Source organism: Neomonachus schauinslandi, chromosome 1 (assembly GCF_002201575.2).
Source record: "Neomonachus schauinslandi chromosome 1, ASM220157v2, whole genome shotgun sequence".
Taxonomy (NCBI): domain Eukaryota; kingdom Metazoa; phylum Chordata; class Mammalia; order Carnivora; family Phocidae; genus Neomonachus; species Neomonachus schauinslandi.
In genome coordinates this window covers 23,742,404-23,814,492 of record NC_058403.1, presented here as the reverse complement: position 1 = coordinate 23,814,492, position 72,089 = coordinate 23,742,404, and the positions used below count along the sequence as shown (strand labels likewise).

Here is a 72,089-nt window from a genome sequence, read left to right as displayed (position 1 = left end):
CCTACTTCTCAGAGCATTAGGTCCCTGATATTCAGAACAGTAATTGTAGTTTCTACTTCAGCACCTGCTACTCCAAAATTTGTGATAAACATTTCATTAACTAATAAATGTATCTCTTCTATATTTTATTGAGTTTAATAAATATTGAATGCATTAATAAAAAAACTCAGTTTTGCTTTTGTCACCTTCTTTAGTAATGACTTTATTTTAATCTGAAAATAATTAAAAATTTTGATAAATTATACCAGGTTTTATCAAAGAGATTGTTTATCACAAAGGATGGGTAAATTGTGGTTAGGTCTCCATCATCTGTGACTGTAAAATTTAAATTTTTTCTCTAGTTTTAAAATAAAAGTATCTTTCTTGAGCAAATTTTTGTTGGAAAAAGACTTTAACTTCTATTCAACATACAGCCCATATTTCAACAAACCCCAAGCTATAGTGTTTGTAAAATGAATACGTAAGGAAGTATATATAAATATATATGTATACAGAATAGGTATGTTTCTGCCTTTGCCTGACATTATTGTGTAATTTCTCATATGCAAACAAGTCACTTGCCCTATGTGACATTAAAAGGCACCTGCAGGAAATATAGCCATATTTGTTTTGGTCTTATAATAATCTATTTCTTTCAATGCTATTCCTATTTATCCAATTACAATGTATAACCTTAATTTTAAGGTAAAATATGTTTTTATTTCAAATTAATATTAGTATCAGAAAGGTACAACCATGTTTACTACAAAATGTATACTCTAAAGCTGCTAACTTGCAGATTAGAAGTGACATGACAGCTACCTATCACTCATTTCATCTCTGTCTGCCCCTCCCAGTTTCATGTTACCCTGTGGATTGAGAAAGCTGACACCATGCTGATCTTACTTATTTCTTCTACACAACAAATCATATTGATAATAAAAATCTCTAACCACAAATCATTTTGGCAATAAAAATAGAATTAGGCATGTAATTGTTTTGATAAATAGCCATAAAAACACAAGATGGCAGTACTAATCTTTATTAGTTCTGGAAATATGACAATACATTTGAAATTTTAATACATTTCTCTTGTTTTTCTTCTCAGTATTTGTAAAGAAACTTTCATCTCCATGCATAAACTCTCATCAGTTTTGTGGAATTAAAAAAAAAATCTAACTGGAGTGTATTGTCTATACTTTGTATATCCACTGACAGATACTCATTTAGTAAAATTACTTTGTCTTTAAAATTTTCAGTTTCCTCATCCATATAATGAACATGTTTGGTCTAGATAAACTTTAAGTTTCTTCCACTTCTGTGTATCTATAACATTTATTACATCAGGAACTGTACATTTCAAATGAATTTTCTGTGCCTAATGATTAAATGTTTTCCAAAATTAGAGATAAGAATATCAGTGGACTTTCTGCTTGTTCAGTGGATGAAGAAAGATCAATGGCGACTGACTACTCATTCTTCAATAGAATTGAAATAGAGTTCCCCTAACTTTTATGTAAAAAGCAAATATACTTATTATTTAACATTTAATGACCATTGTTAGGCAGTTTGTATCAAGGAATACATGATATACCTTTCCATTTCATTAAAAAGTGTCAGGCATGGGATCCGCCAACTTCCCATTTTCCCATCTCCAAATAACTCTTTCTCTCTAATTCTGCAGATTTTAAAGAATTTGAGAACTATTTTCTTTCCCAAAGGTAGTATGATAGCATCTTACCCATTTCTGTTTTGGTTTTTTGTTGTTGTTGTTTTTTGTTTTGTTATTTGGCTTTTGTTTGTTTGTTTTCCTTTTTCTTCTTACTCTCTTCAGGAAATGTAGGCTTGAGGATTCTGTTTGGGCTTCTGTAACAAAATACCTTAGACTGAGGCAGTTTATAAAGAACAGAAATTTATTTCTTATAGTTCTGGAGATTGGTAGTCTAAGATCAAGGTGCTGGCAGATTTTGTGTCTGGTGGGAAATCATTACTTGGTTCATAGACAGCTGTCTTTTTACTGTATTCTCAAAGTGAAGAGGCAAAGGATTATCTTAGGGTCTCTTTTATTAGGACTCAAATCTCATTCATGAGGGCTCCACTCTTACCGTATCTCTTCCCATAGTTCCCACCCCCAAATACCATTTTATTGGGGATTAGGATTTAATATACGAATTTTGAAGGGACGTTAACATTCAGTCTCTAACATTTTCCATTCCTACAATTTTAATCCCAATTTGATCGACCCTCCTATTCTGTAACTCAGCAAATCATTACAGGAAAATTCCCTCATGGTACCAGGGCTACAATGCATGTATCCACGTAGGCCAAGCAGATTAGGCTGAGGTGCAGTCTGACCCAAGTCTTTATGTAACGCCTGTGATCCTCCCAGGAATATGGCAAAATAGGTACCCTTGGGAAGAGTTGTCGCAAGGCTGTTTCCTATTCACTTCGTTTTGTGGGAAGCTGCTACAAAGTGGTTTCTCATTAATCTGATTCCTGTGAGCCATAAACTTTTTACCTCATCCTTCTTAGGGTAGAGCTGATGGCTATAAAGCTGCTAATTTACAGATTGGAAGTGGCAGGACAGCTACCTACCACTCATTCCGGCTATATCTGCCCCTCCCAGTTTGGTGTTGTGGATTCGGAAAGCTGACACCATGCTGATCTTACTTATTTCCTCTCAATCCATTTGGGCTCATTTTATTCTTACTGGACAAATCTATGGAAATATGATGAGACAGTTTGGAAGCTGCAGTATTTTCTGCTTTTTAGGGGCAACTCAACTACTTCTAAATATCATATTAAGGAATCCAACCACTTTAAGGACTTCATAAGATTTTATATAATAGAAAAAGCAAAAATTTAGTAACATATACTTTTATTTTCTCTTTAAATCATTCATGATAATAATTCTGTGCTATTTTCCTCTTTGGGGAAGACACAGTTCTGAACCACACTAAAACCTTTATTTGATCTTCCTGTACTGCTAGATGACATTCTATTTTCTGTCTTTATTTTACTAGAATGCTTTTGTAACTATAGTAGCCACTGTTTTCATGATCTCCTTACCTACTCCTACCCTTAGACCCTTAAATATAAGTTCTGTACCTACATTTTGATGAAAACAGACTTTTTATAACTTCAGGAGTTCTATCACAAATGAGTTATTCTCAGTATTCATCCTATATAAACTGCAGCATATTTTACTTGGCCCAGATTTTTAAAATCTTCTTATATATATTTAATGATACTCTAATTGCCATAAAGTCCTCCCTTACTTTCCACTAGTTTCTTTTTCTTTTTAAATTTCCTCAGTGTTTTCTAAGATTTAGTTCTTAACCCTTCACTTTCCTTTTCATGCAGTACACTTCAAAGATGTTTAACATACATGCCTATCTTCCAAAATCACTTGCAGAGGAGTATAATATATGTCTTGCTGACACACAGTACATCAAGTATATATAATTATTGTGCAAGGTGGTCTTCATACTTGCCAATAAAAAAGGGGGTTTTTGTTTCTGACTAAGATGGAGAAACAGGAACAAAATTTACCCATTTGCCTGAAATAACAACAAAGACAAAATATATAAAACAGATGTCTTCACAATTCCAGATATCAAGCAACTAGACAGTGATATTTGAGAGATGGAAAAAAAGCAAGCAGATAAACTGCCTGACTGTCCCAGATTACAGTCTTGAGAGAGTTTCCAGGCTATAGCATGAGGAGGGTGACTGCAAGTGGAACTCCATAGATTCTGGGAATTGAGAAGATGGAGATCACATTTTGAGGAGAACAGGAAAGTAGACATCAGAAGACAGAGAAATGCAGAGAATTCTACAGAAGGAGCTCTATAGCTATGCAGAGGCTGATCCTCAAGAGTTCACAAGAATACTCACTGATCAGTAAATATCTGTAAAGGAACTACCGGAGGGTAAAAAAGCAACAATCAGAAAGGAGGAAAGAAAATAGTGCCTGAGACTCAGCACTGGGAACAATGTCTGTTCCCAACAGAGTGGAAAAATCCTCTCAATTTATGGGTATTTGGTAGAGTAGTGTGACATGTCTTGCCTTAGGAATAGGGGAAAAAATAGTCCTAGACTAACAAATTTTAAATGTAACACCTAAGCATACAAAACTATCTATAGAAACATCAACTGTAGCCAAAGCTCAAGTAGGAATACAAAAATATCTGGCATTCAACAGGCAAAATTCACAATATCTAGCATTGGTAGAAAATCAGCAGGCATGAAAAGAAGCAGAAAAATACAACTCATAATTAAGAGGAATTAAACAAGTCTAACTGAGAACTAACAAAGAGGTTAAAATTAGTAGAAAAATCATTAAGATACTTATTATAAACATATCCTGTATGTTCAAAACTTAGGAAGAGACATGAGGAATACCAAAAAAAAAAAAAAAAAGGAAAAGAAATTGGATCTATAGAGATGAAAACTACAATGTCTGAGATGAAACATGCACAGGATGGGGAAAATGGCATATCCTACACTGAAGAAATAAAGATTTGTGAACTTGAAATCATAGCAATAAATACTATTCAAAATGAAATATATAAGATAAATAAATATTAAAAATGAAAATCATTAATAAGCTTGTGTGAAAATTTCAAGGATCTATATATACATATAATTGGAGTCAGTGAAGGAAAGAGGGCCAAAATAATATTTGATGGAATTGTGACTGAAAACTTTTCATAATTACCTATATTACTATCCATAATAAACTCATAAATCTAAGAAATTGAATGAAAACCATTTAATATCAAAAAAGGGCAAAATATTTGAACAGAAACTTCATCAAAGGCAATATATGGAATGTAAATAGACATATGAAAAAATGCTAAGTATCATTAGTCTTTAAGAAAATGCAAATCAAAATCACAATGAGATAACATCTCAATAGACATCTATTCAATTGGTTAAAATGAAAAGATCTGACCATACCAAGGAGAGATTGTGGAGCAACTAGAATTCTTTCATGCTCCTGGTGAACAAGTAAAATGATATATCCATTTTGGAAAACAGTGTGGTAATTTCTTTAAAAAGTCAAATATGCATGTACTACATGATCCTGGCATTCCACTGCTACATATTTATCCAAGAGAAATGAAAGCATATGTCCATCCATATAAGATTTGTTCATAAACGTTCATGCTCATAGCAGCTTTATTTCTAATGGCCTAAAGCAAAAATAACCCAAATGTACATTATTGCGTGAATGGATAAACACCTTTTGGGTGCATTGGTTCAATATGATACCACGTAGTAATAATAAGAAATAAACTTGATTTAAGCACAAATATGGACGAATCTTAAAATAATTATGTTGAGTGAAAAAAGATTAAAAAAGTACAGCTCATATGATTACATTTGTATAACTTCTGGATAATTTTATTTAATGATTCCTGCAGAAATACATCAGTGGTTGCTTGAGGAAGGCATGGGATGGGAATAGGAACAGGAGAGAGAAAATGCAAGGGGCATGAAAAAGCTTATGTGGTTGATGGATATGTTTACTATCTTGAACTGTACTGGTTTGAAATGTCAAAATTTACAAATGATATATTTTATTTTATTTTTTACTTTTTTTAAAGATTTTATTTATTCATATATTTTAAAGATGAGAGGTTTTATGTTAATTATACCTCAGCACAGCTACAAAAAAAAGGGTGGAAAGATCTCCTTTTTGTCCTATGACTGAAGAATTACTTTTAAAATTTCTGGAGGGAAATAGATAAAAATCATAGCACAAAAACTCATTGCCAGTTTTCTTTCAATTGACAATTACAGACATTGACTTCACATAACCCAAAATATTCGCATCAGTTACTGAGCATGTTTTTATTCAACCAAAAGAAGAGGGAGGCAAACTAAGAAACAGACTCTTAACTATAGAGACCAAACTTAATAATTAGGTTACTGGAAGATGTCATATTCTTTACATCATAATAAGAAAGCATTATAGTTAAAATTGTGAAATAATGTAAATATTTCAAAAGTACAGTTTCATTTTCTGAGTCAGTCAGAGAAAGACAAATACCATATGATTTCACTCATATGTGGAATTTAAGAAACAAAACTAAACAAGCAAAGGGAAAGAAAAGAGAGAAAGAGGGAGGCAAACCAAGAAACATCTCTTAATAGAGAACAAACTGATGGTTACCAGAGGGGAGGTGGGTGGGGGATGGGTGAAATAGGTGATGGGGATTAAGGAGTGCACTTGTGATGAGACCGGGTGTTGTATGGAAGTGTTGAATCACTATATTATACACCTGAAACTAATATTATGCTGTATGTTAACTAACTGGAATTTAAATAAAAACTTAAAAAAAAAACCAAAATGTATTACAAATGTACCATGTGCCATATCGGAACAGCAAGAAAAAAAAAAGAAGACACAGTGCAGTAGTCATCCCTTATCCGCCATTTCACTTCCCACCGTCTGTTATCCAAGGTCAATCACAGTCCAGGAGCAGATGATCCTCCTGATGTATCCTCAGAAGTCAGCTGTAGCCCAACACTATGACATAGTACCTACATGATTCGCCTCACTTCATCTCATCCCATAGATATTTTATCTCATCACAAGAAGGGTGAGAACAGTACAATAAGGTATCTTGAGAGAAAGAGAGAGACCATTTGTATAACTATTATTACAGTATATTGTTATAATTGTTATTTTTATAATTAGTTACTGTTATTAATCTCTACTGTGCTTAGTTTATAAAGTAAACTTTATCATAGGTAGGTATACATAGGAAAAAATCATAGTATATCCAGGATTAAGTACTATCTGTGGTTTCAGACATCTACTGGGGGTCTTGAAACATATCCCCCAGGACAAGGAGGGACTGCTGTAACAATTATTCTACGACAGCTCATCACCTCATTGTTTTGCTCACCTCTGGTGAGCCAGGTCTGATTTGCTATTCAAAGTTCGCCCTCCTCCTTCTTCCTTTCTGTTACATACCTACTAATACTCTTCCTTTTCCTGCATCTAGCCATGCCATTTTTACCTTTTATTTTATTCTTTTCCTTGTGATTTACACTTGTGAGTCCAGCTAATTTATTCTTACTATTACTCTGCTTCTCAGAGTCTAAATTCAGGACCCCCCTAGGAAGGACAGGGTTAGTTGGTGATGATTTGTGATTTTCCAAATTCCAGGTTGGGCAAGTCAAATTCAAGTTAGGAAAATAAAGAAATCATAAGCTATATTTCACTCTCCTTTCCTTTACCCAAAACTTCATTCCTAACAATTTGAGTCATTTTAATTTACACTAACTTGTACTTTTAGGGGGCATGTAATAATAGAAAAGAGTTTACACCTATACTCTGTGTGTGTGTGTGTGTGTGTGTGTGTGTGTGTGTGTGATATACTGTCTTAAACCATCCTCAAAAACTTTGTAAGAACTATTGTTTTTCTCATTTTACATAGAAAGAAACTGAGGCATGGGGAGATTAAGTAAATTACCCAGCATAAAGAGATCCAGGCAGTCTGGCTTCACAGTGTGTACACATGTGGAAAGTACCAAGAGGAAAAGACCTGATGTTTAATATTCCAGGAATTCAGAAACATGGGAACAGATCTATAGGACAGCCCTTATTTTCTTATGTCCTATACCTAAGGATTCCACTTAAACAATTATTTTCCAGATCGGCTTGGCATTTCCACTTCCACCATCTAGGAGAAAGAAGAGTGAAAAATAACTGAGTAACTGAGAGGAAAACAAGCCAATGTTAATTTTTGAAATCATTATTTAATTCCATATGTTAATTCTAAAGACAATTAAATATAACAGGATGAAAAATGTGTGTTTGTGTGCGAACGGCTGGTGATGTATTCTTCAAACACAAAAGCAAAAGAACAGTGATTTTCAGAAAGCCAACATATAAATTTGGTTCCTAGCCAATTTAGGAATAAACAAAAAACACTAATTTGAAAAATCCTTGCCCCTTTCAGAACTGCCCCTTCGCTTTAGGGAGTATTATTATTGAGCAAAATAAGGCAATAAACATCCCTGCCCAGAACCTGGGAGAAATAATTAAAACTCCTGGTTACTGTGAGGTTTTTGGATTCAAGGTTCATAAAGGAAGGTTAAAGTCAATTAAGTGGAGAGTGGAGCTAAATGGCCCTGATTCAGTGGAAACCTTGAAAAAGTATGAAAGTTTTTAAAAAAGTCATCATAATTCTCTGACTTGCAGGTATTTTCTCTTTAAGCAGCATGCCAAAGCCCTCTCCTGCCAATGAAAGTAAGCTGTGTGTGCTACTTTTTGATGGTATTGCCCATGATAAACCTGAAATGGTATAGGAGTTCATTTCAGATAGAGATCTGGAGCTAACCTATCCAATTTATCTGCTCAGAAAATCTTGTTGTAAATCTTTCAAAAACAAGATGGCTTGTGAGATTTTTAGTAATCCTGGATTGTGTCTGGGGAGAAAATGTGACAGGAGTAGTTGTCTCTACGGCTTCAGTGAAGACCAGGAAATATATGATCCAGGCAAATATAAATCCACATGTGAGTAAGAATTCCATGTCTTCCCGGAGTCCATAGTGGAAGAAGCATTAAAATGTGTATGCTTGGGCGCCTGGGTGGCTCAGTTGGTTAAGCGACTGCCTTCGGCTCAGGTCATGATCCTGGAGTCCCTGGATCGAGTCCCGCATCAGGCTCCTTGCTAAGCAGGGAGCCTGCTTCTCCCTCTGACCCTCCCCCCTCTCATGTACTCTCTCTCTCTCATTCTGTCTCAAATAAATAAATAAAATCTTTAAAAAAAAATGTGTATGCTTAGTGAAGGTTAATTTTATTTACCCCAAGGAGTTTCCAATTTTATCAAATTCACTGTGCCCAGTATTAGAATTTAAAGATGACAACAGAAATAATTATCCATTATGACTTTTTCTTCACAATCAAAATCTGATCACCAGTCTTATTTTCTGGAGGAGATAAATAAAATGGTAGTGTATATCTTAAAAGTGTCATCTGACCCTTCTAGTTTTCTAGATGAGCTAAACTGATTTAAAAAAGAAAAAGGGTGAGGGGTGGTCTCAGAAACTAATGCTGAAGCAAGAAATTTTCAATAAATTGGACTTTAAATTTGCACTATTTTTTTTTTCTTTTGCGTAACAGTCACTGGGCATAACAGACTTTTAAAGGAGATTTAAGGGACATTTAAAAAAATGGGTGTTTGAGAAATACTGAATAATGTAATAGTGGCTATAAAATGTTTAAATTCCTTGGAGATAATATTAAATGATACAAAGACATAGCCTTGCTAACGTAGATGGGCCTCCCGTACCAGAGAAAAGCAAAAACTTCAAAGTGCCATTTTCAGCCCTTAGATTTATCATATAATTATGAAGAAGTAATCCTCCTCCTGCCACTCTCTTCTTGAGAGATTTCAGGCAAAACACTAAATCTCTCTTGACCTCAATTTAGCCATCTATAAAATGAGTGGGTTGGAGCAGATTATCTCTGTGTCTTGTAACTATAAAATTTTACGTTCTATATTATTTCTCCATTTTTTTCTTTCAGTTCCCCCTACTGACATGAGACCTTAAAAAAATGAATAGTACTTACTATATACCAGGCCACTTAAAATCTTCGTGAAAGTAGACACAATAAAGCTCTGAGCTATTTTAAAACTCAATTTTATAGATAAGGATGCTGAAGTCCAGTAAGTTTAATATCTTGCCCAGCCTTATGCAGATCATTAAGGATATAACAGCAATTTCGTTACAGGCTGCCTTGAATACAAATCTCATATACTTCCACTGACTATACCATATCCAACTAAGTACACAATGTTCAATATATTTGGTATTTTAAATGTGCTTTTCAACTATTGGTCTTGTGCTTTGTAATTGTGTCCTTTGAGTCAAATATACTTGAGAATTTAAAAAGATTTTGTGTATGTCTATTAAAGAACATGAGGTCGGTTTCAAGAAAAAAAAAATAGAAGACAAAGGAGACTGTGACTCCAATAAATCAAGAAGAAATAACCGAAAATAGCAAGTTAATGATGACTTAACAGCCCAATCCAATCATTCCCTCCAAAGCACAGAGGTTTACTTTTGAAAAACGCTAAGTGTCAAGTTCCAAGAAAAATGATGGGGTAAGGGCTACAGTGATACAGATTACCTAAGAGCATAAACTTATTAAAGGTTTTGAAGAAAAAGTTCAAAAATTTTGAAATTAGGGATGCCTGTCTGGCTCAGTCCGTAGAGCATGCAACTCTTGATCTCAGGGGTGGTGAGTTCAAGTCCTATGTTGGGTGTAGAGATTACTTAAAAATTTTTTTTAAAAATATTGAAATTAAAAAAATAATTGTACAATAATAATAGTATCTTATTGAAGCATAAGAAAATGGAGCTTTTTGTGCCATTTGACAATACGAGATCAGGTGATGGATTAAATAAATTAAATTGTCACTATCCAATATCATTGGCATCCATGGAGGAAATTTTTTTGGTGAGATAAGAAGAGATAGATACCAATGTCATTTTTTTTTTAAGGAAAGAGGGATTAATTCTAGGGAGTATAAACATTTAGCATTAAATAAGATTTCTTAGAGAATATAAACTATCTCTTGCCTTCCTATACATTTATTTGTCTGTGTGGCATACTTTAAACTCACACATACTTTATTTTGTATATACAAATTTTAATAATCATTATTAGATACTTTTAGAGAATGAGTTTTTGTCCTAAAACTTTTATTTGCATCTAATTTCTATATATTCAATTATTGATTTAATTTAACAATTATTTCCTTGATTAAAAATTACATATGCTCACTGTAGAAGATGTACAATATAAAATAGACTGCAGAGAAGAAGTCCCCACTGTTAATATTTTCTTTCCTTCCACGTGTATCAATTACCTCCTGAAATAATGGTGTTATGTAGGAAACCGCCCTGAATCCCAGTGGTTTAAGACAAACAAACAAAAAACTAATTTGGTAATTTTTGTTGAGGTCAGCTGAATGTAGCTGCTATAGACTGAACAGAGACAGACTCGATTATAATAAGCTATAGGTTGGTCTACGTTAGCTGACATGTCTCTCATCCACCTTGGTCTATCAGATTACGCAATGCATGTCGTTTTCATCATTGTGGCAGAAGCATAAGATGAGTCAAGGGGAAACACAGGGTTCCTTTAAGGAAATTACACACTATCATTTCCATCCATAATCTTACTTTTAAGGCTAAGCCCTACATCTATTTTTTTCCCACTATAAATCTTAGGAAGTTAGTTTAGCAAGAACTTTATTTAATCAAGATTAATGTAGCTAGAATTTCTAAGCAAATAATTTTTTTATTGAATTCAAGGAAAATGTTTTATAGTTCCCATTTATAAATCCTTTGATTGTAAGGTAAACTACTTTAGTTTGCATTTATTTTTTGTTCCTCAGTAGACAAAGCTTAATAAATTATTTCAATAGTCTGCCCTTTCATTGAAAAGAGACTGTCATACACATAGTTAAATATGAGAATGAGATATCACCATCTTATAAAATTTAATAATTAAACCATCCTTCTATGGAAGCAAGTATCATAAATGGTTTGGTTTTATTAATAGTGATGTTAACTTTAAATATGTGAAGTCATTTGTGCTTTTCTTCCATGATGCAAGCTATAGCTCTTGAGGGTCTTCAAAATTTATTTATTTATCTCTTAGCTCATATATATCCATCCCCCAGGTTATATAGACTTTGATTGAAATTAATAACTTTGATATGACCAGAAATTCATTTCTGCATATAATTATCAACTAACTTTTTTAAGACAGTAGTTTATATTGTAGGACAAATGAAAATTTGTCTAGATGGAAATCTCTATACACTGAAAATGTGTGTGTGTGTGATTACTCCTTCATTTTCAAATAACTTGGACTCTATATACTATGATCAAATATTTTACTATTTGCTTTACTAATTTTTACCAGTGTTCATCAAATGTTCCCTCCCTTATTCAATTTATTTATTATCCAATTTACAGATATATTATAATTTACTGAAAAATTGTCAACTCCCTGAGTCTGGGAATGAAAATATTAAAATGAAGACACATGTTTACTCAAATGTCTTAGTCCACAGAGGCTACTGTAACAAAATATCATAGACTGGCATATAAGCAACATAAATTTATTTTTCACAGGTCTGGAGGTTGGAAGTCCAAGATCAGAATGCCAGCATGGTCAGGTGAGGGCCTTCTTCTGAATCTTAGACTTTTCGGTTATATCCTCACATGGCAAAAGGGGGCTAGGGAGTAGTCTGTGGGGTCTTTTTCCAGGAGCATTAATCTCATTCATGAGGGCTTCACCCTCACGACTTACTTTTTTTAAAAATAATTTATTTATTTACTTGATAGAGAGAGTGAAAGAGTGGGGGGAGGGGAGGGAGAGGGAGAGAATCTCAAGCAGACTCCCTGCTGAGTGCAGAGCCGAAAGAGGTGCTGAATCTCATGACCCTGAGATTATGACCCGGACCTAAACCAAAAATCTGATGCTCAAACAGCTGAGCCACCCAGGCGCCCCCCAGAAGCCCTTTCTGATACCATTACATTGGCATTAGGATTTCAACATATGAATCTGGGAGACACAAACTTCCAGACCATAGCAAAAGTGTACTTAAAGTCTATCTTACTGGTGACACTTCACTGAAGGCTTCCACTCGAGGGCAGAAAGCTTGCTCAGATTTATCTCTTGATCCTTTGCTGAGCAACTCACAGAAAAATCATTGTTTAGTGGGAGGGAAAAAAATGACCTCTGAGTTATAAGAGAAAAAGTAAAGTAGATCAGGAAAATCTTATGAATTGTGTGTAATCAATAGAAGTAACAGCTTATATCAATCCATTCTTCAGTTAGACAATCTATGTGACTACTGGTGGTTTTGCCTGTGGAAAGCCATATGTATATTAAACCCTGAAGCTTTATCACACTAATGTCATAGATTCCATAATTGCTTTGGTGTAAATTTAGCCTTAATGATGTCTAAGTTTACATTGAAACAACTATCTGAAATTTAATGTCAGCTCATGATCTATGTGCTTTCTTGTGGTGCATGAGAGTTTCTGCAATATGTTTTTTATTTTATTATTTTATTATTTTTTAATTTTATTTTTTAATTTAAAATTTGTTAGTTAACATATAGTGCAATATTGGTTTCTGGAGTAGAATTCAGTGATTCATCATTTACATACAAGACCCAGTACACATCATAACAAGTGCCCTCCTTAATATGCATCACCCATCTAGCCCATCCCCTACTTTCCTCCCTCCGTCAACCCTCAATTTATTCTCTATCATTAAGAGTCACTTATGGTTTGTTTCCCTCCTTTTTTCCTTTTCCCCTTTTCTATATGTTCATCTGTTTTCTTTCTTACATTCCACATATGAGTGAGATCATATGGTATTTGTCTTTCTCTGACTGACTTATTTCATTCAGCATAATACATTTTAGCTCCATCCATGTCATTATAAATGTCAATTTAATTCTTTTTGATGGTTGGATAATATTCCATTATATACACATATATGTATATATACACACCACCCCTTCTTTATCCATTCATCAGTTGATGGACATTTAGGCTCTCTCCATAGTTTGGTTATTGATGATAATGCTGCTATAATTACACTTGTGTACATTTCCATATAAGGACCTTACATCACCTTTATCTTCATCACTTAATTTTTTTTAGTTAATGTTCATATTACATGGAATTACATTAGATATTATTCAAACTTAATTCAGTAGTGCATGTGGATCTTTGTTCAAACTAGATCATATGCATATGAGCATAAATGGGTGTATATATACAAGGAGCAAGTTGCAAAAAATGGCAAGAATAAAGGAATTGCAAAGATATATGTGTGAAGTTACACTGATTATAAATTTTTACCCTATTCAAATAAATATTTTTTATAATTATAAATTAAATTTCTAATATATGATATAATGTTATAGATCCTTTCTTATTTTTTTAAAGATTTTTTATTTATTTGAGAGAGAGAGAGAATGAGCAGGGGGAGGGGCAAAGGGACAGGGAGAAACAGGCTCCCCACTGAGCAGGGAGCAGGACCTGGGCCTCTACACTCAATCGACTGAGCCACATAGGCACCCCATCCTTTCTTATTTTAAAAGATTGTTATAATTGAGGTCAAGAGACCCTTGAAAATTTGGGTTATAATTAAATTAAAGATAAACTTAAAGACATAACTTTATTTTCCTTGAAGGTAAAATTAAAAGCACTATTTATCCTCTCTGTGGAAAACAAATTTTAGTAACACTACCCCAGTTTTCTTCTCTTAAGTATTCTACTGGACTCCTACATAATTTATTAATTTAACAAATAATTTTATTGAAAGCTTGGTATATGCAAGGAACTGTGTTAGGTTTTGAGTATAGAATCATGAGGACACAAAACATTTCTGCTTTCACAATTGTGATTAATGAAGGAAAGGGTGCTTATAAAAGCTTCAGTTTTTCATAATTTTCCCAGGGATTCCTTCCTGGACATTTGGTATTGTTACAGAATTTTTTTAGTTCCAAGGACACTTTTGGAAGGTAAATTATTTTGCTTCCTATTTTGTATTTGTACATAGCCAGGTTTTAATTTAATCAAAGGTTTTAATTTTTTATCCCTTTTTCATGTATTTCTACTCTTATTTGTATTATTTATTTTTTCTACTTCACCTGTCTTTATCCTGTCATTTTTTTCTAAATTAGCACATTAATTTTCAAATAGTCTTATTTTAATGTAATGTAAAATATCTGATTTTCAAATAGTCTTATATTTAATGTATTCATTTAAATTATAATTCTCTGGCTGCCTGGGGAGTAGTTAAGCATTGGACTCTTGATTTCAGCTCAGGTCATGGGTTGAGAGATTGAGCCGCGCATAGGGCTCCATGCTCAGGGCAGAGTCTGTTTGGGATTATCTCACTTCCTCCCCCTTTGCCCCTCCTCTGGCTCGTGTGTGCACACATACACTCTCTAAGATAAATATAAATAAATAATAATTCTCTTTCATTATAACTCTCATATAATTGCTGAACTTATAAGTATTGATATGTTTTATTTTTGTGTTTTCAATTGTGTTTCATATTTTCATATATATATCTTTCCTTTGATTCATGAATACCTTCTAAAACTATTTCTTTTCAATTTTAATTTCCAGTGAATGGAAAATTTTGATTCACAGTTATGTTCTGTTTTATAATTTTATTGCTTTGTGGTAAGGGATGTGGTGTGTGTTATATCAATTTATTGGTATTTGGAGAGTCCTTTTATTGCTCTGGTATATAGTCAGTTTTTATACTTTTTTCAATGTGTGCTTAAAAACCAATGAATTTTCAAGAACAAAATTTTGGAGAACAGGATTTTACACACATGAGAACACAAACACATACATGTGAGCAATTTGTTAATTGCATTGTCAAATCTTCTATATCTTTTTTAATGAAATTCTAGTCGTATATGTCAAAACCCTCACTATGACTTTGCTATGACCTTGCACACTGTGCCCTGTTAAACAGAATTTATGACTGCAAATATAATATTTGAAATTTAGTTTGCTCAATAGTCCTATTGTTTCTCTTTGTAACCTTGATCTTTGCCCAAATAACTGTTTTGGTAATTTACTCTCACATAGATTATATCACTAAATCATTACCTGTTCCACAATTCTACCTTTCAAGATTTATAACCCTCCCCCCAGCTATAATTTCACCTATCCATTTTACCTTCATCTTATTAGGGATGTCCCATTGTAAAACAAAGCTACTCTCTCTTTAACCCTGCTATTCCTGAGCCACCTCTGCTTCTAGAAGTATTTTAGAAGGCAGCCTCAAATACTTTCTACTTTTGCCTGGGTTTTAGGCTATTGATAATGTAGAGAAAAGGCAAACAACCATTAAAAAGTTATTTCATCTTAATCTCTTACTAAGCAATATACATCAATCTCTAAAAAATGATACAATCTAACATTTGATTGGATTTTGAATGCTATTATGATTACCTAATATTCCAAATTATTGATCACAGAAAAGTGGGCCAAACAGGACATTTCTGTTCCAGTTTTTTGCCCATTCCTGAGTTTTAAAATTTTCTATTTATTTATTTATTCATTCATTCATTCATTTATTATTTTTAATTTAAATTTTAGGTAGTTAACATACAGTGCAATATTGGTTTCTGGAGTAGAATTCAGTGATTCATCACTTACATACAATACCCAGTACTTGTAACAAGTGCCCTGTTTAATATCCATCATCCATCTAGTCCATCCCCCACCCATATCCCTCCATCAACCCTCAGTTTGTTCTCTATCATTAAGAATCATTTATGGCTGTTTCCCTCCCTTCTTTTTTTTTTTCTTTTCCCCCTTCCCATATGTTCATCTGTTCTTTCATACATTCCACATATGAGTGAGATCATATGGTATTTGTCTTTCTTTGACTTATTTCACTTAGCATATTACACTTTAGCTTCATCCATGTGGTTGCAAATGGCAAGATTTAATTATTTTTGATGGCTAAATAATATTCCATGGTGTGTGTGTGTGTGTGTATCACATCTTCTTTATCCACTCATCAGGCAATGGACATTTGGGCTCTCTCCATAGTTTGGCTACATTGATAGTGCTGCTATAAACATTGGGATGCATGTATTCCTTCCAATCTGTATTTTTGTAGTCTTTGAGTAAATACCTAGTCGTGCAAATGCTGGATCATAGGGTAGTTCTATTTTTAACTTTTTGAGGAATCTCCATACTGTTCTCCAGTTCTCCAGAGTGGCTGCACCAGTTTGCATTTCTGCTAACATTGCAAGAGGGTTCCTCTTTCTCTGAATCCTCTCCAACACCTTTTGTTTCTGTCTTAATATTAGCCATTCTGACAGATGTGAGGTGGTATCTCATTGTGGTTTTGATTTGGATTTCCCTGATGATGAGTGATGTTGAGCGTCTTTTCATGTGTCTGTTAGCCATATGGATGTCTTCTTTGGAAAAGTGTCTATTCATGTCTTCTGCCCATTTCTTAACTGGGTTATTTGTTTTTTGGGTGTTGAGTTTTATAAGTTCTTTGTAGATTTGGGGTACTAACCCTTTATCAGATATGCCACTTGCAAATTTCCTTTAAGATTCTCTTGTCGGAGGAACAAAATAAGGTTATTGTCATTTTTACTCTAGTTGAATTGGTTCTTTAGCTATATTATATATTTAAATAGGTGTTATAAAAAGTTTTATTTCAACTGAAATATTCAGTGCCAAGATGTGCTTTTACTTTCAATTAAGGAGACAACCTAGTATGTTTCCAATTTTTATTTCATATGTTCTGAATGATGGATGTCTTTTTCTGCTTAATTTAATGTCTTTTAGACAGTGCTTTGCAAAATTTCTTTAAAGAAATCAAAACAATTATCCAAATCTATATGAATAGTTCCTGAGGCTTTTATTTTGTCAGTCTGATATTCTCATTTTCACTAATAATTTTGCTTCAAACCACTAAATATTTTCCCCAAAGATACCTTTCATTTTAATATCCTTTTATATGAAAAATTCGTATCCATGTTAGTATTGTCATATAAAAAAAATTGGCAGGAAAGTAAAATGCTCTAAAATTACCTCATTATTCTTTCAAATCTTCTGTTTACTGTGCCAAAATGGTAAGAGAACTCTTTTCTTAGGTGGTCTCGGAATCAATCACAAATAAATTATTTAATCTCTCCTATTTTCTTCCTTTCTTCTTCCTTATTTACCTTTTCCTTTCTTCTCCCTAAATCAAAACTTTATCAGTGCTCTGCATTGAGGGTCACTTAAAATGGATTCAAAATATATAATGAGATTCTTGAATTCAATTTTCTTTTATTTATTTGTCTTCCATACACCCATTATGAGAAGTGATGACTAGTTTTCAGCTGTCAAAATAATATGATTTACAAATTTAAGTTTACTGACAACAATTTTTAATTTGCATTGGCAGTATGATTGGCATTAATATTAATATTTTTAAGACAACAAATGTTGGGAGGATAGATATTTCTTTTTTTTTCTTTTTCTTTTTTTTTTTAGAGAAACAGAGCATGAACAGGGAAGGAGCAAAGGGAGAGAGAGAATCTCAAACAGGCTCCATGCTCAGCGCGAAGCTGGATGTGGGGCTCAATTTCACCACCCTGAGATCAAGACCTGATCTGTAATCAAGAGTCAGACACTTGATTGTGACACAAGAGTCACTCAGGCACCCCAGGAGGATAGATATTTTTTTTAAAGATTTTATTTATTTATTTGAGACAGAGAGAATGAGAGAGAGAGAGCACATGAGAGGGGGGAGGGTCAGAGGGAGAAGCAGGCTCCCTGCCGAGCACGGAGCCCGATGCGGGACTCGATCCAGGGACTCCAGGATCATGACCTGAGCCGAAAGCAGTCGCTTAACCAACTGAGCCACCCAGGCGCCCCGAGGATAGATATTTTTAACCTAAAGGTGACACAGAAAGACACTGAATCTCCATCAGTCGTTTCTCAAATTTTAAATTCCTCACTCCCTTTAAAAATACAATCATGTTTCTTAAGGCAAGTAAATAGTAGTCAATTATAATCTTTTAATAAGATTATGCCTAAATTAAATGTAAAAAACATAGCTTCCCACACTTTAAATGACACTAATTTCATACATGTACATATGTCCCTTTGTGTCCTAAACAAGCACATATGATGTCCTCCATTGATCTCCAACTCCTAGTATTAATGCCTTTTGTAATCTCTTCTTGAGTGTGGGCTCAGGCTAGTAGTTGGATGCTGGTCAATATATCACAGCAGAAGTAAAAGGTTACCATTTCCATGATTAGGTTATATAAGAATGAATTTCTCTGATGGTGCATACTATTCAATACTAGGAATGTATCCTCAAAGATCCTTGCTGGATCATTCCCATGAACATTCTTTCCCTGCTCCTAGTAAGGAATGGTTATATATAATTTAATAGTGAAACTAACAAGAATGAATAGATGCTTACTCATTCTACTATAAAATATACTCCTAATTTGTCAATTAACTCCCAACCTGAGTCTGTTCACAGTCCAAGAGACTATCATAGAGGAAGGTTTATTTCAATGTAGATACTCAGAATGTTTCATAGTCTTCCTATAAGAAACTGAAACAATTTTCTAAGTGTGCTCTCAGTAAAAGAAAACACTCGGACATGCAGTGATCTTTAGAATAGCAGTTCTTTATTATGATGGATTCTAGGGGCCCCCCATCGGCTAGTGAGGATGTAAATAATAATTGGTATGTTATTCATGTCTGCTTCATGGTGAGCCCAGGGGTACCTAAAACTAAAATAATCCCATGATATTCTCTCCAATCTGGAGAGTATTTGAAATGGATAATCTTGCAACAGGAAAAACCACTCACAGTGGTTCCCAGACATTTGTAGTATGGATTTTATGGTGAAAAAAACCCAACAAAAACAAATAAAGCCCATTAAATTCCCTTCCTCTAACAATACAGTCAATAAAAATAATTGCCTTCTTCTAGGGAATTACAGATATTAGCAACTCAATCAAACACTTGAAAGAAGCCCTGGTATGGATTTCTATTTCTTCTCCTTATTTTTCAGTTTGTCAGTTTGACTGGTAAGGAAGATGACAAATTCTAGTCCTCATCTCAGTTGACCTTTCAGCAGTTTTTATCATAGTTAATATTCCTTCATCCTTGAAACACTATTTTCTGATGTCTTCTTGAATCCCGTACTTCTTGGTTTTCCTTCTACTTCTTACATTATTCCTTTTTATCTTTCTCTGTTTCCTCATAATTTATCAATCCTCTGATTTTTGACCAAGCTTTATTCTTCTGCTTGCTTTTTCCTCCATCAGAACTCTATCTTCTGGTGTTTCATCCCACTTGATGGCTTTAGTTGCCATCCACATGTTAATAACTCCCAAATTTGTAACTTCAGGCCACTCCCCTTCTCTAAATTCCAGAAGTGTATATTCAAATTCCTACTACAGACCTTCACTTAGATGTCCAATTTGCAACTCAAAATTCTCATGTCCAACAGTGAACTCCTGATCTTCACTATCCCCACTCCAAACCTGCTTTTGCTTGGTTTTCTTTTCAGTCAAGGATGACAATTTCATCATTCCCTTTACTCATTTACTCATGGAAAAACCTTGGAATTCTTGACCTCATTTCTCCTCTCACATACTATATCCAAAGTGTCAGTAAGTATGTTGGTTCTATCTAGATAACTAAAGTATTTCCTGAATTCTGTTGCCTTTCTCTGCTCCACTGCTATCATCCTGATCCTGGTCATTATTATCTTTCATCTGTATTTTCTGAGACTCCTAACTGTTTCTAATCTTTGCCTTCCACTTCAGGGTCTTATTTATTGTCTATGTCCTCACCATGACCCCCCTGTTCACATTCTTCAGTCCTTTGGCCACTGTCTCCATAAGAACCATTCCCACTTCAATATTGCCTGTCTTCCTACTCTACATTTTTCCTTAGCAATGACTACCATCTGTCATACAATGTTTTATTTATTTTCTATATTCTTACAGTAGAATGAAAACTACATAAAGTATTATACTTTTGTTATTTAGCTGTTTCAAAACCCACACTTAAAACTGTGGCTAGCATGCAATACAACAATTTTGTTGAACCCATTATTACAACTTAAAATACTTTCGAATTTAAAAAAATGAATTTACAATGATAAATTTCCCCAAAAAAGAGCAAAAATTGCTGATTTAATTTTAAATCGTCCTTGCTTTCTGAGCAATATGAGTGTTTACAGATGCCCTGTTACAAAATTTTAGTCTGTATCTTGTAAAGAAAAAAATTTATATTAGCTGCATAGCTATTTTTGAAGACTTTATACTGTATGGTTTTCTTTATTTCCTAGTGCTCAACTCTGTTTCTTTTTTCCCTCTTTGATCAACTATTACAATTGTTTTTAAAGCAATGTTGAAAACCTGTGGAGTAGTAAGCATTTTTCTCAAGTTAGAGGTAAGATTTTCTATTTTATCAGTCAGTGCCAGTCCCAGTTGCTATGAGATATATTTCAAAGCTGATATGTAAGCCTATGTATATGCTACCTGAAAACTGCATTTGCCTTTTTTTCAAATGGAATTTTTCTGAGTTTAAAATGAACTAATTTTAAATATCCTGCCTAGATACAATTTCAAAGATGCATACTTATTACCCTCATGTGAAAATGGAAAGCAAAAGCATGCAGAGTATACAAAAGTGTTACCTTTTAAAGTACTTTTTCATTCTACTTTTACCTTTTTAAGAAATGATTCCCTGTGGTTATATAGAAAAAGTGAATATCCCAACACAGTAAGATTCAGTAAGATGCAAAAAAATTATTCTAGGCATTCAACATCTGTCTCTTTGTAGGCTTTCAAAATAATTATGTAGGTATCTCCAGCATTGCTTTTCATTTGGTAGGTTTTCTTCAAATTTAGGTACACTGCACTGAGTTTTTTACCAGATGGCCATTTGTCAGTGACTTAGTATAATGTTGATTTAGAAAAATGTTTGCCAATGCATAGTCAATGCCAGAAATATAAATTTCAGAGTTGCATAACATGTGATAAACTGAAATTTGCATATGGTAAAGAATTAAGAAATAAACAGCAATGCTTAATTTTTTATTATTCTGTTCGGAAAGTTAAATGTTATATAGACATAAATTAGGATAATTCTGTTAACTATGAAACAAAATTGGACCTTGTAATTTAGGGGTCAAGATATAAATTCAAATATCCTATAATCCATGTATCTGTATCTGTATTTATATCTATATAAATTGTATATCTAAATATCTTACAACCTAATTGAATACAATTATCTCTTTTCTGGCACAAATAGACATTTGACTTCAAGCAGATGTATTAGTCTAAATTAGCTAGGCTTTACTGTAATAATCTCATGATTTAAATAAGTAAGTTTATTTTTTTGTTCATTCTACATGTCTTGTTATGTATTGTCAGGGAGCCTTCATTAATGTGGCCAGATTTAGCAAATAAAAATAAAAGGTACTCAGATTTAAATTTCAGATGAACAATGAATACCTCTGTAGTATAAATATATCCCATGCAATAAATGTCCCCAAATAGTGTAAGTATAGGATATACTTCTACTAACTTTGTTGTTGTTATCTGAAAATCAGATTTTACTAGGCATTCGGCATTTTATCTGACAACCCTACCCTTGATAGTCACTCAAGGAATCAGGCTAACAGAACAGCCATAATCCCAGACATCGCTGGTTTTACCAGCGGGAAGGGGACCTTGGAGTTTCCACATTAGAGGACAAAATGTCAGATATCTCAATCTCATCACATTTTCTTTTTCTTGTGCCATTACAGACTATCCAGGAGAGTGTTAAATTTTTTTCCCCATCTCCTAATTTACATAAATTAATTCAGCCCCCCCGGAAGTCCTCCACAGGTTTACAACCAGTATATAATCATACTTCTTGGGATAGTACATTGAGAAGAATATGCTTCAATATAATTATATTTTTAAATTAAAAGTGAAAATATATTTTTTTCTACCCTAGTAAGTATGGTTAAGAAATATATAAAGCTTTTGGTCAAATCTATGTGATTATATGCCATATTCATTAAAGGGAATTTTTGAAATGACATAATTATACCAAATGTGTAAGTAAGTATAAGTATAAATGTATTAAGTTTAAGAACAAGATAAAATAAAATAGGGTGGGTAGACATCTTGGCTAATAAGAAGAAACGTTGCTGGAATAATCCAATTGTGCTTCTTTTTTAAAACTGTTACTGAAAACTATTTACAGTGTCCCTATGTCTATTTTAATTTAGAAAAAGTCTTGCATTAGAAAGATTTAGATGCATCTGTTGTTCTATATTTCTTTAACATTTCTTAAGAAAGATAGCTTGATATTGATTATATATTGTCAATCTCTTCCATAAGAGAAATATCAAATTATGAATTTATTATAAACAGCTACTTGAACTTAATAACGTATATTATCTCTACATTTGAATAGTAGAGCAAATTAGGCTCATTTCAATGATGGATATTTTGATTGAGTTTGGGGGCTATATTAGAGAATTTTTTTTTTTAATATTCAAATGTGATTAAATCTGAATGTGCTGTTTAGTTTGGGATGTTGAAATACTGGCATGCATGAAGAATACAAGTGATGTAAATAAACAGAATGGGTTAACCAACATTCCAAGGATAATTTAAAGTATGTTTGTAATTTGCTCTTTCATTGGAAACACATTCCTTAATGTTTTTATTTGTTTGTTGTTGCATGGAAATGGAGAATTTAGCTTATGGCTCAGAGAACTCGCTGTCCCTGAATTTGGAATTTCTATAGGCCTCTTTAGTTTTAAGGGTGCTCTAGTATTATTGAGTATTACTAAGTGGGGTGATAAGGATTTAAGACTTCTCTGCTTTAGGTTCTGAAGATATTTGCTATCTTTGTGAGTAGTAATTTTTGGATTATTAATTTTGTTAAAAAAAAAAAAGAAGGCATGACTCTGGAACATATGCTTCCTTTTATCTCTTAGTCCATTTCTACTGCTATAACAAAATACCACAGACCGGGTAGCTTATAAACAACAGAAATTTCTCTCTCACAGTTCTGGAGGCTGGAAAATCCAAGATTGAGGCAGCCGCAGATTTGGCAAATGATAAGGGCCTGCTTCCTGATTCATAGACAGTGTCTTTTTGCTGTGTCCTCACATGACAGAAGGGGAGACAGAAGTCTCTGAGGCCTCTTTTATAAGGACATTGATCCCATTTATCCACCCTTAGGAATTAATTACCTCTTAAAAGCCCCACCTCCAAACCCATCCTACTGGGGATTAGATTTCAACATGTGAATTCTGGGGAGATTCAAGCATTCAGTTTATAGCAATCTCTTACTGTAAATACAATTTCCCATTATTATTAATAGCAATTATTTATATTTGGGGGCTATATTTGATCTTTAAAACCTTGTTGTTAGTATTAAAGTATCTGTAAACCCAGTGCAAGTTTTAATATACATATTCTTTGATTCCTTAACATCCTATTATGCTTATCACAAAATAAAACAATTATTTACCAGAGACTATATGACTTGATTGTGTTTTCATTGTAGGTTATAAGCAGGCACCTCTTATTATTATTGTGATTATTGACATTATCAACATTGTGGGAATCGAGGCTGTGGAAAATCAAGAGAAAGTTGGTACAGTAGAAGTTCTACCAATAAAAGAACTCTACATCTACATCCACATGTCTTACACAAACCATGAACAGTTGTTAAGATTAAATTGTTAAGGGTACCAATTAAATATACAGAACACAAAATAAGTACTAACTAGTGTTTTACTATCCATTGTCTCTGTCCTAGTATTTTTACTGGCAACCATAAAAAGGGTTTGTATCCTACCAGACTTAAGAAAAGAGGAAGGGTAATTTGCACAAACTTGGGAAAGCCATCTAGACTAATTACACCTGTTTTATGATAACAGAGGATAAAAAATATTTAAATAAATATATTTTATCAATTCATTTGAGATACATATTTCTTTTTTTTTTAAACACATTTCTTCTTTTTTTTTTTTTTTAAAGATTTTATTTATTTATTCATGACAGACAGAGAGAGAGAGAGAGAGAGGCAGAGGGAGAAGCAGGCTCCCGAGGAGCAGGGAGCCCGATGCGGGACTCGATCCCAGGACCTTGAGATCATGACCTGAGCCGAAGGCAGACGCTTAACCATCTGAGCCACCCAGGTGCCCTGAGATACATATTTCAATGGTTAATATTGCAATGAACTGGCAACTGATGACAGCTTAAAACAGTATTCTAGAATGCCATTCTAGCTTACATAATTCTTTCATAGATGTTCAGTAACAGCATTCCAAAATGCTCTCCAACAAAAGAAATGGCATTAAAAATTTAAAAACTTTACCACCACGGCATCTGGGTGGCTCAGTTGGTTAAGTGTCTGCCTTCGGCTCAAGTCATGATCCCAGGGTCCTGGGATCGAGCCCTGCATCGGGCTCCCTGCCCAGCGGGAAGCCTGCTTCTCCCTCTCCCACTCTCCCTGCTTGTGTTCCCTCTCTCGCTGTGTCTCTCTCTGTCAAATAAATAAACAAAATCTTAAAAAAAATAAATAAAAACTTTACCACCCATAATCTTTACCACAAATCTGAGAAATACAATTCATAAAAAGGTGTGGTCTCTATTTATAGATTAGTAAATCAAAACCAAGAGACAGGCTAGAAGCCTTGTTGAAAAAACAAACATTATTTAATAAGAAATGATCATTAAAATAGTCGTGTTATATGATTTCCATCCCTGGAACTAAATTTGAATATGTCCTTGTAAAATAACTCCAAGAGTTTTCATATGAACTCTAAAATAGAATTGAAATTATATTTCAGGTAATTATTTAGCAGAGAGTAGTTTACAATAATTTTCTAGGAAAATAAAAGAAAGAATAAATATTGCCTGAATTATACAGATAAGTTAGTTCATTTGATATTTTTATTTTATCACATGAAATGGTTTTTAAAAAAACATTTTGTAGGGCGCCTGGGTGGCTCAGTTGGTTAAGCGACTGCCTTCGGCTCAGGTCATGATCCTGGAGTCCCTGGATCGAGTCCCGCATCGGGCTCCCTGCTCAGCGAGGAGCCTGCTTCTCCCTCTGACCCTCCCCGCTCTCATGCTCTCTCTATCTCATTCTCTCTCTCAAATAAATAAATAAAATCTTTAAAAAAAAAACATTTTGTACAGTCTGAGCCTCTTTCCTCTATTTTCTCATTTTTAGAGCATCAGAAAAATTGTTATTCTATAAAGAATCCTTTATATTTAAATACAATGGTCATTTCTCTATTTCTATGAAAATTGCTTTTACCATAATTCCATATGGGGTTTCTATTTACCTGCTCATTTCCATTCTGTAGCTGCTCCTAGGAACTTCTAAGGCAGATCTGTCATTTCCAGCTATGGTTGGCAGGTTTTAATACAGGAGAATCTGGGGACTACAGCAAAGCAAACAAAGCTTCACGTAGAAACAGTCATTAAATGATAAAAGGCATATGGTTAAGAAGTACAGTCGTTCCCTCCTACCTGCCATTTCATTTTCCATGGCTTCAGTTGCCCATGGTCAACCGTGGTCCAGAATTAGGTGATCCTGCTTCTGATACATTATCAGAATGCTACATCCCAATGCTTATGTCATTCACCTCACTTCATCTCAACATGTAAGCATTTTGTTATCTCACTTCATCACAAGAAGAAGGATGAGTACAGTACAATAAGATATTTAGAGAGAGAGACTACATTTATATAACTTTTATTACAGTATATTGTTATAATTATATTTTTTCATTAGTTGTTCATCTCTCACTGTGCTTAATTTATAAATTAAACTTTATCACAGGTATGTATGTCTAGGAAAAAACATGACATACACAGGGTACTGTACTATCCATGGTTTTCAGCATCCACTGGGGTCCTAGAACCTATCCCTCACAGATAAGGGAGAAATACTGCAGTAGAGACATGTTCATGGTATTTAGGCAGGAGAAATGACTTGACGAGGTGAAAGGTATAAAGGAATAAAAAAGGAGAGGCATATTAAGAAATGTTACTGGATTAAGTTTTCAACATTTGAAAATTTTTGTCTATTTTTATATTTTGTATAAATAGAAATTTTTAAGTATTATTTGTATTTATAGTTTCTTGAACTATTCTTTGACAATAACACCATTCTGTGATTGAAACAAATTGTCACAGCTTCAGGAGCATGTATAATGCCTTTTATTCCAGGTGATTGCTTGGAGATGCTAAGACCTGAGCCTTTGGGGAGGTTTTGTCATCTCTAGTCACAAACATTAAATCTCTGTTGAGTGTTTAGAACCTTAAATTTTGGCTTACTTGGTGGAAGGCCCGATAACTGAGTTTCCATAAAAAGTGCCTGGAAGATGAAACAAATTGAGGTCAAAGATTTATCTTTTATCTGAGAAATGAAAAGGCATAATTTATTTAAGTGGAAATTACATAACACAACTATTTTAATGATCATTTTCTTATTAAATAATGTTTGTTTTTTCAACAAACATATGTTTTTGTACAAAAAAGGCACATAAATATGTATTTACTTATACTGGTTAAATGTTTTCAATAACTACTGTCAATATATGCAAAGCAGTGTGCTAGATACTGGGAGTCTTCTTTTGAGCAAGCATTTGGATTTACTGCCTTTTGGGCTTACATCTCAGTTGGGAAAATTACAATTAGGGTTTCATAAAGGACAATATGAGAGAAGGCCTCAGGTAGCAAAGAATAGGTTCAAATAATAGAAGACTCTGTGACTAAAATACAAACAGCAAAGAGAGGAGAATAGACATGGGATGAAAAGTGGTCTTCAAACTTTTTTTGAATACACACCTTATCTTTTAAAACTAAGTATCCACATAAATATTTTGTACAAAAAAGGCACATAAACATTTATTTACTTATACTGGTCATTGTCTAAGTACAAGCACTAGTAGTATATGTTATCAAAATATACTAATGTAATAAAATTTAATACAATGGAATAAAATAAAGGAGACAGTAGGAACTTGTATGTTAAATATGCATAATACTAAATTTAATATATTTCTCAATTTAAAAATATAGAGTTTAATTGTTTTCTTTCAGCCCTAGATGGATTATTTTTGTTCCCTTTTGTTGCATAGAGACCAGAGGGGTAGAGCAAGGAGAGAGATCATGCAGATCTTTCTAATCCAAGTAACTACTGTGACTTTATTCCATTTGCAATAGAAACCCCAGTGAAAGTTTTAAAACACTGAAATGAATAAACTGATTTGCATTTTCAAAGTAAAAATGCTGACTCCTGTGAATGATACATAAAATAAGTTTAAGAAGGGAGACAGGAAAATAAGTTTAGTAGCTCTTGCAGAAATTTAGTTAAAACAAGAAGAAAACTTCAAGGAAGGGATGTTGGCCATAAAAATGGAGAGAAGTACAAAAAAAAAGTCATCAACAGAGAAGGTAAAAGAGTCAGGAATTGATGTTATATGTGATGTTCATAACATATGAGGAGAAATAAAATGGATTTGAGAATTGTTGAATATTTGCGCTGTTGGCTAAATTTTTAAACAAGCAGGAAATACCAGGCCAGAATCAATTTCCTAGAATGAGATCGAGTGAGGAGGAGGGAATATTAGTTCTGTTTTACACTTGTTAGTTTTGGGATGCCAATTAAATATCCTCATGCAGCTCTCCAACATAGATAGATAAATGGATCTGAGGATGCAAATTTAAATCAACAGGGCTTCTGGACAAAGATGGAAATGCAAATCCAAACCAAAATGAGACCCTACCCCACAGCTGTTGGGATGGCTGATAACAGAAAGACGAGAGACAACAAATGCTGCAAGGAGGGGGATACGAGGGAATCCTTGCACACTGTTAGTAGGATGCAAACTGGTATACATCTTTTTCATTTTTACTTACATTTTCTAGAAAAGTGATCGTTTTTGTTTTTTTATTATGTATGGGATTGGGTCTGAAAGGTTATGTGAATTTTATATTTGTATGTCTAAGGAGAAAATATAAATGTTAAGGCCCCAAGAGTTTAGAGATGTTGTGCCTTATATCCAACCCCAAAGATTTAGAAACTGCAAGAAACATTATAATCTATGTCCATAAACTGTCTGCCTCATGTTGACCTGATGTTCCTTGTGCATTCCCTCTGATAAAGCATGTTAGTAATTCCTCCTTTTAAATTAATATTTTATATTTAATATATGTCTTACAATATAAATTATATATTTATAGTAAAAATAGGAGAATTTGGAATGTAACAACAAATAAGATAGTTACAAAAATTAATCTATGATTTTTCCCAGGACCCAATCCATTAGTTTTTGCATTTACTTAAATAACCACAGAGGAAGCGGTCTCCTAACATTACATCTCTGTAATTGATAGATTGAAGTTCCACTTCTCAGTCTCTGAGGTAAACCAATATCCACTTCTCGCCAATATCCAGTTCTCCTTTTTTTTTTTCCTGTGTCCGTGTGTAAGACTGATTTGTCTGGCCAATATAATATGAGCATAGGAGATATGTGACATTTTGGACCCAAGGCAGCAAAGAAGGTTTCCTGATTCTTCAGTCTGTTTCCTCAGGTAGAGGCACTGTGTTGAGAATAAAGAGCCATGATATTAAGGCCACCACGTTCACTGAGTCACTGCATGCAGGATAGGTGTCCTGGAGAATTTGCATGAGTCAGAAACTAATTTTGCGGTATTAATTCAGGTTAGTTGGAAGATTGATGCTTCTTCTGGGAAAGATACCTTTTCTGAATCAATATCGTTCCCATCTTAGTGATATTTCTCTTTAGCCTCTAATACAATTGAATGCATCTGTATTTCTTTTTTTTAAAAAAACGTCTCCTAGCGGGCGCCTGGGTGGCTCAGTTGGTTAAGCGACTGCCTTCGGCTCGGGTCATGATCCCAGGGTCCTGGGATCAAGTCCCACATCGGGCTCCCTCCTCGGCGGGAAGCCTGCTTCTCCCTCTCCCACTCCCCCTGCTTGTGTTCCTGCTCTCGCTGTTTCTTTCTCTGTCAAATAAATAAATAAAATCTTAAAAAAAAAAAAAACAAAAAAACGTCTCCTAGCTTTACTCATGAACAATTCACAAATACAAAATGTATACATATAAAATATACAATCTGATGTTTTGGCATACGTATACATTGTGAAATGATTACCACAATAAAACTATTTAACATATCCATCACCTCACATAGTTTGTGTGTGTGTGTGTGTGTTTGTGGTAAGCACTATATGATCTACTCTGTTAGCACATTTCAAATATACAACTCCGTATTATTAACTATAACCACCACGTTGTACATTAAATCACCAGAACTTATTCATCTTTTCCCACAACTTCATCCTTTGACCAATATCTCCTCATTTCCCCCTCCTTCCAGTCCTTGGCAACCACCATTTTCCTCTCCACTTCTGTGAGTTTGACTTTTTTAGATTCCACTTATAAGTTAGATCATGCAGTATTTGTCTTTCTGTGCCTGACTTATTTCACTTAGAGTTCCTTCTTCGTAAAGGCTGAATAATATTTCACTAAATTAAGTTCCATTAACTCACTTCTATTTAATGATAATGAAATTCTGTGGTGCGAGAACACTTAAAGAAGAGAACTCTCTTGCACTTAGGCATGGAAAGAACCGATGAGGCCCAGATGCCATCACTCAAGGGACAACGAACTTGATTCTTCACAAACAGGTGGCATGCCTCATCTCAGCAGTGGAATGCGGTGTGATTACCTGGCCATGAGAGAACAGGTTTTACTGGCTGTGGGTTCACCACTGGATAGTGGCAGATTCCAACACTGTAGCAGCCCAGGTGATTGCAACAAGAGCCAGGGCTATGGTGAGAAAGAACAGGAACCAGGGATTTCTCCCTGCAGGGATTCTTTTTCACCTAAAGTTTGTATACTTGGAGAAGAAATTTAACCTCAAGTATACATCATTATGAATATGATACTAGGTATACAAAGAAATGGTTAGGATGAGAAAACATTAAAATATTACAAATTTTTTAGAAAGGTGACAAATACTACCAGCATCACAATCCATGAAAATAAAACTTTTACTAATTAACTTTAGCCTGAGACAGTGCTGTAATATTTTTTCTACTTTTTTGCTGTATATTCTTAGATTACCGGTATTATGTAACAGTTTTTAAATATATTCTATAGAAAGGATAGAAAGATTTTTCACTCATGGTTGACCAAAATATATTTTTAATTTATCACTTGTAAAAGTTAACTTCTTTTTCTTTTAATTTTTAAAATTTTTTTAAGTAATCTTTACACACAATGTGGAGCTCAAATTCATGACCCTGAGATCAAGAGTCACATGCTCTTCTGACTGAACCAGCCAGGCGCCCGTAGGATTATTATTATTTTTTTTAATTTAGAAAGAAAACCTCTGTCAAGATAATGTTTTATGGAGTCTCCAAGATGTGTAAGAATTTTCCAAAGACTAGTTTCTTGTGTCATTCTTTCAAACATTTTTTTTTTTTTCTCCTCTACTTACTCACATGCTAGGGACAGGTTCTGGAGGGCATGCTCACACTGTTATAACTCCAGCCCTGCACACGTATCAGCACAGTGGGAAAAAGAAGCATTCGTGGAGGATATTATAATGGTGTGGATATAGTGGAAGAAAGGACACATGTATAAAGAGGAGAAATCTAGAGGGAAGTCACTGCAAAATGAGGTACATATATTCCACCAAACTCAACTAAATATATCTTCCCCTCAGCCAGATCCCAGCGATCACTTTGACCAGCACAAGCACCACTGAATAGAAGGGAGAGAGAGGGGACATTAGGAGATGAGAGAAGGGAAGGTGGAGAAGAGAAGAAAGATATGATGATTGTAGCAGTCAAGTTCTCCAGGGAAACAGAATCAACAGATTATACACAAACAAACAAACACACAAACACATACACACACACACACACACGCACGTGGGTAGTATGTAAGAGATTTATTTTAAAGAACTGGATCACATGTTTGTGGGGTTGGCAAGACTGAAATTTGTAGGGCAATCCAGTAGGCTAGAAAGGGTTTAATGCCGTAGTCTTGAGGGAGAATTTCTTCTGGAAACCTTAGTTTTCATTCGCAAGTCCTTCAACTGACTGAGTCCCACCTATATTTTGGGGGGTAATCTCTTAAAGTGAACTGATTATAGATGATAACCACATCTATGAAATAGCTTCACAGTAATACCTGGAATTCTGTTTGATTTAGTAAAGGGGTACTGTAGCCTAGACAAGTGGACACATTAAAGTAATTTATGTGTGCGAAATTCATGAAAGTGAGTAACAACATGAACACATTGCTAGGCCTTCACGATAAATCCATGACTATCTCTCAAATTTTTCAGAGCAGAAAATGCAGAACAGTAGTGGTTAACTACAATACTGGAAGGCACTGCATTTTGAGATAAAGTTTCAGAACATAATAGAAATCCCATGTTGTGCTTTTGTGTGGGGACCTGACACTGGAATGGCTTGTTGGGGAAAGAAACATCTGCCTTTGCAGATGATGATTTTGGACTTGACCCTTTATTTTTTAGAAATTGAAACTATATTCACCCTAAGAGCAGCATTATGCAGGACATAGATCTTAGAAATGACTTGGTAATGGCTTAGTCAAGGAGTCCCTTTATTTGAAAAAGCTTCTGTAAATAACCACTGGAAAAATAACAAAGGACATGGCCATAAGACCCTGAGTCATTGAAAATGACAGGAGTCTGATATCGCATATTATGTTTCATCTTCTATTTGTTCTTCATATGTTAAACTCATTACACAGCTTAACCTTTCAATTAAAAACAAAAGTTCTTTTCTAAAAGGAGTTGAAATTCTGGAAAGATGAATATAACTAGAGGATTAAATGCATCAGTATGATATTGAAGAATCCTTGGGTGTGCAGAGAGGTTCAGTGAGAAAAGGTAGGAAAGAGAAGCAGTAATATAACAGGAGTGAGGAAGAAAATAAATATTTTAGCAAAAACAAAATTTATAATAGGCAAACTAACTTTAGGGCTGTTGAAAGAGGAATTGATTTTTTAAGGCACAAAATCCTCACAGGGAAGAGAAAAAGTTGTTAAATATCAGTTTACATAAGAGTTTTGCAATATAGTAAAAAAAGAACTCTGAAGCTTTATTCTGTTACTGTAGCTAGCTTATGCTGTAGAAGAAAGAAAATAAATCAAATGTATTTATTTAATCCTTTTTGTCAGTAATACCCAGGGTGAGGAATTCATTTGTAGCTTTTTCGGTGCTGAGTTGCATCTTAGAACTTCACATATATTAAAGTAAAATATAATGCCTTTTGATCCTAAGACTTCAGGATATAGTTCATTTCTAGTTATGAAAAAAGGATGGTTTCTGCATAATGAAAATGTCACAGAAATTGTCTAACAACCTATCAGTTATCAAAATAAAGATTTTCAATATTTTTTGTTCATAGAATATATCTATTTAGATTTTTAAATTTTTATGTGATTCACGTTTCCTTTCACATTGAGTTACATAAGGTAGATAAGTCCTCATAATTCCAATATATTTTTAGAAACATTTAGGAGATTGTATTACAACAGCAAAAGAAAAACTTTTGTATTTTCCTTTAAGCTGTCATTGGGCTAATTTTTACTTTTTAGTCAGATAATGATCAGCTATAGAATCAAATATATTTTGCCTTTAAACTTTTCTACTCTTGAAAAGGGAGGTAGATAATATAAAATGGAAGAAAACTCAATGAAACGATATAGCATATTAAGAATTGCATCATTTATACTTAATAAAAGTTCCAGAAACCTGGATCATTAATGGAGACTCAAAAAGGATGAGTGAAGAATCCACTAAAATATGGATGAACCTTAAAAACACTAGGCTAAAGAAAAGAAGCCAGACATAAAAGGTTACATATTGCATGGTTCGATTTCTACAGAAAGTCCAGAATAGGAAAATCCATAGAGACAGAAAGATTGTCTCCACTATCCTTGTTGCAAGAGAAGAGAGACATGGAAAGACTAATGCCAGCAAGTACATGCTTTTCATGCAAGTGACACACATATCTACTCATAACTGCACATAATGTCTATTTCATAGCAAGTAACATGGACATGCCTACCACTTGAGGTGAGACAGTACACGTCCACCATATTCTCAGGAGAGCCAGACATCTTGATGAATGGTACTAGGTTCTAAAACAATGTACTTTTAAAAATGTTACATTTTTAACTATGATCATGTGTTAATCAAAGAGTTGATTTTATTTAAAAATACTATTCTATCAAGAAAGAAAAAAACAATAATTACTGATAATCAGTTTATAAAACTTGTGAAGAATAAGAACAATTTTATAAAATCTATCATCTAAGTCTATATTTATCATGATTTTTAGCATGCAGTGAAAAACCTGGAAAATAAACATAAGTATAATCAAATTGGTTATCTCCAAGTTAAAATAACACTTATTCTATTTATATATTTTTCTAGACTCTTCCCATAAATTTTCTAAAATGCATATTTATGATAAGCAATAAAACACTAAATGTTTTTAATGTGATTAGTGTTTTTGAATTGCACATCAACATTTTGGCTCTTTACTAGCCTAGTATTTTGAGCCCATAAATGATATTTTGTAATCAATATTAATGTTTATAAAGGACAGAATTACCATAGTCTCTTATAATAATATACATAAAATTATAGTAATAATAAGGTAAAAATTTTTTATGGCCAAATAATAGTGAGGTTCAGTGTGGATACATATGTAACCTAGGTTTTAATTATAATGGATATTTGTGTTTCTTCATTTAATTTGAAAAAATGTTATTTTTAGATACAAAGCAGCAAATAATAGAGGAAGGAGCAGTAAGTAGGACTGGAAGGGGAAAGGAGCTATGCCAGAACCTAGAAGGAGAGAGTCCTATGGAAGAGATCATCTTGAGAGATGTAGTAATACTTCAGCCCAGAGACAGAGCCAGACCATCACTGTGTTGGGTCATGGATGGACCCAGGAGAATAAGTACACTGCCATTACCATCCTTCCTTTTCCTATCTCTTTTGGGTTCCCATTGGCTGAAACTTTCTGGTAGTAAATGTGCATGGGTGCCTTTTGAAGTTGTCATAGGGATCAGACTTGAAGACTTTGATAAGAGGGTAGGATGTGGAAGTGAGGCAGGAAGGCGAACAGAAGCTACCTGGAAAATATAGAATCACCAACTTATACTCGAAGGAAACAATGCCCTTACTTTGCATGTAAATCATAATTTGCTTCATCGCATGCATTAATTGTGGCAAAGATTGCTTGAACTGCACAGATTTATGTCCCCTTTTCATTGTGCAAAGTTGAGGGAGTTGTCCACCTGCCAGGCACTCCCATTTCCCAGCTTCCAATGAAATGATGATGCAGCTGTACAGCGGGTAGCAGACAGGAGTGCTGTGCATGTCATTGAGGGGCTCAGGGGGTGACTGCACAATCCTCCAAAATTTCTTTTTCTAGTTGAACAACTAAATGCAGGGTACTATGAGGACTTGGGGCATTGTGGAGTCACTAAATGATAAGAACTTCAGTCCCAGAGTCATCATTTAGTGGAGAAATGTCCAGGAGGACCACTTGACGAGAAATATTAGCATTTTACTTATCATTAGCATTTTACTAATCAAAAAATGCTGTGTTAATGCACTGAGACTTAGGAGTTGTTTGTTTCAGTATCTAATGCCAATTATCCAGTCTAAAAATGCAAGTGGTATTAATCAAAAGAGGAAAAATGAAAATAAAAAAGGAGTCAGAAACAATTCTAAACATAATCATGTTAATGTTCATATATACCATATATAATATTTACATTTATATAATGCATGGTATGTATACTTTATATATAACAAAATGCATAACAAATCTTGTCTTCTGTGCACAGTCTGTTAAAAATCGTTCAACAAGTTTGATTCCTTTCAGAAATTGTATTTTACATTCTAAAATGTACATTTGATTCTATTTTATGGATTAAATTTTTCTATTACAATTTCCAGCTTTTCATCATTTTGACTATCATATATTATATTGATCAAATTAATAATAAGTCCTTGTTTGTACTAATGTCACTATTAGGATTATCATTCTGTTTGTATTCATTACTGGTCACCTTTTACTTGCCTTTTCCATGTCTGGTTATTTTTTTGAAAACCATAGTGCCTTCACAAAGCCAACGAGGGCTTTCCCTTTCCCTTATAGAAAGATAGGGTAAAGATCTGATCTCAAATTAGACAGAGATTGAAATGCTTTGTCTCTATAACCAGTTAGATAGTTTAAATGCACAGTCTTTGTAAGATTCAATCTACCCCTGGTCCATCTCTGTTCTTGGGGCATGTTCTTAGGACATTTCAATCTTTGGATTGAGACCCTGTCAAATCTCTGTTTCTTCAGCCCAGAAAACCTGGGAGATTTTGAGCTGCAGATATTTTATGTTTAGCTCTCCAGTTCCCTGATTCCTCCTGCTTCTAAGTCATTCAGATATGTTGAAGAGAAAATTGTGTTTTGAGGCAGGCTCCATTTCTCTGGTGAGATCTGTGCTAAGTATGACATAATCATAGGAGTTATTACTTTGTTTACTTGTAAACAAAACCACCAGCTAGCAGATGGAGATTCAGAATTTGTTCTTTGGGGAAAACTGGCTGTATTTGGGTATTTCCTTTTCTTTCTTTTTTTAATGGGTTTGCTTTTTTTTTTTTTAAAGATTTTATTTATATATTAGAAAGAGAGAGAGCAAAGCAAGAGAGAGCCTGAGTAGGGGGTGGGGAGGAGCTCACCACCAAGCAGAGAACCCAACGTAGGGCTTGATCCCAGGACCCTGGGATCATGACCTGAGCCGAAGGCAGACACTTAACTGACTGAGCCACCTAGGCACACTTGTATTTGGGCATTTTCAAGTTGTCTATTTCTTCCATCAGCCCTGTAAAGTTTCAAGAGAATGACAATTTTACTTTCTTTCAGTCGAGTTCCTCAGCATGGGCAAGTCTGACCCAGAGCCAAGCCCCTCCTTGGTCCCAGCTTATAATTAGCAAATGTCACCAAGAAGAAAACAGTCAGTGATAGGATAGTCAGCTCATCTAAGAGTCCTGCCATCTCTGGAATTCCAATTCTATTCTTACTGTTTTCACTGCTCTTAGTGTCTATGAAATTATGATTTTTGCAATGGACTGAGCTTTTCCAATTGTTACAGTGGAACTGTTAAGGTTGTCATGATTTACACAATATGAGTGTGAATATATGAATTAAATGCATTATGAAGGTCATGTACATGAATTAAATGTATTAATAGAAGTTACATTACTGTAACAGCTTCTGATGTGTCTCATTGCTTCTAATCTTAACATATCCCATGTCAGAGTACATTCTCCCAAAAAAAGAAGGCATGGTCCTTTAAAATATAAATATATTTGTACTGCTTCTCCAACCTTTCTAATGGCTTCTGTGCACATTTAAATAAATCCATAGTCTCTCCTAGGGCTTAAAACATTATATTATATGATTCCAGACTGGCATTCTGACTTTAATTTCTAGAAGTTCCAACAGGAATTTCATATCCTTAAAATAGGTTCCCATCTTTAGGTTTTCCTATTATGACACCTGTCACCCATGATTACAATGCCTCACCCAAACTCTATCCTACCCTTTTACCCTTGCTTAACACACACAGACCATATTTCTTATGTCTGAAAATCCCAAGCTTATTTTCATCTCAATTCTTTATCATTTGTTCATACTTTTCATAGAACTGTTGAATTGGCAAGCTAATTCCTCACCATTTAAGAATACAATCAAATGCCACTTCTCTGAACACCTTACTTAAATTAGTCCCTTCCCATCATGCTCAACTACACTATTTTCCTTCCTTTATGACACTCAACCTTATCTGAAATTATCTTTTGTGTTTGTCCATTCTCTGCAGCATACTTCCAAAATATAAGGAAGGCTATAATAAACTTTCTTGTACCATTTTCTTTTGCCATTTGTCAAATTATTTTGATAATACATATTTGAGGTGGATCAACTTTTATATCAAAGTTAATATTATTATGTCTTTGCCTCATTTTGTTATGTGTTTAGGGAACTATTTTTTCCAATTTACATCTATTCTAGGAGAATGTGGAAGTTCAGTAAAGTATTAAATACAAAGAAATTTACAAAACATTATACTGTTCTTTATTTAAATTTCATGATTTTTAGCATTTAGTGATTAAATATTTTTGGATATTTATATAAGTAGAGGAAAGTTAAATTTGAATTTCCCGTGTCTCAACTTTTTATGCCTAAGAAAATTTTTTACATAATACAGAGAACATTTTCCATATGTATACAGATCTATTTTTATATATTACATGACTCAGATTCAAAATACAGTTTATATGAGTGAACCATTCAAATTCAAACCTACACAATGAGGTAATAGTGACTAAAATAAAAATATTTTTGTAGTTTCAAAGTATTTCAGAAAAAATTAATTCAAACATAGAATTATTTTTTAAGGTTTTATTTAAGTTTCAGTTAACATACAGTGTAATATTAGTTTCAGGTGTTCAACATAGTGATTCAACACCTCCATACAACACTTGGTTCTCATCACAAATGCACTCCTTAATCCTCATACCTATTTAACCCATCCCCCACCTACTTCCCTTCTGGTAACCATTAGTTTGTTCTCTATAGTTAAGAGTCTGTTTTTTGGTTTGCTTCCCCCTCTCTTTTATTTTCCCTTTGCTCACTTGTTTTATTTCTTAAATTCCACATATGAGTGAAATCATATGGTATTTGTCTTTCTCTGACTTATTTTATGTAGCAGTACTTTAGCTCCATCTGTGTTGTTGCAAATGGCAAGATTAATTCTTTTTTATGGCTGAGTAATATTCTTTTTTAATGGCTGAGATATCTTCATTATCTATTCATCAGGTGATGGACAGTTGGGGTGCTTCCATATCTTGGCTATTATAGGTGGTAGATAATGCTGTTATACATCGGGGTGCATGTATCCTTTTGAATTAGTACTTTTGCATTCTTTGGGTAAATACCTAGTAGTGCAATTGGTGGATCATAGGGTAGCTCTATTTTTAACTTTTTGAGGAACCTCCATACTGTGTTGCACAGTGGCTGCACCAGCTTGCATTCCCAGCAACAGTGGAGGAGGGTTTCCCTTTCTCCATATTGTTGCCATCACCTGTTGTTTCTTGTATTGTTCATTTTAGTCATTCTGACAAGTGTGAGGTGATATTTCATCATAGTTTTGATATGTATTTTCCTGATGATCGGTGACGTTGACGGTGACGGCATCTTTTTGGTGTCCGTTAGCCATCTGGATGTTTTCTTTGGAGAAATTTCTATTCATGTCTTCTGCCCATTTTCTAATTGGATTATTTGTTTTTGGGGTGTTGAGTTTGTAAGTTCTTTATATATTTTGGATGTTAACCCCTTATCAGATATGTCATTTGCAAAGATCTTCTCCCATTCTGTAGGTTGCCTTTTAGTTTTGTTGTTTCCTTTGCTGTACAGAAGTTTTTATTTTGATGAAGTCCCAATAGTTCATTTTTGCTTTTGTTTACCTTGCCTAAGGAGACATATCTAGAAGGAAGTTACTACCAAGGATGTCAAAGAGGTTACTGGTTATGTTTTGCTCTAGGATTTTTTTTTTAACGTATTTTCTTTTTATTATGTTATGTTAATCACCATACATTACATCATTAGTTTTTTTTTTTTTTAATTGCTATGTTAATCCCCATACATTACATCATTAGTTTTAGATGTAGTGTTCCATGATTTATTGTTTGTGCATAACACCCAGTGCTCCATGCAGTATGTGCCCTCCTCAATACCCATCAACGGGCTCACCCATCCCCCCACCCACCTCCCCTCTAGAGCCCTCAGTTTGTTTCTCAGACATAGTCTCTCATAGTTCGTCCCCACCTCCGATTTCCCCCACTTCATTCTTCCCCTCCTGCTATCTTCTTCTTCTTTTTTTTTTTTAACATATAATGTATTATTTGTTTCAGAGGTATAGGTCTGCGATTCAACAGTCTTACACAATTCACAGCGCTCACCATAGCACATAGCCTCCCCAATGTCTATCACCCAGCCATCCCATCCCTCCCCCCCCACCCTTCCAGGAACCCTCAATTTGTTTCCTGAGATTAAGAATTCCTCATATCAGTGAGGTAATATGATACATGTTTCTCTCTGATTGACTTATTTTGCTTAGCATAATACTCTCCAGTTCCATCCACGTCATTGCAAATGGCAAGAATTCATTCCTTTTGATGGTTGCATAATATTCCATTGAATATATATACCACTTCTTCTTTATCCATTCATCTGTCGATGGACATCTTGGCTCTTTCCATAGTTTGGCTATTGTGGACATTGCTGCTATAAACATCAGGGTTCACATACCCCTTCAGATCCTTACATTTATATCTTTGGGGTAAATATCCAGTAGTGCAATTCCTGGGTCATATGGTAGCTCTATTTTCAACTTTTTGAGAAACCTCCACACTGTTTTCCAGAGTGGCTGCACCAGCTTGCATTCCCACCAACAGTGTAGGAGGGTTCCCCTTTCTCCACATCCCTGCCAATATCTGCCATTTCCTGACTTGTTAATTTTAGCCATTCTCACTGGTGTGAGGTGGTATCTCATTGAAGTTTTGATTTGGATTTCCCCGATGCCGAGTGATGTTGAGCACATTTTCATGTGTCTGTTGGCCACTTGGATGTCTTCTTTGGAAAAATGTCTGTTCATGTCTTCTGCCCATTTCTTGATTGGATTCTTTGTTCTTTGGGTGTTGAGTTTGATAAGTTCTTCATAGATTTTGGATACTAGCCCTTTGTCCGATACGTCATTTGCAAATATCTTCTCCCATTCTGTCGGTTGTCTTTTGGTTTTGTTGACTGTTTCCTTTGCCATGCAAAAGCTTTTTATCTTGATGAAGTCCCAATAGTTCATTTTTGCCCTCGCTTCCCTTACCTTTGGTGATGTGTCTAAGAAGAAGTTGCTGCGGCTGAGGTCGGAGAGGTTGCTGCCTGTGTTCTCCTTTAGGATTTTGACAGACTCCTGTCTCACATTTAGGTCTTTCAACCATTTTGAGTCTATTTTTGTGTGTGGTGTAAGGAAATGGTCCAGTTTCATTCTTCTTCATGTGGATGTCCAATTTTCCCAACACCATTTGTTGAAGAGACTGTCTTTTTTCCATTGGACATTCTTTCCTGCTTTGTCAAAGATTAGTTGACCATAGAGTTGAGGGTCCTTTTCTGGGCTCTCTATTCTGTTCCATTGATCTATGTGTCTGTTTTTGTGCCAGTACCATACTGTCTTGATGATTACAGCTTTGTATTAGAGCTTGAAGTCCAGAATTGTGATGCCACCAGCTTTGCTTTTCTTTTTCAACATTCCTCTGGCTATTCAGAGTCTTTTCTGGTCCCATACAAATTTTAGGATTATTTGTTCCACTTCTTTGAAAAAAGGTGATGGTATTTTGATAGGGATTGCATTATATGTGTAGATTGCTCTAGATAGCATTGACATCTTCACAATATTTGTTCTTCCAATCCATGAGCATGGAACATTTTTTCATTTCTTTGTGTCTTCCTCAATTTCTTTCATGAGTATTTTATAGTTTTCTGAGTACAGATTCTTTGCCTCTTTGGTTAAATTTATTCCTAGGTATCTTTTTTTTTTTTTTTTGAGAGAGAGAGAGAATGAGAGAGAGCACATGAGAGAGGGGAGGGCCAGAGGGAGAAGCAGACTCCCTGCCGAGCAGGGAGCCCGATGCGGGACTCGATCCAGGGACTCCAGGATCATGACCTGAGCCGAAGGCAGTCGCTTAACCAACTGAGCCACCCAGGCGCCCTATTCCTAGGTATCTTATGGTTTTGGTGCAATTGTAAATGGGATCGACTCCTTAATTTCTCTTTCTTCTGTCTTGTTGGTGTATAGGAATGCCACTGATTTCTGTGCATTGATTTTTATATCCTGCCACTTTACTGAATTCCTGTATGAGTTCTAGCAGTTTTGGGGTGGAGTCTTTTGGGTTTTCCACATAAAGTATCATATCATCTGCAAAGAGTGAGAGTTTGACTTCTTCTTTGCCAATTCGTATGCCTTTTATTTCTTTTTGTTGTCTGATTGCTGTGGCTAGGACTTCTAATACTATGTTGGATAGCAGTGGTGATAGTGGACATCCCTGCTGTGTTCCTGACTTCAGGGGGGAAGCTCTCAGTTTTTCCCCATTGAGAATGAAATTTGCTGTGGGTTTTTCATAGATGGCTTTTATGATATTGAGGTGTATACCCTCTATCCCTATACTCTGAAGAGTTTTGATCAAGAAAGGATGCTGTACATTGTCAAATGCTTTTTCTGCATCTATTGAGAGCATCATATGGTTCTTGTTCTTTCTTTTATTAATGTATTGTATCACATTGATTGATTTGCAGATGTTGAACCAACCTTGCAGCCCAGGTATAAATCCCGCTTGGGCATGGTGAATAATCCTTTAAATGTACTGTTGGATCCTATTGGCTAGTATTTTGGTGAGAATTTTTGCATTCATCTTCATCAAGGATATTGGTCTGTAATTCTCTTTTTTGATGAGGTCTTTTAAAAAAGGGATTGATAAGATGTTGGTTGAAAAAGGGAAAAAGAAAAAGAAATTTAAAAAAATTAACTTTGAAAGACTAAAGACTTATGGGAAAAAAGCCATAAATTCCAAGTGCAGTATTCCCCTAGCGCTGGAGTTCTGTCATTCTCATTGATGGGTAAACTTGGTCTTGGCTGGCTGTTCTTGCTGATCTTCTTGGGGAGGGGCCTGTTGCAGTGGTTCTTAAATGTCTTTGCTGGAGGTGGAATTGCCCCACCCTTGCCAGCCAGGCTAAGTAATCTGCTCGGTTTTGCTCTTGGGAGCTTTTGTTCCCTGCAAGCTTTCCGTACAGCTTTGGAGGACGAGAATGAAAATGGCAGCCTCCCAATCTCTGCCCTGGAGGAGCTGAGAGCTCAGTGCCTTGCTCCTCAGTGCAGCCCCAGAGAAAAGCAGTCAGTCACTCCCGTCTCCCCGGTCTCCAGCCGCACTCTGTGCTCACCCGGCCTGTGACCGAGTGTTTCTATCTCTGGCACCGACTCAGTGTGGAGTCTCCAAACCCAGCAGATCCCTGCGGTGTGCTCCCGCGCCGCTCCTCTGGGGGGAAGGTGGGGAGTCTCCCCAGATCTGCCGCTTCTTGGGTCCCTGCTGGAGGAGCAGGGGCCCGACTGTGTTGTGGATCATGGTTTATGGCAATCCCGAGCTGAGAGCCCGCTCCTCGGCTCCGTCTCTGCAGCCAGCTTCCCCGCTCTGATACCTGGGAGCTCTGCCACACTCAGGCACACCCAGTCTTTCTGTGCCCCGAGCGTCCTGGGACCACACTGTCCCAGCGAGGATACCACCCCCCTGCTTAGCCACTGGAGCGATGTCCCTCAGCGGAGCTGACTTCTAAAAGTTCCGATTTTGTGCTCCACAGCTCTATCACTTGCCAGTAGTGGCTAACGGAGGCCCCCCCTCCCCCTGCCGTCTATCTTCCTGAATATCGCCTCAGATTCACTCCTCTGCACGTCCTACCTTCCAGAAAGTGGTCACTTTTCTGTTCAGAGGGTTGCTGCTATTCTTTTCTTCAATCTCCTGTTGAGTTTGTAGGTGTTCAGAATGGTTTGATCCCTATCCAGCTGAATTCCTGAGACCAGACAAAATCCAGGTCTCCTACTCCTCCGCCATCTTGCTCCTCCTCTGCTCTAGGATTTTAATGGTTTCCTGTCTCACATTTAGCCCTTCAATCCATTTTGAATTTATTTTTGTGTATGGTGTAAGAAAGTGGTTCAGTTCATTCTTTTGCATTTTGCTGTCCAGTTTTTCCAAACACCATTTGTTGAAGGGACTTTTTTCCATTGGATGTTTTTTCCTGCTTGTAGAAGATTAATTGACCACATATTTACAGGTTCAGTTCTGGGCTTTCTATTCTACTGATCTATATGTCTATATTTGTGTCAGTACCATACTGTCTTGGTCACTACAGCTTTGTAATATAACTTGAAGTCTGGAATTCTGATGCTTCTACCTTTGCTTTTCCTTGTCAAGACTGCTTTGGGCATTTGGAGTTTTTTTGTGGTTCCATACAAATTTTAGGATTGTTTGTTCTAGTTCTTCAGAAATGCTGTTGCTATTTTGATAGGCATTGCATTAAATGTGTAGATTGCTTAGAAATGAATTATTATTTCCTTTCCTAGATTAGATGAATATCAAAAGAGCTGATTTAATTTTAATGCCATCGATTGTATTTATTACCAAGTCGTGTTATTCCTTAGTAAGGCCAAAAATTGACATATTCAGTTTTTATCCAAATGTTGATTTATGAGTGGTATTTTTAATATTTTTCCTCACTTTTTTCTTTCTTACTTCACCTCATTGTTATGATTTCTAAAAAACTCTTTAATGAAGCAGAAATTTGTTTGTGTTCTGTCAATAATGAAAGTACCTATTATGAAATAAAAAAAGGACCTGACTTTACTCCTGCCCAACTATCACATCTTCTAAACATGAATTTGATGCAGCTGATGTATCTGCATTAATAATATCTGCTGCTTTCATCATTAAATTCCACCCACTGCTTAATGCCTGGAGCTTCAAAAATATGAGAATTAGCTAAAAGAGTCTCAAATTAAAGAAAAAAAATTGAAGCTTTGAAAACATGTATTACCACCTATAATCTTTCATAGTGGGAAAAGTCACAGCCCACATCCATACATGGAATACATCAAATTCCTTAACAGTTGAGGAAATTTAAATCAAAGGAAATTATTGGTGGAAAGTTAAGTCTATGTTGTGTTGCTGGGTCAAATGAAGACTAAGACAATAAAGTAATGAGTGTCATAAGGTCTGAAAAGAGGGCTCATTTCAAAGTAATTATATATTCAACTATACATAACATTAGATAATTTTTAAGTAAGGAATATTTAAACTAAATTTAAACATTAAAAACAGGTAATATAATTGGATATATTATATATATGCAATCTGTATATAAAAATGAGTTTTTTAACCTATTTATGTTCAGTATGTGAAGATTACAGAACAAAGAATACACTAAGAGGGATATAAGTAGGTAATCATAGACATTATATTGTAGGTATATCCTTAGTTTTAAAGCCTCTTTTTACTATACAGTAAATGGTGGGGGGTGGGAGGGATGGGGTGGCTGGGTAATAGACATTGGGGAGGGTATGGGCTATGGTGAGTGCTGTGAATTTTGTAAGACTGTTGAATCACAGACCTGTACCTCTGAAACAAATAATACATTATACGTTAAAAGAAAAAAAAGAAGATAGTAGGAAGGGAAAAATGAAGGGGGTGGGAATCAGAGGGGGAGATGAACCATGAGAGACTATGGATTCTGAGAAACAAACTGAGGGTTCTAGAGGGGAGGGGGGTTGGTGGATGGGTTAGCCTGGTGATGGGTATTAAAGAGGGCACATATTGAATGGAGCACTGGGTGTTGTATGCAAACAATGAATCATGGAACACTACATCAAAAATTATTGATGTAATGTATGGTGATTAACATAACATAATAAAATAAAATTTAAAAAAAGAACTATATCTTCCCCTTCATGCCATTCACTGAAGATATGCTTGTTGATTTTATTTATCCATTGTGAAAGATATTAAGTGTAGCATTATCCTTGACACCAAAGTCAAGTTATACATAACTTATAGGAATTGATCATAGACACTTCTTCACTTTAATGAAATATAATTGATATATTAATTTCAGGTGTACAACATAACGATTCCATATTTGCATATATTGCAAGATGATCACCATAATAAGTCTAGTTAATATCTATCACCATACATGGTTATAAATGATGAGAACTTTTAAGATCTACTCTCTTTTTTTTTTTTCCACTTTATAATACAAGTTCATAAGCATTAGATTAAGAGCCACCTCTATTCAGATGTCAGGGCCTTGGTTTAGGGATTTTCTAAGGGAGATTCTTTTGCTATATACTTGGCTAAATCCTTTGTCCTCATTTACAGATTACTAAGATTCTTTTTGTCTAGTGACATTATTATCTTTCAGAATTCATAGGTCCATTTTGTTGAATTGCACATTTCCTCCCCACCCTTCTGCCCAGCAGCATCCTTCATAACACTACTAATGCTCTCATTGTACTGGTTAAGTGGCTCATAGCTCCTCCTCATTAAGAGTTTGAAACATTCTCCAGAATTTGGAAATGTATTTAGTAAATATATAGTAAGCCACAGATTATTTTTCAGACTCCAAAAAAAAAGCTAAAATGTTAAGTTTCTAACTTTAAATTAATACTTCCAAGTATAATTTCCAACATTTATAACTGTAAATTAATTTACATTTTCTAATAATAAATTAAAATTATTAGGTGATAGCTTCATCAGAATGGACCATATATATAATATTTAAAATATATGTATATTTTTAAAAATCTGTTTCATTGTATTAGGACCCAAATTTCAAATGATGCTATTGAATTTTTAAAAATGATTTTTTATGTGAATACTATGCAATTTAAATTGTTGTATGATATATACAGGCTTTATAGAGTATTAAGACACATATCCTGATTCATCAACCAAAATTTTATTCAGGATCTGAAATCAATGGCAGGCTTAATGCTTTTTTAAAATAGATAGCACTGTTTTAATTAAAAATGTCAGCAATGTAATTACTCCTTAAGCAAAAGGCCACAGAGAGGAAAATTGGATGATACTTAAATTGAGCATATGAGAAAATTAATTTGCGTTAAAAAAGTAGCAATTAGACACTTCCATGGCAGCATGAGAAAGATCACAATTTTGTCTTTTACTCCTTTGCAAAGTAGAATTTTTTGAATTTATTTATTTTAAAGGGAAACTAAACCAACAGAAGTATGAAAAATAACACTAGTTGCAAAACCCAAAAAATGCATGCTATCTTAAAATATTTCTAGGATATTTCATATTGCTTTTAACCCTCTCAGTCTTTTGTTTCTTTATTCCCAAAACAGATTACTTAAACTAAAATTTTAAATCTGCTTCCAGTCTAAAATGCTGAAATACTTATATAGTTTTTGTGGTTTCTTAGATAATTGCTAAATATGTACTGCTTGATATCTGAGCAGATTGATCATTTAGCATTTAGTCAGCAAGAAGAAACAGTTGTCTTTCCCCTATATTCTATTACACTTTGTACACAGATTCTTCATTCTCAGTACCCTTTTGTAATTTATAAAAAAGGAATCTCAAAATAAATAACTGTCTATTTATATACAATCCTGACAGAGAAAGAAGACATACTGGATTTACTTGATTTAAGTACTTTTTTTTTGGTTAATCATAATTGTTGCATTATAATTTTATAAATACAAGGAAGGTAGGCCCTATCATTTAGGTACATTCTGCAATGAGTCTTTAGACTTACTAGGATTAATCTCTATCTTGTCTTTCAATGTTTACTGTTTTTCTTTTCCAATAAAGACTGCTGCCATAACTGATAGGTGGATGATGTACATGGTTATCTAGTACATTTAAAACACTATACCATCTTACTGACCATAGGCCATAGTCATGATCACCATTTCTTACCCTTCACCTGGGCCAGATTTCATACCACAAGGAAGAAAGTAACAATATCTATTTTCTGTATATTTAGTTATCAAGGATTGCTCTCTCTCTCTCTGAAACCTTATTTCGTTCCATTGCTTCTACAGAAAAGTAAGACTGAAGCCATTATACTCTTATTGTAGAAGAGCAAAGTTTAAATGTCACTAATAATTGAGGTATTGTTTTCTTATTTTCATACTTCAATACATTTAATGGTTTAACATTTCTAAATCTTCTACTCTTTCAAATCAGTCTAGCCTCATCAAAACGTCATTTTTCTTCTAAAAAAACTTTCCATTTTTTCTAAGTATTTATGAGATAACATTATTTTAAAATTCAGTTTTTCTTATAACAGATGTCCCCAGAGGATATTTCTTTTCTTTTCTCAAGTTTTTATTTAAATTCCAGTTAATTAACATATAGTGTAATATTACTTTCAAGTGTAGAATTTAGTGATTCATTATTTACATACAACACCCAGTGCTCATCACAAGTGCCCTCCTTAATCCCCATCACCCATTTAACCCATCCCCCACCCACCCCCCCTTCAGCAACCCTCAGTTTGTTCTCTATAGTTAAGAGTCTGTTTTCTCATTTGCCTCTCTCTTTCTTTTTCACCTATGTTCATCGCTTTTTTTCTTAAATTCCATATATGAGTAAATCATGGTATTTGTCTTTCTCTGACTGACTTATTTCACTTAGCATAATACTCTCTAGCTTCATCCATGTCATTGCAAATGATAAGATTTCATTCTTTTTTATGGTTTAGTAATATTCCATTATATATATAGCACATCTTCTTTATCCATTCCTCAGATATTATTGAACTGTAATGTCTCCTCTTGGAATCAAATGGATCAAAATTTAAGGTGACAAGAGTGATAATATGATAATGTCTTGCTAATATAAGAGTATTCTTATACTATATTTCCCTTTCTATGGCAGCCCTGTTTGTGGATTTTCCAGGTGGCATTCATCCTCATTCATCAGTGATTAAATCTTAAAGGAAATGTAAACATAAATTTTCCCCAAGGTTTTCAGTGATGTTTATCATTGAAATACCTTTAAATTTCAATTCTTTAAGTTATTTACTTTTAAAAATATAACTTAATTCCTTTATTTTTTTTTTTTTCCTGGAAGAGAAAGACTGAAGTACTGAAATTTTATGTTTTTTTCTTGTTTGTCTGTCTTGGATTAGGTCAAATGTGAATGTCTGAAGAATCTCTCAGTGGGGTCAGTAAGGATATGCCTGACATAGAAATATATGCCTGCAACTGATAAAAGTGTTATAAACTGAAATTTAGAATTGAAAATTATAAGCATATATGGGAAAATGAAAATAAAGCAATTGGGAGTGGATATGTAGTGTGGTCATAGGGAAATTGAGGAGATACAATTGATAATGGGACTCACCAGTGAGAGGATAGGCAGAGAAAGATGATTCAGTGAAGACACTTGAGAAAGAATGGTCAGAAAAAATTGGAGTAAAACCTTGATGCCTTGGAGTCATAAAAAGAAAGAGGACAGCATCACAATGTAGAAAGATATGCCAATGATATAAAATACTTCAGAGAGATTAAATAATAATCAAAATGTATCCATTTGATTGAACAATCAGTAAGTTTATGGGGGTCACATTTATGAGTCATTCAATGGAATGGTAAAAATGGATGTTTAAATGCAGTAAGTGAAGAAAGCTGAGGAGGCGATGAACTGAATACATAGTTTAGATAACCTCCACTGGCAAACTAAATGTAGACAAGGAAATAGCAGAATACCTATTGGAAGAAGGAGGGGTATACCACTGAGGTTTTTTTTTCAGCCTCATGGCATTGATATTTTATCTATTTAGGAGGAAGCGTGATTCCTGACAGAAAAAAGTAGGTGGTAAGAGGGATTGCCTGCAAAAATAATCATGTAAGGGAGCCTGGGTGGCTCAGTTGGTTAAGCAATTGCCTTCAGCTCAGGTCATGATCCTGGAGTCCCGGGATCGAGTCCCACATGGGGCTCCCTGCTCAGCAGGGAGTCTGCTTCTCCCTCTGACCCTCCTCCCTCTCATGCTCTCTGTCTCTCATTTTCTCTCTCACAAATAAATAAAATCTTAAAAAAAAAAACATGTAAATTTTGACAGTTACCCTCAGTAAAATTATAACCTAAAATCAATTACACAGAACTGATACTTACCAAGAATAAAGTATAAAAGAAGTTATGTACAAGATTCATGTCTGGATTCTAACCTGACACATTTCCCTGTGTCAGAATACTTGCATACTAAATTTTACAACTCTAAATAAAATGCAAATGGCACCACTCAGCCGGGCCCAAGCCTTCTCAGTAGCAGTGCCTGTGTCTTGGTGGTGGCCGTAGCCCAAAGTCATACTGGGGTTATACCATTTTAGTATTCCCTTTGGAAGGGGGCAGTGTGTATGACTGACTACAGTATCAACATTTGCACTTGGTGCTGGATGAACAATATGGTGACATAAAAGCCTGAGGTTCTTTGACTACAGAAGACCAGATATTTATTCCAACTCAGATTAGTCATGTATGTCTTAAAGAATGGCTGTAGCAGGCTAGACAGATATCAGTGGGGGAAAGGCAGGCAATGAAGACTCAGACTTGAAGCACAAGAAGGATTCACCATACCATTCCTGGCATAAAAACAGAAGCAGCTACGTTATGTGGAAAAGGTAGTCTCTAGAAATTGTAGAGACAGCCAACTTTGTTGCTTATATTTACAATGGTCAATTAGTGACTATTTTAGAAGCTCTTTATGTCCTAGTAAGTGATTTTTTTTCATACTTTCTAAACAAAAAGACTAAATCTTCATGGGAAAATGGGGTGATTATTAAGCTGCCTGGGATCTACAATTACGGTCATTTATGCTTCAAAGAAAGAGAGGATCAGAGGATAGAAACTTTTAATACATGTCTCACAAGTTAGTTGATCTGGGTTTGGTTTATTTAGAAGCATTTGTGGTCACTGTGTCTTTAATACTAATCTTTGTGGTAGTATCTTGCTCTAGATGTACAGACGTTTATATAACAATATGCTTACTCTGTAATTGGAGCATTTTCAGCATCCCATTTTAAAGGTCTGGGTATTGTTATTAAATACGTTTTTGTTGGAAAGTCTGTACTGGATATCCCTTGGCTTGGGTTCTTCTGCTTAGCTTTATAGTCTGTGTAAGCACAGAGATTAATTATGTCTAAATAGGGCCCTGGATATATTCAACACTTCCATGGTGATTCTATTATATTAGGTATTCTTTACAATTTCAGTTTTAACTAGTTTAGCTCTTCTTTTAAGAGGTGACAAGATGTGCCTACTGATGGTACTATGAGTGTTTATCTCACCATTTCGTGCGAAAACACTAATATTTTTGTGCCTTTAAAGATGTCAATTTTTTCTACAAAGTCAGCCTATGTGTTTTCAAAAAGATGAAAAAGTAATGAATGACAATCTCTCTAATATGTATGCAATTCTTCATAATAATGAAAAAAATTAACTGGTGCAATTGAATAGCAAGCTGGAAAAAATCCCCTAGAGAAATGGAAATCTGATCGCATTATGAGAAAAAAATATTTAAAAGGCTAATCTGTAATTCTGCTACTAAATGAATTTGAATATCAAATGTGACTGAAAAAGCATTTTTCTTCTGTTAAGCAGAATTTTAGGATGTCCCTCATGACCTTACCTCAGGTGTTAGTCCCATGATTATGTCATGTTACATAGAAAAAGATGTTGCAGATGTAGGTAAGATTACTAAGGAGTCGACCATAAAGCAGAAATTATTCAGGTGGTGTTAATCTAATCACATGACCACTTTGAAAGCAGAAAGTTTTCTCATTGTTGGCAGAAGATGAAGTTAGAGAGATTTGAAGTACAAGAAGGATTTACCATGCCATTGCTGTCTTGAAAATGGAAGGAACATACAAAAAGAAATGCAGGTGGGGGCGCCTGGGTGGCTCAGTTGGTTAGGCGACTGCCTTCGGCTCAGGTCGTGATCCTGGAGCCCCAGGTTCGAGTCCCGCATCGGGCTCCCTGCTCGGCGGGGGGTCTGCTTCTCCCTCTGACCCTCCTCCCTCTCATGCTCTCTGTCTCTCATTCTCTCTGTCTCAAATAAATAAATAAATAAATAAATAAATAAATGCAGGTGACATTTAGAAACCAAAAGCAGATCCTGGCTGACAGCCAGACATGGAACAGGGACTTCAGTCCTAAAATGACAAGAAACTGAATTCAGCCAACAACCCGAGTAAGATTGAAAGAGAATTCTTCCCCAGAATCTCCAGATAAGAACCCAGCATCCTGAATCAACATTTAACTTTGGCCTTGTGTATAACTAAGCAGAGACCCAGCTGAGCTTGTCTGTACTTCTCATTAACAAAAACTGTGAGATAATAAAAGGATGTTGTTTCAAGTCATGAAGCTTATTTGTTACTCAGCAATAAAAAACTGAAATAGTCACCAAACAGCATTCTCTTAAGATAATCTTCCTATTTCCTAATTTAAAACAAGAACAATTGCCTTTCTTATAGTATAACAGGTCACAAAAATGACCTCAGTGTATGATTGGTTTCTATTTCTATTAGCATTTTATTATTCTAGAGATATTTTAAAGGTTGACTCCTTTACCAAAAATAAATACACTAATGGCAATTTAAGGAATCAACAAATACTTCATTTCCTCATTGGTGAAATAACAATTGTAGAAGATGGAAATGCACTAGTAAGCTAAACCTCTTCACTGGTGAATTTGCATTTTCTTTGATATTAAAACTTAAGGCAAAAAAAAAAATGAATATCCACCCCTATATATATGATAGACTGCATTATTTCCCCAAATTATTTCTGCCCAACCTTGCCATGGCTTCCTTGTTGGTTCATTATACTTTCATACACCTCATTAACTAAACATGAGACTTTGGCAGATGGAAAGAAAACAGAAGTAATAGTGGGTCAAATTCTGAAATAAAGCTGTAAGAAGCATGCCCAGTTTCCCTCAGTCCTCTTGGAGCTTTTGCTGCCTGCTGTGATGAAGCAGGTCCCAGGTGAATGTGACAGCTTCAGCCTGGATTCTACCTTCAGCCGTGGTCCAACAATGAAGGCATACAGAGGTGACTTGGACTCACACCAAAGTCTGAAGTTCAGCCTAGCCCAGATGTACCTAGTTGACTGCAGATGAGATAAACTTAATCTCAATCAACATGTGTACTTCTTCTAAGTATGATATAAATGCTTGCATTGTAGCCATCAATATTTTGTGAGTTTTTGTAATACAGCATTATCTGTTTTTGTTTTGGGTGTTTGGTTTTTTTAGCTTCCACTTATGAGTAGAATCATATGGTATTTGTCTTTTTCAGTCTGACTTATCTCACTTAGCATAATACCCTCTAGGTCCATCCATGCTCTTGAAAATGGCACAATCTCATCCTTTTAATGGTTGCATAATATTTCATTATATACATATATTAGATATCACACACCACATTTTTTCCTTATCCATTTGTCTATTGATGGACACTAACATACAAAAAGCAGAATAAGACCTGTAAATACAGAGAACAAACTGATGGTCACCAGATGGGAGAGGAGTGGTTGGGCAATTGGTGAAGGAGAGAGGGAGATTCGAGCTTCCAATTATGGAATGAATAAATCTCAGGAATAAAAAGCACAGCATAAGGACCACAGTCAGTGAAACTGTAATGGCAATATAACAGGACAAGATGGTAGTTACACTTGTGGTGAATATATCTTAATGTGTAATCTTATCAAATCACTAAGTTGTACACCCGAAACTGTATAACATTATGTGCCAACTATACTCAAATAAAAAGAAAATGTAATAAGAAATTTGACGAGTACAGTCTAATACCAGATATAATTTATGAAAAATATAAATGCTTTGGGTATGGAGTGCTATTATCAATTTTCTTATTGTAACAATAGGAATAATACTGCTTTTACTAGAGTTTAACCCTGACCTAACAGGAGAACATTAACAACTGAAGGCTCCATTTTATTTTCTATTTTGATATTAATCCCCTTCAATTTAGCTTCCTCTCAATGATGTATAATACAAGTATAACCTTAGAGATAATTATTACCTAGTACAGAATGTTTTATAACTCTTTACAACATTATTCATATTTAAAGCATAAATTTATTTTCTTTTATTTGACATTGATGGTTTAGTCATAATCACTTACCTTAAGGGAAAAGATATCTGTTTTTTCCTCAATATAATCATGGTAAACAATTATGTTATATATTAAATTATCCATAAATACTGAATTACTGAAACAAATACAACAACAAATGAGTAAGTGACATGGTAAATAAATACAGTTCTTGGCCATTAAAAACCGTCCATGAAGACTGACAGTAACTATAATACATTACTATTGTAATACATAATGATGATATACAAAATAATTTTATTAATGATAAATATATTTGAATTCAAATGACATGATTTTCCCCCTATTTTGAGTATCTAGCATTACGAAAAGTAGAAAAGAATTTTATGTAATAGAGCTACCGTATGCCAGGACAGAGAATTATCTTTAAAAATCAAAGATTATGCTCTGCTTCATTGCCCAAGTAGTCAATTTCATAGTGTGACTATTTAGTCAGCTTTACAGATGAAGGTAGTACAGGGGAAAGGTTTAGAAATATATTATTAAGTAGACTTAAGAAAAATACATTTTAGAGTACAGTACTTAAGCTAAAAGTTTTATAATGTCTAATGGGAAACAAAGTGCACTAAAGACTAAGTGGAAAGAATGGATGCTCAATTTTGGCTATAGAGAAAAAAATAGATGAGTGTATTTAAAGAAAACTAAAGGGGTGCCTGGGTAGCTCAGTTGGTTAAGCGACTGCCTTCGGCTCAGGTCATGATCCCAGGGTCCTGGGATCGAGTCCCACATCGGGCTCCCTGCTCTGCAGGGAGCCTGCTTCTCCCTCTCCCACTCCCCTTTCTTGTGTTCCCTCTCTCGCTGTGTCTCTCTGTCAAATAAATAAATAAAATCTTAAAAAAAAATAAAGAAAGAAAACTAAAGTCCAGCCAAATAAGCTATAATTATTTCATGTTCTAGTCCTTTTCTGACACTTTTCTGAGATGGTAAATAAGTCTATGACATGCTTCTCTTAAACATAGCAAACAAAAAGATTTTACTGTAATACTTAGGATACATGGCACTAATTAGAACTATTTTGTAATACTGAGTATATACAAATATGAACTGTAAACTTTTCACATATCATTGAAAATAAAAAATATACGAACATATGAAAATACATTAGAAGAGTGGAAAATTTTTATAGTACATAAAAATGTAATATAGAGTAATGAGATATTTCAGAAAAATATTTTAAATATATCATGTGGTTGATACTACATTTTTAAGATTATATTAAGAAAAACAATGCTTTAATTTATTATTTTTTAAAGATTTATTTATTCATTTGAGAGACAGAGAGCATGAGCAGGAGGAAAGGGCTGAGGGAGAAGCAGACTCCTCACTGAGCAGGGTGACTGACATGGGGGCTCGATCCCAGGACCCAGGATCATGACCTAAGCCAAAAGCAGATGCTTAACTGACTGAGCCATCCAGGTGCCCCAATGTTTTCTTTTAAATAGCATAAATGGTAAATGATTTTGTGAAAAGCCCTGTTTTAACACATAGTTTCTATACATTTGCAAAAAACTGAGAAAGAATACACATTTACTTATACAATTTAAAAAAATTAATCTTAAAATGTTCACACTGCTAGAGAAAAGTTCCAAAGGAATTAAATATGTGCAAATATTTATATATGTAGACACATATTTATCTATCCAGTTAGAAAATGTTTAAGCATTTTAATCAATATTTTAATTGATCAAAATTAAATCAATAATTCAATTTTTCTTGTTTAGTTGTTAAAGTCATAACAAAACATTCTAACATGTAATCAGTTTTCTCTCATCCTTTTGATCCAAAAATCATGGTTTACTCTTTTTTATTCAATAGAATCTGGAGAACTCAAGGAGACAACTTCATAAGCAAACTATGGTTTTTATTTACAAGTTCTGCATCAAGTCCTATCTCAGAGAAATTTCTTGGCTCATAAATAAAATATGTTCTCAAAATGTGAAAAATCACGACCTTAACATTTCTCTTATAAGTATGGAGCAATTTTTAACCTCTTCTTTTTTATTATTTCTTTCTTTAATTATGCATTTATTTTTGCTTAATGTGAAATTTTTAAGTTTAGCTTTGTTTCTATTTAACTGCATAGTTAAGATATCTCTATCTATAGGAAATATCTTCTCTATATCTCTCTTTAACTTCAGAGTGCAAAATTTGTCTCTAGCTCCTCTAATCACATTGGACTAGTTATAAACTAATTGAATAAGCAATATATCATGCCATCTAATAAAAGCTTCCAAATTTCAGAAAAGATGAGAGTAGCATCTCTCAGACGTCTCATTGTTCATGATCTAACAGAAAGCTTATTAAACAATGAATCATGGAACACTACATCAAAAACTAATGATGTAATGTATGGTGATTAACATAACATAATAAAAAAAATTCAGTCAAAAAAAAAGAGAAAGCTTAGGGTATGAACGAGGAACACAGGTTGGCAGACTTCTCAGCCTTTTTTTTTTTTTTTTTAACAAAAATAGACAGCCCTATTTGCCAGGGATTTCAGAAAGTGTCAAAACTGATTTTGTTTCATTTATTCACACATTGTAGAAATCTAGAAATTTAATCTATAATTAATTCTTTTTTTTAAAAGATTTTATTTATTTATTTGACAGAGAGAGACGCAGCGAGAGCAGGAACACAAGCAAGGAGAGTGGAAGAGGGAGAAGCAGGCTTCCCACTGAGCAGGGAGCCCGATGCGGGGCTCGATCCCAGGACCCCGGGATCATGACCTGAGCTGAAGGCAGTCATAAACATTGAGTAATCCTCAAACACATGCATTTGTAATATACATGGGTCATATTTGTCAGGAGTTAAGTCTTGTCCTTGATTATTTTTATTCTTTTTTTGTTTGTTTTTTTTTTGCACTGTCTCACAAGACTAGTTTAAACGTATGGATGTGCAAATGATGCCTGTTTCCAAAAAAAATGGTAAAATACCAGATAAAGAAGACCTGAGGTGATATTGAATGTATGTTACAAATATAAAATATTATTAACCTAGAGGTATTAATTACACTATATTAATTTTTGGTCACTTATTTTAAGCCTTATTCTAATTGGTGTGTCTTAGTATATGAACGAATGCATATTTATACATGTTTATAAATATACATATGTATTGAAAGATTTGCATACACACATATTTATGAGTTAGAGTGAAAGGAAGAATAGCCCTCTGAAAGATTGTAGATAATATTTAAATTCCTAATTGGCAGTTTACAGTGAATACAATTGAATACTATATTCATTTTTTTTTTAAAGATTTAATTTATTCTAGAGAGAGAGAGCGTAAACTGGGGGAGGGGGAGAGGAAGAGGTAGAGGGAGAGAGAGAATCTCAAGCAGACTCCGCAGAGCCCCACATGGTGCTCTATCTCACAACCCGGAGATCATGACCTAAGCCAAATCAAGAGCTGGATGCTCAACTGACTGAGCCACCTAGGTGCCCCTAGGGTATTCATTTCTGTGTAAATCAGTTCAATTGTAAAAGTTTTTATAGGTTGTTTCAAAAATTTTTTAGTAAAAACTTACATTTATCCAGCAAAGTAAGGGAACAACTAATTTTGACTTTTATTTTACCCAATAATGTATTGTATTATCAAAATATTCAATTTTTAAGTAAATAACATTCAAAATTCCTATATAAATTTATTCATAATTGAATATGGTGGAAGCACCATTGCATTAATCCTTAATGACTGAATTATATGGAAGACTTGACAGCTCTGTTTCTAGTTGGATATTTACATGTGAATTATCAGGAAATTATAGGCTAGCCAAAAACTGTCTACTATTGGGAAGGTAGAATGCTTGAACTATCAGATAAATTCAGCTTATATAAAGAGTGAACCAAAGTGTCAGTCTAAATATAGAGCCACTGCAGTTCCTGAATTATATCCCTTTTCTGTCTTAAGTTAGCAATTTAATAGAATAATTGGCTAGATTTAGAGCTATTAAAGCACAACCTTAAAGAAATAATTTTAATTCTTGATAGCATAGGTAGACACATTCATTAGTAATAAAAGTGGCAGGATCTATTATTGAATTAAAGGACAGAATATAGTGAATTATGGAAAAAGTATAATAAAGGTGGTCTAAAATTCTCAATGGAAATATGCATTTGCATACCTTAAGAAGATCTGAGGAAATGTATTTTAAAATTTTCAGCAAATAATATGGAAAATAAAAATGAAAGAATAGAAAAGTTGAAATACATTTGGTCTATCCTTTTACTTTGTCATACATATTTAGTTAAATATGAAAGTGTCACCAGTCACAATAAACCACCACCACCAAGAATCCCAAGGTGATTTGATTATAACAATCTGAGTGTTTCATAAATAGCTATATATTTTATCATCTCAAAAATTGTTTGAGTATATTCATTTAATAATTTAGATTTAATATATTCACTTAATAATTATGTGCTTAATTTCTTCAAAGTATGAGCTCTTTCAGTATTAGCTCTGCTTCTTAATTCAGTGAAGTGAACTTGGGGTTCAAAGTTGATGCTACAACTCTTTCCGACCATCCTCCTATCAAAAGATCAGGTAAAAATAATGATGACTGAACTGATAAGGCCAATCAACTTTTACATTGCTTCAATTAACTATGCACATGCTCCCTATTTACCCTTAAACAAGATATAGCAAGTCATTTTAACTGCCAGTAAAATACTATAGAGTAAAACACAAAAGTAGCAATTAAGAAATATCTATTTTATTGTTTCTTGAAAGAATGTAATGAATATATGATTTAAGGACTTGGGTTTTTCTTGGTGAATTTCAAACGTTAATATAATATACACTATGAAAACTTATTTCCATTTATGAAACAACACTTGGATATGGTAAAATAGTAAGGGAAAGTTCATTAAAAAGGAGATATTTTATCGCTTCTGGAAGTCAAGCATTAGGATGTGCACTCTATGCCCTTTGCTTAATCTCATTGCCTGTCAGCTTCACTTTTTCCATATCAGCAATATAACTCTCAGAATATTAGTTACCCAGGAGGCTTTATTTCATATCATAGAAGCTCTCTGATTTATATAATCACAGAGATTTCCTATGTAAGGTCAGTTATTATGTTATGTGTCACATCTCTTAAAAATTAAATATAGCCATCTTTATCTTTCTGCTTCACCTAAGTAGTCAGTGTATCATGCTTATTACCCAGCACATAAATTGCTCTTTGAAATGAATCGGATTTATTTGGCTTAACAAAAAAAAAACTTCGATATTTAAATTAAACACAACCTTAATTAAATTTGTACTTTAAGAGGAAAAGCAATGATCCTTCACTATTACTAGAGGGAAATAGGTGTAATCATGCCCACTATTTCAGAGATGATCCAATTTTACTTTTACCTATTAGTAAGAAATATGTCAATATTCTGGCAACTGCTTTACAAGTTATCTGTACGTTTATTTTTATCAAATCTCTGTGTTAATTTCCAGTGTAAACACTAACTTTTGTTTATATAATTATAAAACTTATTTTAGTCTTTATTTGATGAAGATTTTTCTGATTGTTCTTAACTAATTTAAATGTAATTAAGGTTTTAAATAATATTTCATTCCATAACACAAAATTAAAATGCTTTCAGTAAATTAAAACAAAATAAAATGTTTTAACATTATATATACATCTTAAGTGACCACTGTGACTATATGATTTGGGAATGGAAATTTAAACCTTATCTCCATTCTTTTATAAATATGTGCCTATAGGCTTGTCACTTAGCACAGAGCCTGAAATATTGTAATCAATCAAAATAGCTATAGCTTAATTAATCTTCCTTTAATTATAAAATATTTTATATAAAAACTGCCTTAGATTTCTTTGACAGTCCAGTTGTATTGTTTTATTTTAAATTTGTCCTAATCTATTTTTAATCTGTACTTCCAATGATAATTTCTACTTCAGTTCACTAATCTTTATGAGTGTTAAATGTATAAAAATGGGTAAGAAATCAGAGATTATAATCATAGAATTGTATAATTGTTATGTATCCTAAAGATCATCTCATCAAGCACCTTCATCCATGAGACAGAGACTAGTTACATAAAGCCTATCTAGTTATAAGCAGACTATTGATTAGAACTAAGTTATAATGGTGACAATAAAGCAATCCATCTAGAAGACCAAACTACCCTACAATATATACAACTCTTAAACTTCCATTAATTTCTTTATAAAAATATAGTGTATATTTTTTGATGAATAATTATAAATTATTGAAAATTTTTATTCTATTAATTTGGTAGAAAATGCATATGTACTTCATCACATTTTTCTGTTTTTTAAATTTTAATTATGTTTATTTTATTATGTTTAATTTTATTTTATGTTTATTTATATTATTATGTTTATTATGTTTATTACATCATTAGTTTTTGATGCAGTGTTCCATGATTCATTGTTTGCGTATAACACCCAGTGCTCCATTCAATACGTGCCCTCTTTAAGACCCAACACCAGGCTAACCCATCCCCCAACGCTCCTCCCCACTAGAACCCTCAGTTTGTTTTTCAGAGTCCATAGTCTCTCATGGTTCGTCTCCCCCTCTGATCCTCCCCCCTTCATTTTTCCCTTCCTACTATCTTCTTTTTTTTTTTTTTAAACATATAATGTATTATATGTTTCAGAGGTACAGGTCTGTGATTCAACAGTCTTACAAAATTCACAGCTCTCACCATAGCCCATACCCTCCTCAATGTCTATCACCCAGCCACCCCATGCCTCCCACCCCCCACTGCTCCAGCAACCCTCACTTTGATTCCTGAGATTAAGAATTCCTCATATCAGTATGATACATGTCTTTCTCTGATTGACTTATTTCGCTTAGCATAATACCCTCTGCTTCCATCCACATAATTGCAAATGGAAAGATTTCATTTTTTTGATGGCTACATAATATTCCATTGTATATATATATACACCACAACTTCTTTATCCATTCATCTGTCGATGGACATCTTGGCTCTTTCCATAGTTTGGCTATTTTGGACGTTGCTGCTATAAACATCAGGGTTCATGTACCCCTTCGGATCACTACATTTCTATGTTTGGGGTAAATACCCAGTCGTGCAATTACTGGATCATATGGCAGCTCTATTTTCAACTTTCTGAGGAACCTCCATACTGTTTTCCAAAGTGGCTGCACCAGCTTGCATTCCCACCAACAGTGTAGGAGGGTTCCCCTTTCTCCGCATCCTCGCCAACATTGTTGTTTCCTGACTTTTAATTTTAGCCATTCTCACTGGTGTGAGGTGATATCTCATTGAGGTTTTCATTTGGATTTCCCTGATGCCCAGCGATGTTGAGCACTTTTTCATGTGTCCGTTGGCCACTTGGATGTCTTCTTTGGAAAATGTCTGTTCATGTCTTCTGCCCATTTCTTGATTTGATTCCTTGTTCTTTGGGTGTTGAGTTTGATAAGTTCTTTATAGATTTTGGATACTAACCCTTTATCTGATATGTCATTTGCAAATATCTTCTCCCATTCTGTCAGTTCTCTTTTGGTTTTGTTGACTGTTTCCTGTGCAAAAGCTTTTTATCTTGATGAAGTTCCAATAGTTCATTTTGCCCTTGCTTCCCTTGCCTTTGGCGATGTTTCCAGGAAGAAGCTGCTGCAGCTGAGGTCAAAGAGGTTGCTGCCAGTGTTCTCCTCTAGGATTTTGATGGGCTCCTGTCTCACATTTAGGTCTTTCAACCATTTTGAGTCTATTTTCTGTGTGTGGTGTAAAGAAATGGTCCAGTTTCATTTTTCTTCATGTGGATGTCCAATTATCCCAACACCATTTGTTGAAGAGACTGTCTTTTTTCCATTGGACATTCTTTCCTGCTTTGTCGAAGATTAGTTGACCATAGAGTTGAGGGTCCATTTCTGGGCTCTCTATTCTGTCCCATTGATCTATGTGTTTGTTTTTGTGCCAGTACCATACTGTCTTGATAATGACAGCTTTGTAATAGAGCTTGAAGTCCAGAATTGTGTCTGGCTATTCGGAGTCTTTTCTGGTTCCATACAAATTTTAGGATTATTTGTTCCATTTCCTTGAAAAAAGTGGATGGTATTTTGATAGGGATTGCATTAAATGTGTAGATTACTCCAGGTAGCATTGACATCTTCACAATATTTGTTCTTCCAAGCCATGAGCATGGAACATTTTTTCATTTCTTTGTGTCTTCCTCAATTTCTTTCATGGGTATTTTATAGTTTTCTGAGTACAGAATCTTTGCCTCTTTGGTTAGATTTATTCCTAGGTATCTTATGGTTTTGGGTGCAATTGTAAATGGGATCGACTCCTTAATTTCTCTTTCTTCTGTCTTGTTGTTGGTGTATAGGAATGCCACTGATTTCTGTGCATTGATTTTATATCCTGCCACTTTACTGAATTCCTGTATGAGTTCTAGAGGTTTTGGGGCAGAGTCTTTTGGGTTTTCCACATAAAGTATCGTATCATCTGCAAAGAGTGAGAATTTGATTTCTTCTTTGCCAATTCATATGCCTTTTATTTCTTTTTGTTGTCTGATTGCTGTGGCTAGGACTTCTAATACTATGTTGGATAGCAGTGGTGATAGTGGACATCCCTGCCGTGTTCCTGACCTCAGGGGGAAAGCTTTCAGCTTTTCTCCATTGAGAATGATATTCACTGTGGGTTTTTCATAGATGGCTTTTATGATATTGAGGTATGTGCCTTCTATCCCTATACTATGAAGAGTTTTGATCAAGAAAAGATGCTGTGCTTTGTCAAATGCTTTTTCTGCACCTATTGAGAGGATCATATGGTTCTTCTTCCTTCTTTTATTAATATATTGTATCACATTGATTGGTTTGTGGATGCTGAATCAACCTTGCAACCCAGGAATAAATCCCACTTGGTCGTGGTGAATAATCCTTTTAATGTACTGTTGGATCTTATTGGCTAGTATCTTGGTGAGAATTTTTGCATCCATGTTCACCAGGGAATATTGGTCTGTAATTCTCCTTTTTGATGGGTTCTTTGTCTGATTTGGGTATCAAGGTAATGCTGGCCTCATAGAATGAGTTTGGAAGTTTTCCTTCCTTTTCTATTTTTTGGAACAGTTTCAGAAGAATAGGTATTAATTCTTCTTTAAATGTTTAGTAGAATTCCCTTGGGAAGCCATCTGGCCCTGGGCTCTTGTTTGTTGAGAGATTGTTGATTACTGCTGCAATTTCCTTAGTGGTTATAAGTCTATTCAAGTTTTCTATTTCTTCCTGGTTCAGTTTTGGTAGTTGATACATCTCTAGGTATGCATCCATTTCTTCCAGATTATCTAATTTGCTGGCAGAGAGTTGCTCATAATATGTTCTTATAATTGTTTGTATTTCTTTGGTGTTGGTTCTGATCTCTCCTCTTTCATTCATGATTTTATTTCTTGGGTCATTTCTCTTTTCTTTTTGATAAGTCTGGCCAGGGGTTTATCAATCTTATTAATTCTTTCAGGGAACCAGCTCCTCGTTTTGTTGATCTGTTCTACTGTTCTTTTGTTTTCTATTTCATTGATTTCTGCTCTATTTCTCTTATCCTCCTGGGTTTAGGCTTTGTTTGTTGTTCTTTCTCCAGCTCCTTTAGGTGTAGGGTTATGTTGTGTATTTGAGACCTTTCTTGTTTCTTGAGAAAGGCTTGTATTGTTATATACTTTCCTCTTAGGACTGCCTTTGCTGTATCCCGAAGATTTTGAACAGTTGTGTTTTTATTTTCATTGGTTTCCATGATTTTTTTTAATTCTTCTTTAATTTCCTGGTTGACCCATTCATTCTTTAGTAGGATGCTCTTTAGCCTCCATGTATTTGAGTTCTTTCCGACTTTCCTCTTGTGATTGAGTTCTAGTTTCAAAGCATTGTGGTCTGAAAAGATGCAGGAAATGATCCTAATCTTTTGGTACCAGCTGAGACCTGATTTGTGACCTAAGATATGATCTATTCTGGAGAATGTTCCATGGGCACTAGAGAAGAATGTGTATTCTGTTGCTTTGGGTTGGAATGTTCTGAATATATCTGTGAAGTCCATTTGGTTCAGTGTGTCATTTAAAGTCTATTTCCTTGCTGATCTTTTGCTTAGATGATCTGTCCATTTCAGTGAGGGGGGTGTTAAAGTCCCCTACTATTATTTTATTGTTGTCAATGTGTTTCTTTGATTTTTTTTTTATTAATTGGCTTATATAATTGGCTGCTCCCATGTTAGGGGCATAGATATTTACAACTGTTAGATCTTCTTGTTGGATAGACCCTTTAAGTAGGATATAGTGTCCCTCATCTCTTATTATAATGTTTGGTTTAAAATCTAATTTGTCTGATATAAGGATTGCCACCCCAGCTTTCTTTTGGTGTCTATTAGCATGGTAAATTGTTGTCCACCCCCTCACTTTCAATCTGGAGGTGTCTTTGGGTCTATCATTAGTCTCTTGCAGACAGCTTATCAATGGGTCTTGTTTTTTAATCCAATCTGATAGCCTGTGTCTTTTGATTGGGGCATTTAGCCCATTTACATTCAGAGTAACTATTGAAAGATATGAATTTAGTGCCATTGTATTGCCTATAAGGTGACTGTTACTGTATATTGGCTCTATTCCTTTCTGGTCTGTGTTACTTTTAGGCTGTCTCTTTGCTTAGAGGACCCCTTTCAATATTTCTTGTAGGTCTGCTTTTGTTTTTGTAAATTCCTTTAGTTTTTGTTTGTCCTGGAAGCTTTTTACCTCTCCTTCTATTTTCAATGACAGCTTAGCTGGATATAGTATTCTTGGCTGCCTATTTTTCTCACTTAGTGCTCTGAATATATCTGCCAGTCCTTTCTGGCCTGCCAGGTCTCTGTGGATAGGTCTGTTGCCAATCTAATGTTTCTACCATTGTAGGTTACAGACCTCTTGTCCCAAGCTGCTTTCAGGATTTTCTCTTTGTCTCTGAGACTCATAAGTTTTACTATTAGATGTCAGGGTGTTGACCCATTTTTATTGATTTTGAGGGGCATTCTCTGTGCCTCCTGGATTTGATGTCTGTTTCCTTCCCCAAATTAGAAAAGTTCTCTGCTATAATTTGCTCCAGTATACCTTCTGCCCCCCATCTTTCTTCTTCTTCTGGGATCCAAATTATTCTAACATTGTTTTGTCTTTTTTTTTTTTTAAAGATTTTATTTATTTGACAGAGAGAGTGAGAAAGCACAAGCAGGGGGAAGCAGTAGAAGGAGAGGGAGAAGCAGGCTTCCCGCTGAGCAAGGAGCCCGATGCGGGGCTCGATCCCAGGATCCTGGGATCATGACCTGAGCCGAAGGCAGACGCTTAACCGACTGAGCCACCCAGGCACCCCTAACATTGTTTTGTCTTATGGTATCACTTATCTTTTGAATTCTCCCCTCATGATCCAGTAGTTGTTTATCTCTCTTTTTTTCAGCTTCTTTATTTTCCATCATTTGGTCTTCTATATCACTAATTCTCTCTTCTGCCTCATTTATCCTAGCACTTAGAGCCTCCATTTTTTATTGCACTTCATTAATAGCCTTTTTGATTTCAACTTGGTTAGATTTTAGTTATTTATTTCTCCAGAAAGGGTTTCTCTAGTATCTTCTTCCATGCTTTTTTCAAGCCCAGCTAGTATATTTATAATCGTCATTCTGAACTCTAGTTCCAACATCTTACTAATGTTCATATTGATTAGGTCCCTGGCAGTCGGTACTGCCTCTTGTTCTTTTTTTTTTTTGAGGTGATTTTTTCTGTCTTGTCATTTTGTCCAGAAGAGAATAGAGGAATGAGAGAACAAAATGCTAACAGGGTAACAATGACCCCAGAAAAATATACACTAAACAAATCAGAAGAGGCCTGAAACCCAGAGAAAAGAAAGGGAAAGAAAGAAAAAAAAAAAAGATAAAAAAATGAATATGATCAAATATGATCAGGCTGGTGAATAGATCAGTGCCACACACTAGATTTTGGGTGTATTTTGCTCTGTTAGAAGAAAGTGCCACCCAAAATTTTAAAGAAAGAAAAACTTATATATGTACAAAAATAAGGGTAAATATGATGAAGGGATGGACCATGACTTCCAGAAAGTGGTCACTTTTCTGTTCAGAGAGTTGCTGTTATTCTTTTCTTCAATCTCCTGTTAAGTTCGTAGGTGTTCAGAATGGTTTGATACCTATCTAGCTGAATTCCTGGGACCAGATGAAATTTAGGTCTCCTACTCCTCTGCCATCTTGCTCCTTCTATCCATCACATTTTTCTAAATCCCTTCCTTTTTTCACTCCCACTGGTTACAGAAAAGAGCAACTAAGTATATTTATTTGCCTGAATTAGTTCCACTGTATGTGTAGTTGTTGGGAAATTACCATCTGTTGAATTTGTCATTATAGGAATTCAGAACATAATTTATATAAAATTGAGTTAATTATCAATTGTATAGCAAATTATCATTGACCTCTCTGGCTTATCACAGCATTTATTATCTCAGTTCCTGTGGGTCAGGAAGCTAGGTGTTGCCTAGTGGGTCTGATGACTTTGGTTACCCAAACAGCTACCTTCAAGGCCTCTGAAAAGAGCAGTCATTTCAAGACCTTCTGTAGAAAGAACCCTTTCAAGCTCACTCATGTGGTTGTTGGCAGGATTCAGTTTTTTGCATGCTGTTAGCCAAAATCCTCCTTTGTCTTCTTGCTTTGTGGATATTTTCACAGGAAATTCACCTTTCACAACATGGTTGCCTTCATCAGAGTGAGCAAGCAAAAAGGTGAGAGAGAGAGAGAGAGAAAGGGAACACAATGGAAGTCACAATCTTTTGTAGTCTAATCTTAGAAGCAACATAATATAACTTTTGCCATTTTATATTTATTAGAAGCAAGTCACCAGTTCCTGTCTATATGCAAACTCAGGGTTTTTTACACAGGGTATAAACATCAGGGGGTGGAGAACATTGGGATCTATTTCAGAAGCTGCCTACCACAGAGACTGTAAATGAGGAAGTCGTTTTACCAATATCTTAACTCTTCATGTAATCTTCCCACATTCATCTAGAAGTGGCTTTCTTAAAAAAAATGACCAAGGTGTTTTATTCTACATACTTAAATTTTTTTGCTTGATACATTTTTAAAAAATTGTTGAGTTTCATGCTACTCAATGAAACAACTTTTTGAGACAAATGAAATACTTATAGAAGATGATATTTAAGTAATGGTAAGCATGTAGGATGTACTTTATAGTCCCAATTTTAAGTTGAGAATCTATTTATATTTTCCATTTTTTGTTTGTTATTTGTAGCTTTCCCTTCAAATTCCAAAACTCACTTTATCACTTTACAATTTTATTTTTGTGGAAAATATATTAAACTCAGCTTAGCACAATGAAAGTTGAAGAATATTTCTTTTTATCTCAGAAGCACAAACTGAACCTTCAATGCACAAAAATATATAAAATATTCCAGCAGTGTGATTTTTAATTAAATGAAGCCCTCACTAACCTAGATGGATTATCCTTTGTAATATAGACCATTGGACTCATTTTCTACTTCCAAATACCAGACTCATTGATAGAATATTGGAAATGTAATTCACACAGATGAGAAGCAAAGAGAAGGAAAGTGGATTTATTAACTTGGAAGCCAATAATCTTAGCAAATAAGATATTTGACATAAAAATCAGGAAAATGTATAATTCAAAAATATTCATAAAATCAGCAAAGAAATATATAAACAGAAAGCATGATAAAATATAATCTGGATGTCTGAGCAGCATGCTTTGCTTTAAAACAGAAACAAATTCTGGGGAAACTCATGAATTTAAATTTTTGTTGGACGGTTAAATAGAATAGTGCATGTACTTTACTGTCAGGTGACTTTCACCTTACATTTGTTTTGGATTTCATATTCATTTTATATCATGAGACATTAAATATCTTGACTGCATTATTGAAATAATTATGCAAATGCAATTAGAATAAAAAGAAACAGTGTAATTAATGCACTGCCATACAGCCTTCCCCAGCAAATGCTCAACAAAGTAGGATACAATATTTGAGGAGTAAAATTTCCATTTGCATAAATTTTGTTCTATTATTTTAACTTATAATCAGATAGCTAATCCATTATTGCTGTAGACAAATTAGAAGGTTCAAAAAAACAGAAACAAAAACTATTTTCACTTTAAGTTTATGAACAGGAGATAACCACAATTACCATTTTGTTGGGTGTTCTTTCAGACTGTATTCAATACAAATATGTACCTATTTATACACACTTCTAACTAACTCCTGAACTTACTGCTTTATGATCCACCTTTTAATATAAACATTGTGGGGAAAATATAGATATTTTGGGGGATGTCATAGACACACACAAGAAATTTAAGGTTCATATTTTTCCCTCTTCATTATTTTCTTAGCTAATTTTCCCACCTACACTTACCTCTAAGGATGGGAAACTGCAAACTTTTATAAATAAGAGAACGAGGGAAATTTGAATGAACACTAAACATTAAAGATGGATTTATGTAGTATTAATATGTGGAACTAACCACACTAATAATTATAATAAAGTAAATGATTCATTGATTTTGCAAACAGTGTAAGAGATGTATCTTTCAGGGAAATATTTATAATATTTATACCCCTCCCGGAGGTAACATATATACCCCTCTGTTATCTACCTCTCCCTTTTTAACTGAGACATATTTTTTAAATATGATGTTATTCTATTGTTTTATTGAGTGAAATAAATTGTAATTAAAGAGAAAACATCTGCAACTCTATACTTATATATATATATATATATACATACACAAATATATGTCTGTGTACATATATGTGTGTACATATATGACATAATGGAGAGTAAATTTGACTCCAGACTTTTAAAATCATTTTAAACTGTTTTTTAATTCTAGTTATTTTATACTAATGGTATAATGTGTCACACAAAGTATAAGGTTGTTATGATTTCAAATACTAATTATGTATCATATCCTATTAAGTACCCATATTTATGAAACAAATAGAAATTCGGTAAGGAATAATGAACATAATTGGATTTATTAATGTAATTGTAGTCAGAAATTTTTTGAAATAAAAAAATCACAAGTTAAACTCTAATGGGCTGCTATTCTTAAAGTTGTATATATATATATACACACATGTATATATATATATATATTACATATGTACATATATACATTTATTCCACCATGCCACTAGGAAAATTAAACTGACATTTAACTTCAGTAACAGAGAGGTAAGGAAATGGCTCAAATCAACTGCGCTTAGAACTAGACTCTCAGAATATTCCTATTTAAATATCCATTTCAATTTTATGCTATTCTTTTGAGTTTTTCATAGATACTGAATTTAACAGTTCATTTAATGCAACTTCCTAATTACTAGAGGTGGAAACTAGGACTTGTCTTAGAAAGGTTAGGTGATCTGCAAATCGTTACTTTGCTAGTACGCATACTGGAAATAGAATACATCAGGGTCTCCTAATTCCAGACCTTCTGCTCTCTCCTCCACATAAAACTGTTATCTTCTTTTTTATTCGAATACAAAGGTACTCAATCTCCTTTTGAAAAGATGTTGGAATTTTGAACAGTAATGATATAAAATGTAATACAACATTAGCATTTTATTTTTAGATAAAAATGCCCCATATATACTTTGGTATGAATCCTGTGATAATTTAAGCACATTCTGAGCTTGCTACCTCAAAAATGTCAAACATCATTTTTTTTGGTCAAAATTAAGTTCTAGAAAATAGTAAATAATTCATCAGATATGCATATAATACTAGTAAAAATATTGTCTATAGCAGTCAAAATGGAAATAACTACAATGTCCTTTAATTTGGTATTTGGATAATGGGATATTTATTAAGTGCTTATGTGCCTGGCTGTCCAATAAGCTTTGAGGTACATTCACATGAAGTCTGTCCTCACTGGGCTGATGATCTAGCACAGAAGACACCAAGCAATATCCATCAGATGCAATTGGATTACTTAACCTAAGCTAACTGGATTCAGAGGATATTTTTCAGTAGATGTGACATTCATCCAAGATTGGAAAGAAAAGTGTCAGTCTAATAGAAGAACAAGTTTGAAGCCGCCCCGCCAAGGAAGAGATGCTTAGGAAATTTTAGTGTGAAGGACCTTAGGTCTATAGGTCACAATGAATCTCAGTACCCTGGCCTGAACGTTTGTGTTCCCCCCACAATTCATATATTGAAATCTTAACCTCCAAAGATGATGATATTAGGATGTGTGGCTTTGGGAGGTGCTTAGGTCATGATGGTGGAGCCTCCATGAATCAGATTAGTGCCCTTAAGAAGGGATCTGAGAAAGCTCCCTTGCCACTTGTATGCCTCACCCTGTGAGGATACAAGAGGTCTGTGACTTGGAAGAAGGCTCTCGCCTGACCATGTTGGGGCACCTTGATCTCAGACTTCCAGCCTCCCAAACTGCAGACAATAAATTTCTGCTGTTTATAAGCTACCTAGTCTGTGGTATTTTGTTATAGCAGCCCTAATGGACTACGGCACTTAGAATCCATATTTCAGGAGTTTGAATTTTATTCTAAAATCAAAGAGAAACAATAAAGCGTGTTAAACAAGAAAGTGTCATGATCCGTTTTTAGAAGAATTTCTCTAGCAGCACAGGGAGCATCAACTGAAGAGTAGTGGAATGGCACCCAATTAAGTTGTGGTAGTAATTTTAGATGAAAGTCATTTTTCAAAACACTAAGGCCATTGTGGGTTAAGAAAGACAATTAAATTCAAGTCCTCTGCTCATTAAAGGAGGGGCAGGGGTCAAGTTCACCCTCCAAGTTTCAACATGAGTTACTACTGGGTTTATGGTAGTATTCTTCACTAAGATTAAGAACTCAGGATGAACAAGGCACTAGGAAGGTAATAAGATGAATTTTCACAAGCAACTCACACCAATTTTTCCCAAACAGAAGTGATTCATGTAGATTCTATAAAATGGCATTGAGAGAATTCTTGAGTGGCATCATTATTTAAAGAAAAATTATAGATAAAAATGTTTTGACCTGGGAAAATGTTAAAGATATAGTGAATAAAAATATTGTAAATCTGTTATCTATAGCATACTATAAAAAATGTCTGGAAAAATCTACACAGTATTAACAATATTTATGGTTGGATGGTGTATGTTTTATTCTATTCACTTTTATCATATTGATTCCCAAATTTTGACCACTGTATGCTTCCTTAATGAAAAATAAAAGAGTAAAACATTCATCAGATGCATTGTTCTTGTGTACTTAAGACAATAATCCAAAAACCTGCAACTTGTTATTTTGTCTCACCATATTGTATGTTTTTCACTATTTCAATTTTCATTTTAAAGCATCTTATCTGTATTTTAGAGGGTACTATAGTATCTACTTATGTATTCCTCTACATTTACATTTACATTTAGTAAACGAGTAAATGAGAGTTCCTTTTTATTGTTGTCCTCAGGATATATGAGTGTGAAAGTCTGTGTATATGTGTTATAATCCACTCAGGTCAGTATATTGCATTATGTCATTGTGGTTTTAATTGATATCATTTTTATAACAATGTTAAGCACATTTTAATAAGTTAACTGGATATTATAGTATTTCATTTTTAAAGCACCTTATCAAATTTGATTTCCAACTAGAGCAGGACCTGAGATGATATCAAGCAGTTATTTGGAAAGTGATCCCAAGGAAGGCTTATAAAGAAATGGTAGAGTAAGAGAGGGAGCAAGTAAAGTTACAAAAGCCTGTGTAAGTAAATGGATAACTGATGTGGGAAAGTAGGAATGAATTCACTGGGGATTGAGAACTCACTTCAATATTTCACATTTTGGGCCAAATACATTGGATTATGGAATAGGCAAAAGAATGTTCCCTCCAAGTGTCCATGTTCCAATTCCCAGAATATGCAACTATTTTAGGATATGTGACAAGGGAGAATTAAAGTTAAATAGAATTAAGGTTATAGATCAACTGACCTTAGAGATTAGACTATCCAGGTGCCCCTAAGAAATCTCAGGGGTGCTGAAATAGGTATGTGGGAGGCAGAAGCGTTAGAATCAAAGGCAACATCTTGAGAATGTGTCCACCGGTCATTGCTGGCCATGAAGAATGAAAAGGGACACAAATTAAGATATGCAGGCAGGCCTAGAATCTGGAAAAGGCAAGGAAATGGATTGTGCCACAGGACCTCCAGAAGCAACGTTAGTCTAGCAAGATGCATGTTGCACTTATGACCTATAGAGCTGTAAAATAATAAACTTATTTTATTTTAAACAACTAAATTTGTGGTGAAGTGTTACAGAGTAATAGAAACTAGTAGAGGGAATTTGTCCATCGTATCTCATTCCTCATTTATTGTGGGTCACATCTGGGACATTACCTTTCTTCAACCTTCCCCATGGAAGCTGCTACAGTCCTGTAGCTAGAAAACTCTATTGGAGGCAAAGATTCAGGAAGACTTAGGCAGAAACTGGAACTGTATAGCGTATAACATATTTGTTAGGACATTAATAGTATCCATTACATGACTTTCAGGTTTTCTGTCCCTTTTTAAAATATCTTGAACCTTTTGAGAGTAGGTTGCCTATATCATA

At 34.4% G+C, this 72,089-nt stretch overlaps 1 pseudogene; it reads left to right on the top strand.

Moving 5' to 3' along the window:
• The first annotated feature begins 30,248 nt into the window (after window positions 1-30,248).
• On the top strand, window positions 30,249-50,793 carry LOC110571167 (annotated as a pseudogene).
• The last annotated feature ends 21,296 nt before the right edge of the window (window positions 50,794-72,089 follow it).